This window comes from Bufo gargarizans, chromosome 3, assembly GCF_014858855.1.
Source record: "Bufo gargarizans isolate SCDJY-AF-19 chromosome 3, ASM1485885v1, whole genome shotgun sequence".
Lineage (NCBI taxonomy): Eukaryota > Metazoa > Chordata > Amphibia > Anura > Bufonidae > Bufo > Bufo gargarizans.
This window is the reverse complement of record NC_058082.1, coordinates 5,892,379-5,962,216: the sequence shown is the minus strand read 5'-3', so window position 1 is coordinate 5,962,216 and position 69,838 is coordinate 5,892,379. Positions and strand designations below refer to the sequence as shown.

The following is a 69,838-nucleotide window of genomic DNA, read 5'->3' as shown; positions in this document are numbered from 1 at the left end:
GAGCTCAGGAGATTACTACATACAGATATATACAGCCACACTAGAGGGAGCTCCAGAGCTACTGCATACAGATATATACAGCCACCACTAGAGGGAGCTCAGGAGATTACTACATACAGATATATACAGCCACCACTAGAGGGAGCTCAGGAGATTACTACATACAGATAATACAGCACCACTAGAGGGAGCTCAGGAGATTACTACATACAGAGATATACAGCCACCACTAGAGGGAGCTAGGAGATTACTACATACAGATATATACAGCCACCACTAGAGGGAGCTCAGGAGATTATGCATACAGATATATACAGCCACCACTAGAGGAGCGCAGGAGATTACTGCATACAGATAATACAGCCACCACTAGAGGGAACTCAGGAGATTACTACATACAGATAATACAGCCACCACTAGAGGGAGCTCAGGAGATTACTACATACAGAGATATACAGCCACCACTAGAGGGAGCTCAGGAGATTACTACATACAGATATATACAGCACCACTAGAGGGAGCTCAGGAGATTACTGCATACAGATATATACAGCCACCACTAGAGGGAGCTCAGGAGATTACTACATACAGATATACAGCACCACTAGAGGGAGCTCAGGAGATTACTACATACAGATATATACAGCCACACTAGAGGGAGCTCAGGAGATTACTGCATACAGATATATACACCACCTAGAGGGAGCTCAGGAGATTACTACATACAGATATATACAGCCACCACTAGAGGGAGCTCAGGAGATTACTGCATACATATATATACAGCCACACTAGAGGGAGCTCAGGAGATTACTACATACAGATATATACAGCCACCACTAGAGGGAGCTCAGGAGATTACTACATACAGATATATACAGCACCACTAGAGGGAGCTCAGGAGATTACTACATACAGATATATACAGCCACCACTAGAGGGAGCTCAGGAGATTACTACATACAGATATATACAGCCACCACTAGAGGGAGCTCAGGAGATTACTACATACAGATATATACAGCCACCACTAGAGGGAGCTCAGGAGACTCATACAGATATATACAGCCACCACTAGAGGGAGCTCAGGAGATTACTACATACAGATATATACAGCCACCACTAGAGGGAGCTCAGGAGATTACTACATACAGATATATACAGCCACCACTAGAGGGAGCTCAGGAGATTACTACATACAGATATATACAGCCACCACTAGAGGGAGCTCAGGAGATTACTACATACAGATATATACAGCCACCACTAGAGGGAGCTCAGGAGATTACTACATACAGATAATACAGCCACCACTAGGGAGCTCAGGAGATTACTACATACAGATATATACAGCCACCACTAGAGGGAGCTCAGGAGATTACTACATACAGATATATACAGCCACCACTAGAGGGAGCTCAGGATATACGCAACACTAGAGGGATCTCGGAGATTACTACATACAGATATATACAGCCACCACTAGAGGGAGCTCAGGAGATTACTACATACAGCTATATACAGCCACCCCTAGAGGGAGCTCAGGAGGATTACTACATACAGATATATACAGCACCACTAGAGGGAGCTCAGGAGATTACTACATACAGATATATACAGCCACCACTAGAGGGAGCCAGGAGACTTACTACATACAGATATATACAGCCACCACTAGAGGGAGCTCAGGAGATTACTGACATACAGATATATACAGCCACACTAGAGGGAGCTCAGGAGATTACTACATACAGATATATACAGCCACCACTAGAGGGAGCTCAGGAGATTACTACATACAGATATATACAGCAACCACTAGAGGGAGCTCATGGAGATTACTACATACAGATATATACAGCCACCACTAGAGGGAGCTCAGGAGATTACTACATACAGATATATACAGCCACCACTAGAGGGAGCTCAGGATATTACTACATACAGTATATACAGCCCAACCACTAGAGGGAGCCTCGGAGATTACTACATACAGATATATACAGCCACCACTAGAGGGAGCTCAGGAGATTACTAACATACAGATATATACAGCCACCACTAGAGGGAGCTCAGGAGATTACTACATACAGATATATACAGCCACCACTAGAGGGAGCTCAGGAGATTACTACATACAGATATATACAGCCACCACTAGAGGAGCTCAGGAGATTACTACATACAGATATATACAGCCACCACTAGAGGGAGCTCAGGAGATTACTACATACAGATATATACAGCCACCACTAGAGGGAGCTCAGGAGATTACTACATACAGATATATACAGCACCACTAGAGGGAGCTCAGGAGATTACTACATACAGATATATACAGCCACCAACTAGAGGGAGCTCAGGAGATTACTACATACAGATATATACAGCCACCACCTAGAGGGAGCTCAGGAGATTACTACATACAGCTATATACAGCCACCACTAGAGGGAGCTCTAGGAGATTACTACATACAGATATATACAGCCACAACTAGAGGGAGCTCAGGAGGATTACTACATACAGATATATACAGCCACCACTAGAGGGAGCTCAGGAGATTACTACATACAATATACAGCCACCCCTAGAGGGAGCTCAGGAGATTTATACATACAGATATATACAGCCACACTAGAGGGAGCTCAGGAGATTACTACATACAGATATTATACAGCCACCACTAGAGGGAGCTCAGGAGATTTACTACATAACAGATATATACAGCACCACTAGAGGGAGCTCAGGAGATTACTACATACAGCTATATACAGCCACCACTAGAGGAAGCTCAGGAGATTACTACATACAGATATATACAGCCACCACTAGAGGAAGCTCAGGAGATTACTACATACAGATATATACAGTCACCACTAGAGGGAGCTCAGGAGATTACTGCATACAGATATATACATCCACCACTTAGAGGGAGCTCAGGAGATTACTACATACAGATATATACAGTCACCACTAGAGGGAGCTCAGGAGATTACTGAATACAGATATATACAGTCACACACTAGAGGGAGCTCAGGAGATTACTGGCATACGATCTATACAGTCCACCACTAGAGGGAGCATCAGGAGATTACTACATACGATATATACAGTCACCACTAGAGGGAGCTCAGGAGATTACTGCATACAGATATATACAGCCACCACTAGAGGGGAGCTCAGGAGGTTACTGCACACAGATATATACAAACCACTACTAGAGGAGCTCAGGAGAATTACTACAGTACCGATATATAGAGCACCACTAGAGGGAGCTCAGGAGATTACTACATACAGATATATACAGCCACCACTAGAGGGAGCTCAGGAGACTACTACATACAGATACTATACACGCACCACTAGAGGGAGCTCAGGAGATTACTGCATACAGATATATACAGCCACCACTAGAGGGGAGCTCAGGAGATTACTACATACAGATATATACAGCCACCACTAGAGGAGCTCAGGAGACTTACTACATACAGATACTATACAGCCACCACTAGAGGGAGCTCAGGAGGATTACTACATACAGATTATACAGCACCACTAGAGGGAGCCTCAGGAGATTACTACATAGATATATACAGCCACCACTAGAGGGAGCTCAGGAGATTACTACATACAGATATATACAGCCACCACTAGAGGGAGCTCAGGAGATTACTACATACAGATATATACAGCCACCACTAGAGGGAGCTCAGGAGATTACTACATACAGATATATACAGCCACCACTAGAGGGAGCTCAGGAGATTACTACATACAGATATACAGCCACCACTAGAGGGAGCTCAGGAGATTACTACATACAGATATATACAGCCACCACTAGAGGGAGCTCAGGAGATTACTATACAGATATATACAGCCACCACTAGAGGGAGCTCAGGAGATTACTACATACAGATATATACAGCCACCACTAGAGGGAGCTCAGGAGATTACTACATACAGATATATACAGCCACCACTAGAGGGAGCTCAGGAGATTACTACATACAGATATATACAGCCACCACTAGAGGGAGCTCAGGAGATTACTACATACAGATATATACAGCCACCACTAGAGGGAGCTCAGGAGATTACTACATACAGATATATACAGCCACCACTAGAGGGAGCTCAGGAGATTACTACATACAGATATATACAGCCACCACTAGAGGGAGCTCAGGAGATTACTACATACAGATATATACAGCCACCACTAGAGGGAGCTCAGGAGATTACTACATACAGATATATACAGCCACCACTAGAGGGAGCTCAGGAGATTACTACATACAGATATATACAGCCACCACTAGGGAGCTCAGGAGATTACTACATACAGATATATACAGCCACCACTAGAGGGAGCTCAGGAGATTACTACATACAGATATATACAGCCACCACTAGAGGGAGCTCAGGAGATTACTACATACAGATATACACACCACTAGAGGGAGCTCAGGAGATTACTCATACAGATATATACAGCCACCACTAGAGGGAGTCCAGGAGATTACTACATACAGATATATACAGCCACCACTAGAGGGAGCTCAGGAGATTACTACATACAGATATATACAGCCACCACTAGAGGGAGCTCAGGAGATTACTACACTACAGATATATACAGCCACCACTGCGGGAGCTCAGGAGATTACTAGCATACAGATATATACAGTCACCACTAGAGGGAGCTCAGGAGATTACTGCATACAGATATATACAGTCCACCACTCGAGGGAGCTCAGGAGATTACTACATACAGATATATACAGTCCACCATAGAGGGAGCTCAGGAGATTACTACATACAGATATATACAGTCACACTAGAGGAAGCTCAGGATACGCATAAGATATATACTGCACCACTAGAGGAGCTCAGAATACTAACCGATATATCCACCACTAGAGGGAGCTCAGGAGATTACTACATACAGATATATACGAGCACCACTAGAGGGAGCTCAGGAGATTACTACATACAGATATATACAGCACCACTAGAGGGAGCTCAGGAGACTACTAATACAGATTATATACAGCCACCACTAGAGGGAGCTCAGGAGATTACTGCATACAGATATATACAGCCACCACTAGAGGGAGCTCAGGAGATTACTACATACAGATATATACAGCCACCACTAGAGGGAGCTCAGGAGATTGATACTACATACAGAAATATACAGCCACCACTAGAGGGAGCTCAGGAGATTACTACATACAGATATATACAGACACCACTAGGGGAGCTTCAGGAGATTACTGCATACAGATATATACCGTCACAACTAGAGGGAGCTCAGGAGATTACTACATACAGATATATACAGTCACCACTAGAGGGAGCTCAGGAGATTACTGCATACAGATATATACAGGCCACAACTAGAGGGAGCTCAGGAGCATTACTACATACAGAATCTACATCCCCACTAGAGGGAGCTAGGAGATTTACTGCATACAGATATATACAGCCACCACTAGAGGGAGCTCAGGAGGTTACTGCACACAGATATATACAACCACTACTAGAGGGAGCTCAGGAGATTACTACATACAGATATATAGAGCACCACTAGAGGGAGCTCAGGAGATTACTACATACAGATATATACAGCCACCACTAGAGGGAGCTCAGGAGACTACTACATACAGATATATACAGCCACCACTAGAGGGAGCTCAGGAGATTACTGCATACAGATATATACAGCCACCACTAGGGGGAGCTCAGGAGATTACTACATACAGATACTATACAGCCACCACTAGAGGGAGCTCAGGAGACTTCTACATACAGATATATACAGCCACCACTAGAGGGAGCTCAGGAGATACTACATACAGATATATACAGCCACCACTAGAGGGAGCTTTAGGAGATTACTGCATACAGATATATACAGCCACCCCTAGAGGGAGCTCAGGAGATTACTACATACAGATATATACAGCCACCACTAGGGGAGCTCAGGAGATTACTACATACAGATATATACAGCCACCACTAGCGGGAGCTCAGGAGATTACTACATACAGATATATACAGTCACCACTAGAGGGAGCTCAGGAGATTACTGCATACAGATATAGACAGCCACCACTAGAGGGAGCTCAGGAGATTACTACATACAGATATATACAGCCACCACTAGAAGGAGCTCAGGAGATTACTGCATACAGATATATACAGTCACCACCAGAGGGAGATCAGAAGCCTACTGCATACAGATATATACAGTCACCACTAGGGGGAGCTCAGGAGATTACTACATACAGAAATATATTTTTAGTTTAACAGTACAGGCATATTTGGATGTGGTGATGCTCATGATCTTTATTTTTTATTATTTTAATTTTGGGAAAAAGGGGTGATTAGAATTTTTTATTTACGCCCCCAATGGGACCTCAATATGCACTTATTAGATTGCCATTTGTATTCAGTAATGGAATATTTATCTATTAAGGCAGTGGTCCCCAACCTTTTTTGCACCAAGGACCAGTTTCATGCAAGACAATTTCCCCAGGGACTGGGTGGGGCTTAGGGAGTGGGCGGGGCTTAGAGGGGCCCTGGTTGGCGCTGACTGATTCACGCACATAACAAAACCCAAGGTGCATGTTAAACTATATAACACTCTATAAGGGGTTAATGGCGTCAGGTACATGCTGGAGTAACTTGCTGTTAATATGAGGCACATTGTTTTATCAGTTTGGACCGGCATGTGCTTACAAACACAACCAAACTATGCATTGCTCATTCCCAGAAAATCACACTAAATATATAACTATAAATGGATACCTTAAAACGTAACTTTTAATCTAATCCCTGGATAAATCCCTAGATTTATCAGATGAACACCACTCGCTGCGCCATTGGTAACCAGGAGCTAGGGATAATGAGGAGACTAGTACTGGGTCTCTTACAACTAGTCTAACCCTACAATGGGTATACCCTAAGGTGACGGTCAGAATATCCTCAATAGAATCCCACAGCTGCCCGTGGACACCTAACAGGCCCTCAGTGTCCCTGCGCAGCAATGGAGACTGCCCAGCTTCGCCACACTGTGGTGGAGGACCCTGTTACCAATGATAGTATTACCCCTAGTTAACGTCCCAACGCGTTTCGTTGGACATTAGTCCAACTCATCAGAGGACCAACTACTTATGATCCCAGTTCCTGAGGCCACAGTCAAGTTGGTGGGCCGTGCTGATAACCGCACAGACCCAAAAACAGCCTCTTCCCTCTGGGTCAAAATAGAAACACAGAGCAGATAAAAAATGGAGAGTGGGTCCCAATATACTGATCCATTAAATTAGATAAGATTAGTACTTATCTTAGCCCCCCATGTCTCGGTCCACAAGGATGCGGCTGTATTCTGGTGTGTGGCAGCAACACTGCCACAAGTGAGGTGGCGCCTTTTACAGACCGCCGGGAACGCCGACACGCCTCCATCACAAGTCAGCTGTCTGCCGCGTGACCGGGTCATGTGTGCAACCCGGTGACGCGCTGAGAGAGCTGACACACCTCCCTCCAGTAGTCACATGACCGCCGCGCAGCCGGGTCATGTGTACAGCCCGGTAACACGCCGGCCACGTGACCTAAAGGGAGCAAAGCCCAAAAATGCGTCCCTCCCTTCAGTATGCAGTTAGCAGAGGCAGGTGATGATGTGGAGGAGGAGGAACTGCAGGAAAAACGGGCCGCTCCTATCCGCTAGTTCATAGAAGTAATTGCTTATTAGAATAAACTGCCATATCCAATATCCCCCTCGCCCTCCGGCTAAAGTGGTAGTGGGAAAGGTGAAGTAAGGTCATACCCTACAATCACATAAAGCAGCCATATGATAGCTGCTCGTTAAGGCCACCAGGTTGTACAGTTTTTAATTCAAAGATCCACCATGTCTCACGCTGTAGCACCTTTCTGTCCCAGTCCCCTCCTCTTTTTGGGTAAGGCACTAGTTCAATGCCCATGAACTTCCTGCCAGAGAAGGTACCCCCGTGGCGACTTGCAACATGTTTTACCAGGGGGGTGTCCCTACCATGTCGCATGTCTCCTACATGCTCACCTACACGCCTTCTAAGTTCACAAGTGGTCTTGCCCATGTACCCAAGACCGCAAGTACACGTGGCTTTATATAGAACACCTCTCGTTTGACAGTTAATGAACTGTCTGATGGTATACCGTCTCTGGGTGACATTGCTCGTGAATTCACGGCCCTGGGTGACATAGTCGCATGCCACACAGCCACTACAGCGGTAGCAGCCCCACACTGGTCGCAGTCAACTCAGCCCCTTATTTTTGGTGGAATCATAAAAATGGCTATGTACCAGCCGATCACGCAGGCTACGTCCTTTACTTTAAGGAATCTGTGGGGTGCTAGTTACCACATCCCTGATGTCGGGATCTAGCTGTAATATCTCCTAGTGTTTTGAGATCACCTTTTTGATCTCATTGGCTGCTCCGTCATAAGTGGCGATGAGGTGTATTGGGTTAGTGGCTTCCCGCCGAGGCGGGGGGTGCAAGAGTTCTGTTTTGTTACTTTTTAATGCCCTCTGATAGGCCTTTCTTAAGGCTCTGTCTAGGGACCTTTGCTCCAAATCTTTTGCCTGTCGTTTGAAATCGGCAAGGGACGAGCAGTTCCTCCTTATCCTTAGATATTGGCCCACTGGTATCCCCTGCTTCAGTGCCTCAGGGTGGTGACTGTCCCACCTCAGGAGGGAATTTGTTGCTGTAGGTTTTCTATATGTTTTTGTGTGAACCTCACCCCCTGGTCCTTTTATAATCTCAATATCAAGGAATGGCAGAGTGTTGTGTCCTAATTCAGAAGTAAACCATAGGCCAAGGTCATTTTCATTAATCAACCGTAAGAACTCTTCAAAACCACTTTTTGTCACTCTCCACACCAAAACACGTCATCTATGTACCTTGCCCACATGACGACGTCCACTGTCAGGGGGATGGGTGGGTCCCCAAAGACGAGGTTCCTTTCCACCAGCCCAGGAACAGGTTGGCGTATGATGAGGCGCAAGAACTCCCCATCGCTGTGCCCCTGAGCTGGTGGTAAAAGACCCCGTCAAACAGAAAGTAGTTCTGAGTAAGTGTAAATTCAAGTAGATTGAGCACAAAATGGTTGTGTGCCCTAAACTGACATCCTCTAGTGTCCAGAAAGTCACCCACTGCCCTAATCCCAAGATGGTGAGGGATAGAGGAGTATAGGGCCTCCACATCAATGGACCCCAACAGTGCCTCCCCTTCAAGGACAACCCCCTCTAGACGACCGAGCAAATCCCCAGTATCTCTCAAGTAGGATGGCAGTGTTCTCACGAAGGGTGCCAGAATGGAGTCGATGTATACCCCAGCATTTTGGTCCAGCTATTGATGCCTGATACAATGGGATGGCCCTTTAGGGGGGACGTCCCCTTGTGAACCTTCGGCAAACTATAGAAAGTTGCTACTGTCGGATGTCTGCACTGCCTAAAGTAAAACTCCTCATCTGAGATAAGGTCCGCAGTTTTAGCTTTCTGCAGGATGATGCTCAGTCCTTTTTGGTATATGGGGGTGGGGTCCTCCTGAAGCCTCTCATATGTATTTTTATCTTGTAGGAGGCCCAGACACATCTGTTTATACTGGGCCACATCCAAGATTACCAGATTCACCCCTTTGTCGGAGGGTTTTATGACTATACTTTCATCCTTTTCTAGGGAGGATATGGCCTTAAATTCTGCCTTTGTACAGTTAAACTTACATGGATTATTTACGAGCCCCTCTAGCTCCCGAGAGACACGATTGAGAAAGACATCTATACGCGATGGATCACCCACAGGGGGCATTTTACAGCTCTTTAGTTTTAGTGTCGTAAAGGAACCTTCTCCTTCTTGAGGTGCCTTGTCACCTAGATTATATAACAGACGCACATCTTGCAAGATTTCAGGAGGGATACCCAGTCCCTTGCTTTCCCGCTCATCAACCCAAGCAAAGTGCTTCCGCCATCGCAATTTTCTGGCAAATAGGTTCAAGTCTTTAATCCAATCAAAGAGATTGAATGATGATACTAGCGCAAAAGAGAGCCCCTTGCTCAGCACCGCCATTTTGGCCTCTTGCAAGGATCTAGATGATAGATTCAATATCTGGCTAGATTTGCTGTGGATGCAGGCGGGAGATTTGATGAGTGGGGTGGGGATCTGGGCATGTTCGTAGATGGTAGGGGTTTCCTTGTTCTAAAAAACGAGGGCCTGTCTCTTCCTGTCCCCCTCGTGAGTTTTTACCCCTCTGACGTCCTCTCCCTCTATTTTTTGAAGGCCCCTCTCTTTCCTTTTCACTTTCAGAGAAATCCATGTCACTCGAAGTTGGCTCAGAGTCTCTTTTCCTCTGGATCCCACTTCTATCAATACTTGTATAGACACGCTTTTCTCTGAAATCCTTCAAGTCTCGATTGAATTGACCGTGTTTCCGTTCTTTTAGGTTATATTGATATTTCTCTAAGGTGTTTTTTAACTGTATTTCTTTATTCAAAAAGTCAGGCTCTTGTTTGAACTTCTGTGTCTCCTCAATTTGCTCCCTGAGTGTGTTCTCCAGAGTCGCTAGAGTGGCTCTATCCTCCTCCAGGAGCAGATGCATGAACCGGAGGGAGCCATTCGTAGCTTCCTCCTCCCACTTTCGCATAAGGGTTGAAGTTCTGCATCTACTCGCCAGGGTCAATGTGATTCTCAGCCCTCTCGGGACAATTTTATGTTTGAGGTAATTTTCAAGGGACTGGAATTCCCACCACGAGGAAATTTGGTCCTTATAGGTTTTGGTCACCTCTTTGAATATTGCCTTAAAGGAGGGTGTGTATTTCTTTAGTGTCAATATTTTCTCAGAGAATACCTCCTCTGCTTCCGATACCCACTGATTCCAGTCAAGACCGGTTGCCAAAAACGCAGCCATGCCCTGCATAAATAGCCACAAAAGCTTACAAACACAACCAAACTAGGCATGTGCCTCACATTAATAGTAAGTAACCTCACATTAATGGTTAACCCAATGTTGCCCATTATTTGATGAGGTGCTTGGGGCCACTTACTTTTAATGTGAGGTACATGGGGGTACTAATGTAATAGCACTATGTACCTCAGATTAATAATAGGTGACCCCATCTTCTCAAATTATGGCTACTGGCAACATTGCAGTTAATGAGTCACATTAACCCCAAATCTTGCTGGCTGCCTGATACATGTTTTTTTGCCTGCCTTTATTGTGAGGCAGGCTAATAATCTTGCAGTGTGTGGGACGGGTACCTGCGCCTGAACACAAGACTCAGGAGGAGGAGGAGGCAGCCATTCGCCAAGCACACTAGCTGAGATGGCGCAGCGGTAAGCCTCCCCCGTCCCAATTCCTACTTTAATATTAGCCACACATTCATTGGTGGCAGTGGTGCGGGCAGCGTCAAAGCCCGCTCATTTTATTGGACTCTGCGGCGGCCGCATCATGGTAGGGATTCCCTCCCTCCCTCCCTCTTCACTGACTCTGATGTGCGCGTCGGGCGTGCATGCGCCTGGCGTCTCCGCTCCTCTCTCCTCTGCGGCTGTCACGGCTGAGGATGGGGAAAACCCTCAGCCGTGCGATGCCAGATGATGTTGTGGCTGCTCGGCCAGGAGAACAGGATAGGGAGCAGCTCCTCAAGCATCCCTAACCTGACCCTAACTCCTACCTGGATGGGCCGACCTTTAAGGTAGGAGGACCCATGCGCAGGAACCTCGGAGCCCTGACTTACCCTCCGCAGATCCCTCAGCTAGGAGCTGGGTGAGACGACCTACTCCTCCAAGGTACGGAGGAGCAGGAGTCTCAATGGCCAAGCTGCTGGGAAAAAGGGGAACCAAAACAGACTAATGGAAATGGCAGGTGAACTAAGGAGTTCCACCAACCTGCCACAGCCTTGCTGACTGGATCCCTGAGCACACACAGAATCCAGAACCATTAGCTGCACAAACCAAACGAACAAAGGTCCCAACAGTACATCACATGGACATCACATACAACATGACATAAAACATAAAGTGACATTCTCTTTATGACCACAGGGGTGGCTCTCACTGGCAGGTAGAATAGAAAGGAGTCTGCTCCAGCCAAGCATGACTGAAGCAACCCCCAGACCTGAACTAACAGTGAGGCTTTATAGGCCAAGAAGCCACACCCCACAGTCGGACACACCCAGTGACACACACACACTGGGAAGGGAGTTAACCCTTCCAGCACCACAGAAGGGAAACACATAAAAGGGAAATTACCAAACTAAGATCACACTGTGGCTGTTGCCGCAGGCAACGACATGGGTGGCAACCGTCCTGGGGGACAGCCCGAAGGCCAGGACACTGCCACCACATGTACAACATACCAAACGTTGCCACGGGCAGCCACAGTGAAGGGAAAGTGTCAAAGTGCACACCAGACAACACAAAGTGCACACCAGACATACAAACGTGCATACACACACGCACACAACTCCCAGGGAACCGCACACATCACTGTTGTCCGCGGCAACCGCACTTGAGGCAAAACAACAATATGCCTCAAGCTGCGGTTGAAACAACTACCCAAACCGCAGGCAACTGTATGCGGCTCCCAAGGAGTCACGGCCATAACCGTGGCCGTGACAGCAGCCTGGCAAACAATCTTCCAGGGCCCGATCCTGGGTCGCGGCCCGGCGGTTGGGGACGTCTGTATTAAGGAATACAAAATTCAGTACATTCCAATGCAGTGCTGCCACCTGCAGGCCTGCATTAGAATAGCAGTAATAGGCCTAGAAGCCTTGTACAGGCTCTGGCCTATTTGTTAGGCCTGGGCCTTCTGCCATACCTCCTCACCTGTCATATCTCCTGCTACACTGCCCACTGCTGTCTCTGCCAGATGGGGGCAGGTGCACGCCGGCCAGACGCCTCCTCCGGCCATGCTGCCGTCCCCACTTCCTGTCATTTATGTGTCCAGGGGCGCGTGCTTCCTGCCTCCCAGCATGGCCCCTCAGCGGGGTTACAGGTTTAAATGGCAGCTTAGGAAGAGGCCTGAGCATTGAGTTACTAACAGTAATAGCAAAGGTGGTCTGTTCTGATCTTCTGTGTTGGACCATTCTGATGGCCTGCCACCTGCATTGACTACTGGACCTGTCTGATCCTCTATTCCACACTACTATCTGATACCGGCTTGTGACCTCGGGTTTGTCTCTGACCACATTCAGCTTCTGCCTCTGACAATCACTATCATCTGCTGCCTTTACTCCAGTCTTCTCTGCTATACCACTTCTCACCATTGTATCTTCTATTGTACTCGGTTCACACTAACTGTGGTTCTAACAGCAACCTGAGCTATTGGAGCGTTACCTGAGTCTGTGAGTCAGCTGTCAACCATATTAGCTAATCCTGTAGGCAGTGGTTCAGTTTCTCTCTTGCTGCGTTCTGTCCTGCCTCCTATAAGAGTGGTGAATAACACCCTAGGGGTTAGTGGCTGCCATCCCTTAGTCTGGATTCTCTGTGTTGACCGTCTCTGGTTTGACCAGTGGGTCCCACCTGCTGGTCGTAACACTATTACTGCTAAGGATTAGCTTCCCTGATCTCAGTGAGGGTAAGGTGTTCCTGCCCAGGAAGCTCACGTTTCTGGGTTTTTTAACCTTCAGATGACGTCACATTGGACCACAACATCTGAGGGGCTAAATGTCTGAGATTGGTGTTATAGAGATTTCAGATATTAGCCCCAGTTGTCCGCTGTTTAAAAATGCAAGCACCTGGCGGCTATGGTGGCCACTCCGCTATGAAGTGGACACCACTTTTAAAGACCCTACCACCAATGTAGATAGAGCATACCAGCAACGCTAGGGAAGTGGTTAAATTCCAGAACTTGTAATCACTGATTCCTGCTTTGCTCCACCTTCTGGTCCTGTCTTCACAGAAGGAAATGGCTGTGAATGTAATTTAGCCAATCATAGGCTGCAGAAGTCCAACCATTTCCTGATGTGTCCGGACCGGACCATAAGGTGGAGCGCAGTGGGGACCCCAAAAGGTTTCTATGCTTGCTTCTTGGTTCAGCTCTGCGTTGCCCCCCCCCATCCAGGGTTCCTATAATCCAGGCATGGATCAACCTGCGGCCCTCCAGCTGTTGTAAAACTACAATTCCCACAATGCCCTGCTGTAGGTTGATAGCTGTAGGCTGTTCGGGCATGCTGGGAGTTGTAGTTTTGCAACAGCTGGAGGGCCGCAGGTTGAGCATGCCTGCTATAATCTAACACCGTGTGCAGAGCAGAGTCGGCCACCTTAGCTCCGCAGATGGCTACTGCATTGCTGTCTTAAGGGGCCAAGCAAGCTCCACACTCCACCGTTCAGAATCTGCAACACTTCCATCTGCTTCACACACCACCAGAGGTAAGACATGGCAGGGTCACGGGCATCACAGGAAAAGGAGGGAGGAGTACGTAATCACGCCATGCCGTCACATTCACACTCCTCTCAGGTTCTCATTGATATATTGCTCCATCACTCAGGTCTCCAGAGCAGACAAGGGATAAGTCTTCTCCTTGAGAATCTTAGAACCTGAATTAAAATATACTTGGGCAGTAGTGATGAGCGAACTTCTGTTTTAAGTTCGGCGTCTAAAGTTCGGCTTCCGGTTAGCGGAGAATCCCGATATGGTTCCCGATATGGATTCCGACTTCCGTTGTGGTCCGTGGTAGCGGAATCAATAATCGGCCATTATTGATTCCGCTACCACGGACCACAACGGAAGTCGGAATCCATATCGGGATTCTCCGCTAACCGGAAGCCGAACTTTAGACGCCGAACTTAAAACAGAAGTTCGCTCATCACTATTGGGCAGTCATATCCTCTAGAACATTAAGGGCTCTTTCGAACGAGCAGATCCCGTGCGGGTAATCCGCTCAGAGAAAGACAGCCAAGCCCCGTTCCGGACGTCAGAGACACCGAGCAGTAACATGACTGATAACGCTCCGTGCCTCTCTGTGATCTTTTTGCTACAAAATCACGGTGACAACTTTATCTCACAGAGAGGCGCGGAGTGTTATCAGTCATGTTACTGCTCCGTGTCTCTGCCGTCCGGAACGGGGCTTGGCTCTCTTTCACGCAGCGGATTACCCGCACGGCATCCGCTCGTGTGAAAGAGCCCTAACAGTCACAGAAAACATTAGTAAATCCACGACACTCAGCAGATAAATCTTGTGATTAATGGCAGCGACAATAACAGGGGGATCAAAGCATGTTACCCTACATGCCTGCCCTATAGGGTGAACGGGGTTGTGCAGCCAGTACATACTGATGTCCAATGCTCGGGATAGGTCATCAATATCAAATAGGACTGAGTCTGACACGCTTTATGCGAGCACTGCTTCCTCTGAATTACACGTCATCTCCTCTGGAGCAGTGGCATAGTGTAATTACAAGTAGTCCCTCCATTCATATGTCATTACACTGCACTTCTGAGATGACAGTTTAATAAACAGCAAAAATTACAAATTTCACTTTGCACCATCTGTTGTGAATTCATTTTTGCAAAACAGCTGTGGGGTCAAAATGCTCCCTATACCCTTTGGTTAATTCTAGATGGGGTCATTTATTGGTGTTTTATTTTTTATTTCACCCCAGAGCTTCTGCAGCTGTCAGCTAGTGCTGTATAAATCACTAAACCCGGACTCAAATGCACATGGTGCCTTTTCTTTTCTGAGCCCTGCAGTGTGCCCGTACAGCAGTTTAAAGGGGTTATCCTGAAATTCTCCCCATATGCCCAGGCCCCTCACACACAATGTATTTACCTTGCTCCCCGGCACCTGCGTGGCTTCTGAAGCACTGGCGCCACTGCATCTCCCTGTCCCGCGGATGAAAACATCCGGCGTCGAAGGGGCGGGGTTAGCCAATAGCAGGCAGCGACGGGGACAAGCTTCACTAAGGAGGCTCATCCCTGTCAACGCCCGTTATTGGCTGCCCCCCCCCGATGTTTTCATCCGCACGACAGGGAGATGCAGCAGCGCCATGCTTTATGGGTGCTGGGAAGTGAGGTAAGTACATTGTGTGTGAGGGGCCCAGGCATATGGGGGAGCATTTCAGAGGGGGTGTTGCCGTATTCAAGAGCAAATGTGCACCAAATTGTGGGGTGATTTTCCTCCTGTTAACCTTGTTACCCCTTGTGAAAATGAAAAAGTTGGGGCTATAGCAACAATTTATTGGAAAATAAATCTATTAATTATTTTCACAGCCCAGTGTTTCTAAATTCTATGACATGCCTGCGGGGTCAAAGCACTCAATACATTGCTTGATAAATTCCTAGAGAGGTGTAGTTTCCAAACTGGGGTCAGTTATTGAGGGTTTCCACTGTGCGTGTACCTCAGGGTATCTTCAAATGTAACATGGCACCCAAAAAACATTTCAGCAAAATCTGCCCTCCAAAAACCATGTGGCGCTCCTTCCTTCTGAGCTTCACAGTGTGCCCATACAGCATGGGGTACTTCTGTAAACTGCAAAATCAGGGTAATAAATATTGAGGTTTTTTTTGCTTGCACCGTCTCCATCTAAAAATTGAGCAATTTATATTTTATAATATTTATGAAAATACCATAAAAAAAAAAATATCAAGAAGAGGTTTTCATACCCACAGAAATATCACGTAAAGCAGTCTGCCAACAACATGCAGGCAACTCTATCTCTACACTATGTGTAGTAAAATACTGGGTCATTGAATTCAGGTGTGTCAATCAGTCCATTGCCACAGGTGTATAACATCCAGTATTGCTACCAAACACTTAGGCTCCATTCACAGGAACCTATGGCCTCAATGCACCTGTTGTGGACCGCAAACAACGGGTCCACAGAACACGGGCACTGGCTGTGTGCACTCTGTACTGTGGACCCACTGACATGAAAGGGTTTGCGATCTTCAACATACAGCAAAAGATAGGACATGTATTTATTACCATATGTTGCGGATCACAGAACCATTCAAGTCAATGGGTCCTCACTGCAGCCCGGAGTGCCCACAGACGGTGCCCGTGTATTGCGGACTGTTTGTGGTCCACAACATGGGCAAAGAGGCCATACGTTTGTGTGAATGGGGCCTAACAATTAGAAATTCTGGAAGAGTTTAGTGAATGTGTTGCTCATCTCAGGTCCAACTACATCATCTCTACTGGCTGGATTTCCTTTAGTCCAGATGTAATGGGTCCTGTGTTGTCACAGATTTGCTCTTTCGAATAGCATGGATTGTGTCAAGTATTTGATATCAGAGAATGAAGTCCATTTGTCCTCGGTGTCGTCTTCCATACTATGGGCTAACACTCACTGACCTCAGATAAATATCAGTGTCATTGGGATACGTAGCTTCAACAGATCTGTCTTGGTTCTACTCCCAAAGGTGTTATCTAAGTGGCCCCCTTTATGTTCACCCTTTAACCCCTATTTTCTCTGATGCAAGGGAACCACCAGGCCGCTACCTCTCTGAGTAGTCTTTGTTCAAGTGATGGCTGACCCACGGGGTCAAGAGACACTGATGTGGAACACTAAAGGAACAAGTAAATCTTTAGTCATGAACAGGCCGAGGTCAGGGCAGGGAATATTAGTGAAATCCAGTAAACAGTATGAGGTCACTGGGAGTAGCACAGGGTTAGTGCAAAGATCAGACATTGAAGGGTCAAAATGCAGGAAAAACAGGCAGGAGTCAGTACATGTGAAAACAGACATAAATCACATGGAAAGGTGCCTTAAGTACCTCTAGGTGGCTGTCCATTGGTCTGTAGGTCAGCCAGTTGTGGGAGAAGACCCCATTACATCTTCCCACATGATAATATTCACCCTGCACTTACTACGCCCACTGATATTTGTTGGTGACAGAACAGAGATCCACACTTGCCACATTTCCTACAATCTGAGCATTATAAATGGCTGTTTCCCTGTGCGAGTTCTCCAATACCCAACAACACCCGATTTCTGGATAAACATTTCCACCGATATGAACCTGAAAATGCCTTCTCTCTTGTAGGAATGCTCTGATGTCTCTCAATAACATCCTTAACTGAAAAACAACTTCTTCCTTGTGTGAATTTGTAAATGACTCAAAAGATGTGATTTCTGGGAAAAACATTTCCCACATTCTGAACATGAATATGGCTTCACCCCTGTGTGGCTCCTCTGATGTTTCTCAAGATAATCTTTACGCATAAAGCATTTTCCACATTCAACGCATGAATATGGCTTCTCCCCAGTGTGGCTTCTCTGATGTCTAGAAAGATGTGAATGAGTTGTAAAGCACTTCCCACATTCTGAGCATGAGAACGGCTTCTCCCCTGTGTGACTTTTTAGATGTTCCGTAAAATGTGATTTACGACTAACACACTTCCCACATTCAGGACATAAAAATGACTTCTCTCCTGTGTGGCTTCTTAGATGATCTATAAAATTGGATTTCCTACTAAAATACTTGCCGCATTCAGGGCATATATATGGCATCTCCCCTGTGTGAGTTCTTAGATGATCGGCAAGATGTGATTTTTGAGTCATCCACTTCCCACATTCAGGATTCTTTCCCATGTGAAGTCTTTGATGTTTTCCAAGATCTGGTTTTGAACAAAAAGATTTCCCACATTCAGAACATAAAAAAGTTCTTTCCTCTTTTGGAATTCTTGTATGTATGGATAGATGAGATTTCGTTTTGAATTGTTTTCCAGCTTCTAAACATTCAAAACTTTTGAGAAGTCTGTGGACAGGCTCTTTCTTGCCAATCCGTGCTGGATTACCCTCTACTTCATAATAGGGAGATAAATAGAGATGTCCATAGGAACTTCTCATACTGTCTACACCTGAAAAAGAAACAAAATCATTGATATCATTGTAGTACCCCACTAGTAACTGTGATCCCCTCAATACTGCCCCCTGTGGTAACCCAGTAATAACAGTGACCCCCTCTAATACTGCCCCCTGTGGTAACCCAGTAAAAACACTGACCCCCTCTAATACTGCCCCTGTGGTAACGCACTAATACCTGTGATCCCCTCCAATACTGCCCCCTGTGGTATCTCACTAATAACTGTGACCCCCTCCATTACTGTGGTAACCCACTAATAACTGTGATCCACTCAATACTGCTCCGTGTGGTACCTAACTGGTGACTATGACCCAATATGAGTATTTACCACCCTCTATTTTCTCTTGTTGAGACAGTTACTGTTGAAGTTACATACATGTTCTCCCAGTCCTCGCATTCTCATCTTATGTACCAACCTTTACGTGGCACAGAAGTGATTTGTTTGTCATCTTATATAATCAGTGATTTGACAGCATTAAAAACCTTTGAAAAGCCCAGATAAACAACAAACATCAAACATTTCCCCAGGTCTAGAGATTCCAGTCTCACTTTGGGAATGTTGGCACCACATCTCTATGCCCCTTCACCACTGAGTTCAAAATATGTTAATCAGTAGTGGGCAAGGGGGAGCCGGGTTTTCAGGACTTAGACTTATCAGCTGTACCATCTGGACCTGATGATTTGTCTATTTTACTGTTGTGACGGACCAAGTGTCACGGTCCCTCCCGTGACAGAGGTTAGAAGACCTGAGAGACTGACAGCACGTGAGGTTATCCGACAGCCTCTCTGTTTTCACTTGTTGCATTATTGTTGTTGGTAATGACCACACCTCTTGTGTCAGGTGTAGCTTGTGGTAATTACTGCTCCTCTATTAAGTCTGGACTCACACCTCATACCATGCGGTTGATATTCTCTGCCTGGAGTTGGAAGAGCTGGTGTGTTGTCCTCATCCGAGTTCCTGCTCATCCATTTTCTATTAAAGATAAGTGTACTTCTCCTTGTATTTTGTTGTTCCTATTAGCTTGTTGTTTACTAGGCCTCAGGGAGACGTTGGTTCGTTCATCTGGGAAGGAACCAGTAGTCTCAGACCCTGTCACTACTCCTAGGGCTATTCATGGTTACCAGGGCCTAGGTTTACGGTGTATGAATATTCCCACCTTCAGGGTCTATTTATACTGTCAGGAGTCAGGGCTAGGTCTAGGGTTTCCACAAGTGGTGACCGTTTCCCTTTTCCTAAGCCTTGAGGCTTAGTTACTGGTCTTTTTCCTTCTGTTGTCATTCTGGAGTTCCTCCCCTCCCCTTACATTGTGACACCAAGTGGAGGTGCTCTGACTGGATTCTACACTTGTCCAAGATTTGTAGCTTCATTTTTGGAAACAAGGAGTTAGGTTAGTGAATACATTGTCTATATGTGATGATCAGATGAGGGGCGAGTCTAGGTGACCCTCAAACCTGGACTCTCCTTTAGGCTGGGTTCACACCTGAGCGTTTTACAGCGCGTTCCTACGCGCTGTAAAACGCACAACAGGCAAGAACCAATGATTCCCTATGGGAATGGTTCACACCTGAGCGTTTTACAGCGCGTACGATCGCGCTGTAAAACGCCCGACGCTCAAACAAGTGCTTGAGCTTTTTTTTGGGCGTTTGTCGCGCGTTCCCGCACATAGATATTCGGGAACGCGCGACAATGTGTGCACGCCTGTCTCTGTATGCGCGATTGTAAACGCCCGTACAATCGCGCATACAGAGCGCTCGTTTCAGAACGCTCAGGTCTGAACCCAGCCTTAGGGTTGTCACGAAACAAAAATTTTGATTCGATTTCAATACCATAAAAAAGTATTGTGATACTCGATACTATTCGATACCATGCGAAAAAAATAAAACATCAAAAAAGCTGCATGCATTCCGCATTTTATGAAACGTCCGGCCCATAATCGAACAGTCCTATCCTATTTTTGGGGGGGACAAGTGGATTACAAAATGGCGAATGGCGCAGTTTTTATTTTTACTGTTACGGCGCAGGGAGTTATTTATACTTAATATTTAGATTTTTTTTTTTTTTAACTATTTGTTTAATAACTATTTCTCCCCTTAGGGTCTAGAACCCTTGTCCTATTTACCCTAATAGAGCTCTATTAGGGTGAATAAGATCTTACACTCTCCCTGTGCTTTGTGCGGCACCTGAGGGGTTATCTGCCGCGGATCACAGCTCCCTGTCATAGAGGTCGGGTGCCTGCTATTTGATTCTGCAGCCTCCTGTATCTATATTAATGGGCGAGTTATCTTCATTGGTGGCGCAGTGGCCACAGCCCCTCCCCTCCTCCTGTCATTGGTGGCAGCATCGGCACAGGGGGGAGGGAGAGAGAGAGACTCCTTCTCCACCTTTGCTGCCGAGGGAACATGGCGCGCGCTGAGAGCAGTGCGTGCTATGTTCTGTGATACTAGGTTTTGCGCAGTAGCACAGCCTAGTATCGGTAAAAGGCAAATCCTGGTATCGAATTGATACCGGTACAAAAGTATCGATTGGGTATTGATAATTTGTACCCTGTGCAACGTTACTCTCCTTTATAATCTGAAAAGTCTCATCTTACCCAATAATGTAAGGAGCTGGTGATTATCCGTCAAGACGTCCTGATGATCCAGTGGGACATTCAGCTTCTCCTCTGGACAGTCCTGGGAATACAAAGGACTGGGACATCTCTCTGGTGGATTTCTCTGACTGGATCCTTCTATAGGAAATATACACAGAGACTGAATACATTGTCTATATGTGATGATCAGATGAGGGGTGAGTCTTGGTGACCCCCAAACCTGGACTCTCCTCTATGAGGAAGGTCTCCTCTTACCCAGTAATGTAATAAGCTGGTGATTATCCGTCAAGACGTCCTGATGATCCAGTGGGACATTCAGCTTCTCCTCTGGACAGTCCTGGAAATATAGAGGACTATGACATCTCTCTGGTGGATTTCTCTGACTGGATCCATCTATAGGAATATACACAGTGACTGAATACATTGTCTATATGTGACGATTAGATGAGGGGTCAGTCTAGGTGACCCTCAAACCTGGACTCTCCTCTATGAGGAAGGTCTCCTCTTACCCAGTGATGTGAGGATCTGGTGATTATCCGTCAAGACGTCCTGATGAACCAGTAAGACATTCGGCTTCTCCTCTGGACAGTCCTGGGGACATAGAGGACTACGACATCTCTCTGGTGGATTTCTCTGACTGGATCCATCTATAGGAAATATACACAGTGACCGAATACATTGTCTATATGTGATGATTAGATGAGGGGTCAGTCTAGGTGACCCCCAAACCTGGACTCTCCTTTATGAGGAAGGTCTCCTCTTACCCAGTGATGTGAGGATCTGGTGATTATCCGTCAAGACGTCCTGATGATCCAGTGGGACATTCAGCTTCTCGTCTGGACAGTCCTGGGAATACAGAGGACTGGGACATCTCTCTGGTGGATTTCTCTGACTGGATCCATCTATAGGAAATATACACAGAGACTGTATACATTGTCTATATGTGATGATCAGAAGAGGGGTGAGTCTAGGTGACCCCTAAACCTGGACTCTCCTCTATCAGGAAGGTCTCCTCTTACCCAGTGACGTGAGGGTCTGGTGACTGTCCATCATGACATCTTTGTACTGATCCTTGTGTCCTTCTAAATACTCCCACTCCTCGATGGAGAAATAGACAGCGACATCCTGACACCTTACTGGAACCTGACAACACAATGATACAGTCATTACCAGACACCTCCCTTGGCGTTATTGTACAATGTCCTAGCATTCCCAGCAGCGCTCACCTCTCCGCTCAGCAGGTCAGTGATCCTGTTGGTAAGTTCTAGGATCTTCTGCTCATGTATCAGTGAATGAGGTGGAGGCTCGGTGATGGTGCTCTGGGTCCTGCTCCGTCCTCCTGACGCACGGGGTGTCACACACTCATCAGACGACTTCTTCACTACTGTGTAATCCTGAGTATGGGGAGACGCCGATCACTACAGAGATTGTAAGAAGCCTCCACCTTTCCAGACATTTACCTGGTTTATTACTAGAGATAAGAGTGATGTCATGTGAGACTCTCACCTCTCCCGTTATCAAGGAGATGATCTCCAGGGTGAGGTCTAATATCCTTGTAGCCATGAGGTATCGGTCTTGGTCCATCCTTGGTGGATCATTGATGGAAAGAACCATCATCTTACAAAGAAACCTGAGGGGAAACAGAGGATTGAGGGTAAAATCCCATTTGGAAGAAGATCTTACATGAAGTATAGAATCACTGATTATAAAGGACTACTACTCCCAGCATTCAACGGAGGGGACATACATTGCTGATCATAATATGATATTTAATCACCCACCATTGCGATAAAGTAAATATAGCATTCCGCTGCTTATGCATAGGATATTCATGTTGGCTGACCATGTGTATGGGTGCTCCTGTCAGGGTAGTGCAGTCAGGCAGTTGGCTTTCAACATGTCCGATCCTTTTAACTCATGGACACTCAGCAGATCCAAGTGTGCATGTGTATGGATGGCGGTGGGACAGCTGTCAGCTGAACATGCGTAGATACAGCGCACACAGAGGGCTACATCTGAATTGTGGCCTATGGTGTGCCAACCTCGTAGCTCATGTTACACATACTGATTCCTAAAAGAATAATTCTCTGTCCCATGTTCAAAAGAGGGTGTGGCTTACAGTGTGGGCGTGGCTCGAAATGCAGCAAATTACAAAATTGCACTAAAATTTTGGCTTCGAATTCTATGGCAAGGTAAGTCAACCCATTGGTGGTATGAAGTCATGTACCAGATTTATCATCCAGCCCGAGCCCCTGTGATAACCCTGGTGGGTCTTTATCCTCCCTCTCAGATTCCTGTATTTACTCCAAAACATAAAGTCGCCCTGTTTGTTATCTCAACGTTTACACCGCCTACCGGCTTATTACATCCGCCCCGCTGTTCTCTGGGAGTCATACGGTTAACACTATAGAATTATTTTGAGCAGACAAGGAACAAACTTATTAAAGTTTTAATATAAGAAGTAAAATACATAAAAACACTCAAAACAAGATGACGAAAACAAGTGCAAAATAAACTGGAGAAATTTCAGAGAGTCTCTCCTCCTTCCTTGCAGGCAGGAAAAACATGGGTTGCACACCCCACCGTTGGATGTGACCCCCAGGAGTGGACCTGCCCCATTTCTAGTTGCGTTCTCCCACAGGGCAGCATCCCGCGTGTTACAGGAAGAGGGGCACAGTTGGGACCCTTTCCATATCTGTAATTTCTGGGGCAGCCAAGCCAGTGTGCGGTCTAAGGTGTGTGCGCTCCTAAAGGGACAGGGTGGGACGTCAGTATGTCTTCCCATACTAATGCCGTTTCTTGCAGGTGCCCAGCCTTTCTCCGAAGGGGACACTTCTAAACAAGAGGAGTCTGAACAGGTTTTTCACAAGAATAAAGCTCTGAGATTGAAAGAAGTTACGGAGCTGATGACTCTCCCAAGGACGCAGTGAATGAAGATGCCCTCATCGAATTTCCACATAAAAAGACTAAAGTTCTTCAGACCTAGATAATTTGGGGATGCGCTCAAAGTCCAAATAACGAGGTGCTTCAGTGGAGTGGACATGATCCAAACATAAGTGAAACATAGAACTCTGAGTGTGCGGTGGTTCTCTTTTTCATTACAGTTCTTCAGAGTCAACTCGACCCGAAAATTATTTTTGAACCAAGTTGGACAAAACCGGATAAAAACCCCAACTTTGGCTCCTGATTTCATGTTGTGTATAAGATTGTCCTCAAAGAATCGGAAGAACGTGGAATCCCCACATAAGGTGGATAAACTGGTCACCAAATTAGCCAAGAAGTCTGCGTTTCAAGCTGATGAATCTTTGCTCCTTAAAAAGATTGTCCCAAGAAAAGTATTTTGCATTTTTCAAACCAACACATAGATCTGAATACGGCATGTGATGAAACTTTTAGTATGGCCAGTGAGTTCTCCAATAAAATCTGTATTTATAGCGCCTCCTCTTGTTTGTTCTTTTCCTTATTTCTCTGTCCACCCCATTAAGGTGGATGCACATTCTCTGTTCTATTCTTCCACTGCAGCAGAACGAACACGCCCCCTGAGCTCTGATAGGGCGAGAGCTGCTATGGAAAGGACACTCCTCCTGAGAAAGGACACACCCCCTGAGCTCTGATAGGGCGAGAGCTGCTATGGAAAGGACACTCCTCCTGAGAAAGGACATGCCCCCTGAGCTCTGATAGGGCGAGAGCTGCTATGGAAAGGACACTCCTCCTGAGAAAGGACACCGGGAGTCGGACCCCTACCGATCTCAAATTGATGACCTTTCTACATTCTAGGGAATTATTATCATACCCTCTTAAGGCCCCTTTACACTTCTGTATGGGGACGAGAGATGGCATTAGTGATCATTGCTCCCTATACTGTGGAGGAGATCTCTGCATGTAAATGTGTCTCCTCCACTGACGAGCAGGCGACTGTCAGGAAGGATCCCTTCTGTATGGGGATGGGTGATGGCATTAGTGATCACTGCGCCCTATACTGTGGAGGAGATCTCTGCATGTGAATGTGTCTCCTCCACTGACGAGCAGACGATTGCTGAATAGGAATGAAGTGTGAGCTGTGAGTGATTTTTTTTCTCTTACCTAGACAGCCACAGGAAAGGATCTTCTGCAGAGTAGATAAGTAGTAATATGTAGGTACATGTCCTTTAGATCGATAGTGAGGAAATCGTCCAGTAGAGTCAGAGTATCCCGGATAGCTTCCATGCAAAACCTTTTCCTGCAAATAAATTAGAAATCTAAGTTCTATTACAGTTCTGGTTTGGGTACAAGGAACACTTTGGAATAGACGCCTAATCCTATTTCTGTAGAAGGTTCCTCTGCCAATACCTTCATGTGTATGAACTGTAGAATAGACTCCTCTAAGCGAGCCGGTTTGACAGAAGACTGTCTTGGGGTGGTATAGAAGAGAATTCTATTTTGTAGTCATTTCTTATGTCTAGAAACCAGCGAGCCGTAAAAAGACTCTTCCACCCACTGGCAGCTCATCGACGTCAGAATTCAAGCTTTTTCTCAGAGGCAGAAGAGTCCTTCTGGTTATAAACCCCATTGTCAGGAGTAGTACCTCGGACCTGAGGAGGAATTGTCTCCTCTACCTGGCCTAGGGTTGGGCGATATCAAAAATATTCAGACAATAACGATATTAAGAAATGTATCGCGATAAATACCCATTTAAAAGAAAAAAACAAGGAGACGTTGTTTTTTTTGCTGCCACCACTCTTCGTATTGAATCGGGGCGAAGAGACCCCGGCTAGCTAATCCTAAAGGGACGAAACGGTTATTTGCAACCGAGCTAGTAAATTAACAATTTATAAAAATAACACAATTTGGTAGTATGTCTTCTGAGGACAGAGTTCTTAGCATAGATCAGGTCATCAAGTAACAAGGGCAAAACTGGAACGATGAAATCGTTAGTTTTTATTCTAAAACTATACACAAAAATATATATATTAAAGCTGACAGATAAATCTACCGGCCAGGTGAACAGATTGGTTTGGATAGAAATAGTTAGAGGTGGAAGGGAATAGAATGTCTAAGTTCAGAATTACCGTGGTAAAGTCCAGTAATAGGCAAAGTCTTTGTAGAATAATCCAAGATGGTGAGGTGCCCGTGTCCTGCGGGCGGTCGTGATGTTAGTCGACGTCAGATGGTAGGTGAAGGACGCAGGACCTGAGTGTGTCACTGTTTTTACCTACTCTGAAGCGGGGAGTGGTTATGACACGTTCAGGTCCAGCCTTGTGTAATTGGAACAGGGGCAGTCCTTTGCCCCATAGGGAGAAAACCTGGCAGAATCTTTGCTTTGCCCATTTCTCCATATCCCGTACGTCCAATCAAGAAATATAGTTGATATTGATAATCAGAACAATTTTACGCATCATCTGATAACAAATACGACTAGAAGATAATACAGGGTGCCGAGAACCTTTATATCTCAGAGCGGGAATCTCTGATTTGCCCGCGGGTTTCCTAGAAGGTGGCTTAGAAGAACCAAAACCATCTCTGAAAGGATGGTTCCTTTCACATTTCCATAACCCATGAAATATTAGGAAAATATGGGAAAAATATGAAGCTTATGGATTGAAGGGGACTTTCAGGTCATCTTCCTTCCTGTACCAACCAGCTGTGTGATAAGGATCTGTCCTTTTCTTCTGAAGCTCGCTGCCCAGGCTAAAGGTGTGAGACCCCTGCTGGTATTGGAGATACTATGGCTGCAGCAAGACCAGGTTTATGAGGTTCTGTCACAAGAGAACTAGATGGATGGGTACTCAACTTGGCATGGGCAGGAAAGGTTTGTCACAAGGTGGTGATAATGGCACCTCTGCTCTGTGAATTACTTTTTTAGTCAAAAGAGAAGATTCTTAGTGAAGGCTCTTTTGTCTTTGTGATTGTGAAATAAGATAGGGCCAGGGGCTATCCATAGTACTCAGTATATTGGGCAGACTAGATGGGCCAAATGGTTCTTAGATGCCGACACATTCTAGGTTTCTATATTTCTATGTTGATATGGCGCATTTGCGATTTCCTAGTATCGCAAAGCGTCACACCCCCCATCAGTGCCGGTCTGTGTTGGGCCCATGTTCATACATGCCTGCATGATGCTCTAGGAGCAACGGGGGCGTTACCATTACACCTAGAGGCTCTGCTGTCTCTACTCTGACAGGGCCTGGCAGTGTAATTGTCATCCCACGGGGCCATGTTAAAGTGCAGAGGGCGTGGCAGTTACAGAGGGCGGAGCCTCTAGGTGTAATGGTAACGCCCCCGTTTGTATATAGAACATCACTTTTCTCAGCAGTGCGGGCAGATAAGAACATGGGACCCACACAGACGCCTTCAGCTGCCGAGCACACGCAGAACAGGTCAGTGCTTTAATTGTCCAAGTGTATGAGGGAGTCCTGAGGGATAGCTGAAGGCCTAGGGAGCAGTTTACCATCAGCTATGGACTTCATTGGGGGGGAGAAAGCTGGCACTAAAGTGCCTCGGGCAGCATCAAATCTGAACATGGCCCTGGCTCCACAGCAGTAGCAGGATGTAGTGTCACCCATCACACTGCCCGTCTGTGTATGAGGAGGAGCGGCCGGGAATCTGCTGTGCTCCGCCACCGACACAGACCAGCAACGTGTGACACTACATCCTGCTACTGCTGTGGAGCGTCAGCGGCTGAACTGTGATCAGGAGCAACTAGGGGAGTATATATTTTTAACTTAAGGTGAAGAGGGCACATATCTGACCATTACTACTGTGAGGGGGCACATATCTGACCATTACTACTGTGAGGGGGGCACATATCTGACCATTACTACTGTGAGGGGGCACATATCTGACCATTACTACTGTGAGGGGGGCACATATCTGACCATTACTACTGTGAGGGGGGCACATATCTGACCATTACTACTGTGAGGGGGGCACATATCTGACCATTACTACTGTGAGGGGGGCACATATCTGACCATTACTACTGTGAGGGGGGCACATATCTGACCATTACTACTGTGAGGGGGCACATATCTGACCATTACTACTGTGAGGGGGGCACATATCTGACCATTACTACTGTGAGGGGGGCACATATCTGACCATTACTACTGTGAGGGGGGCCCATATCTGACCATTACTACTGTGAGGGGGGCACATATCTGACCATTACTACTGTGAGGGGGGCCCATATCTGACCATTACTACTGTGAGGGGGGCCCATATCTGACCATTACTACTGTGAGGGGGCCCATATCTGATCATTACTACTGCGAGGGGCACATATCTGACCATTACTACTGTGAGGGGGCACATATCTGACCATTACTACTGTGAGGGGGCACATATCTCACCATTACTACTGTGAGAGGGCACATATCTGACCGGTACTGCTGTGAGGGGGCACATATCTGACCATTACTACTGTGAAAGGGCACATATCTGACCATTACTACTGTGAGGGGGCACATATCTGACCATTACTACTGTGAGGGGGCACATATCTGACCATTACTACTGTGAGGGGGCACATATCTGACCGTGACCCAGATTTTAGAATGTCATCATGAGGGACCTCCTCCATCTGAAGAAGCCAGGACCTGAGACTCTTGGCTACAGCTGAGGAGGTTGGGACCTTCTTGTGCTGATGCGGCAAATACCCATCTGCGAGAGGCGCCATCTACCCGGCGGTCCATCAGATCGGGAGAATCAGAGCCACGCTCACTGGGCACCGCTGTACACTACCTGAGGTGGGTCGCTCCATTCCTTCTCTCGCTCTTCAAAACATCTCGAACATCATTTTTGCATCCGTTTTTTCCCAACGCATTTGTTACACATAGGTCAAAAACGTGACGTGGACCCAGGCTTGGTGACATCATCCACCCAGACTGGTCTCCCCATCACAGAGACTCCAGGTCAGGGATCTGCAACCTGAAACTACAACTCCCAGTATCCTCCTGTCAGTCTATGGGAGTTATTGGAACAGCTAAGCAAGTGTGCATGCTGGAAGTTGTAGATTCACGACAGCTGGAGAGCCGAAGGCGGCTGACCCCGGCTCTAGGCGCAGATTGGTTGCTATGGGCAACTAAACCCGTTTTCCTTTACACCAGTTTGATAAATCCCCCCTTTAATTATATTTCATCCACATTAGTGTCTCCCTTCTAGAGGGAACAATCACTCCCATCTGGCAGTTCTGCAGGACAAACGTCAGTCCTCTATCCGTGGAGCCAGGAGCAGACGCCTGTGGACAGAGGAAGGAAAGCCAGGGGCCCTGCAGCCGAGCAGAACTACTTACCTGCAGCAGCAGCAGCTCCATGGAATCCTCCCCCGCGTCCTGATCTGCTCAGCAGGAAGCACACGGCTTCCCTCCCCCTCCAGCATAGCCACTAGAGGGAAGGCTACAACAAAATGGCTCCAGCAGCTGCAGGACACAGAGCTAGAAAAAAGACACCCCGACCTCTAGAACTAAGGGGGAGAAGAGCACAGAGATAACTGCAGGGGGGAGCAGAGCACAGAGATAACTGCAGGAGGGGAGCAGAGCACAGAGATAACAGCAGGAGGGGAGCAGAGCACAGAGATAACAGCAGGAGGGGAGCAGAGCACAGAGATAACAGCAGGGGGGGAGCAGAGCACAGAGATAACTGCAGGGGGGAGCAGAGCACAGAGATAACAGCAGGAGGGGAGCAGAGCACAGAGATAACTGCAGGAGGGGAGCAGAGCACAGAGATAACAGCAGGGGGGGAGCAGAGCACAGAGATAACTGCAGGCGGGGAGCAGAGCACAGAGATAACTGCAGGGGGGAGCAGAGCACAGAGATAACTGCAGGGGGGGAGCAGAGCACAGAGATAACAGCAGGAGGGGAGCAGAGCACAGAGATAACTGCAGGAGGGGAGCAGAGCACAGAGATAACAGCAGGGGGGGAGCAGAGCACAGAGATAACTGCAGGGGGGAGCAGAGCACAGAGATAACAGCAGGGGGAGCAGAGCACAGAGATAACAGCAGGGGGGAGCAGAGCACAGAGATAACAGCAGGGGGGGCAGAGCACAGAGATAACTGCAGGGGGGGGCAGAGCACAGAGATAACTGCAGGGGGGGGGCAGAGCACAGAGATAACTGCAGGGGGGGGGCAGAGCACAGAGATAACTGCAGGGGGGAGCAGAGCACAGATAACTGCAGGAGGGGAGCAGAGCACAGAGATAACTGCAGGGGGGAGCAGAGTACAGAGATAACTGCAGGAGGGGAGCAGAGCACAGAGATAACAGCAGGAGGGGAGCAGAGCACAGAGATAACAGCAGGGGGGGCAGAGCACAGAGATAACTGCAGGGGGGGGGCAGAGCACAGAGATAACTGCAGGGGGGGGGGCAGAGCACAGAGATAACTGCAGGGGGGGGGGCAGAGCACAGAGATAACTGCAGGGGGGAGCAGAGCACAGATAACTGCAGGGGGAGCAGAGCCAGAGATAACTGCAGGGGGGAGCAGAGTACAGAGATAACTGCAGGAGGGGAGCAGAGCACAGAGATAACAGCAGGAGGGGAGCAGAGCACAGAGATAACAGCAGGAGGGGAGCAGAGCACAGAGATAACAGCAGGAGGGGAGCAGAGCACAGAGATAACAGCAGGAGGGGAGCAGAGCACAGAGATAACAGCAGGAGGGGAGCAGAGCACAGAGATAACAGCAGGGGGGGAGCAGAGCACAGAGATAACAGCAGGGGGGAGCAGAGCACAGAGATACAGCAGGGGGGGAGCAGAGCACAGAGATAACAGCAGGGGGGAAGGCAGAGCCAGGGGGGAGCGAGCACAGAGATAACAGCAGGGGGGGAGCAGAGCACACAGAGATAACAGCAGGGGGGAGCAGAGCACACAGAGATAACAGCAGGGGGGAGCAGAGCACAGAGATAACTGCAGGCCGGGAGCAGAGCACAGAGATAACAGCAGGAGGGAGCAGAGCACAGAGATAACAGCAGGGGGAGCAGAGCACAGAGATAACAGCAGGGGGGGAGCAGAGCACACAGAGATAACAGCAGGGGGGAGCAGAGCACAGAGATAACTGCAGGAGGGGAGCAGAGCACAGAGATAACTGCAGGAGGGGAGCAGAGCACAGAGATAACAGCAGGAGGGGAGCAGAGCACAGAGATAACTGCAGGGGGGAGCAGAGCACAGAGATAACAGCAGGGGGAGCAGAGCACAGAGATAACAGCAGGGGGAGCAGAGCACAGAGATAACAGCAGGGGGGGCAGAGCACAGAGAACTGCAGGGGGGGGGCAGAGCACAGAGATAACTGCAGGGGGGGGCAGAGCACAGAGATAACTGCAGGGGGGAGCAGAGCACAGAGATAACTGCAGGGGGGGAGCAGAGCACAGAGATAACTGCAGGAGGGGAGCAGAGCACAGAGATAACTGCAGGGGGGAGCAGAGCACAGAGATAACAGCAGGCGGGGAGCAGAGCACAGAGATAACTGCAGGAGGGGAGCAGAGCACAGAGATAACAGCAGGAGGGGAGCAGAGCACAGAGATAACAGCAGGAGGGGAGCAGAGCACAGAGATAACTGCAGGAGGGGAGCAGAGCACAGAGATAACAGCAGGAGGGGAGCAGAGCACAGAGATAACAGCAGGAGGGGAGCAGAGCACAGAGATAACTGCAGGGGGGGAGCAGAGCACAGAGATAACAGCAGGGGGGGGGAGCAGAGCACAGAGATAACAGCAGGGGGGGAGCAGAGCACAGAGATAACAGCAGGGGGGAGCAGAGCACACAGAGATAACAGCAGGGGGGAGCAGAGCACACAGAGATAACAGCAGGGGGGGAGCAGAGCACAGAGATAACTGCAGGCCGGGAGCAGAGCACAGAGATAACAGCAGGAGGGTGCAGAGCACAGAGATAACAGCAGGAGGGGAGCAGAGCACAGAGATAACAGCAGGGGGGGGAGCAGAGCAGAGATAACTGCAGGCCGGGAGCAGCGCACAGAGATAACAGCAGGGGGGGAGCAGAGCACACAGAGATAACAGCAGGGGGGGAGCAGAGCACAGAGATAACAGCAGGCGGGGAGCAGAGCACAGAGATAACTGCAGGAGGGGAGCAGAGCACAGAGATAACTGCAGGAGGGGAGCAGAGCACAGAGATAACAGCAGGGGGAGCAGAGCAGAGAGATAACTGCAGGAGGGGAGCAGAGCACAGAGATAACTGCAGGAGGGGAGCAGAGCACAGAGATAACTGCAGGAGGGGAGCAGAGCACAGAGATAACAGCAGGGGGGGAGCAGAGCAGAGAGATAACTGCAGGCCGGGAGCAGCGCACAGAGATAACAGCAGGGGGGGGGAGCAGAGCACACAGAGATAACAGCAGGCGGGGAGCAGAGCACAGAGATAACTGCAGGAGGGGAGCAGAGCACAGAGATAACAGCAGGCGGGGGGCAGAGCACAGAGATAACAGCAGGGGGGGGGAGCAGAGCACAGAGATAACAGCAGGGGGGGAGCAGAGCACAGAGATAATAGCAGGAGGGGAGCAGAGCACAGAGATAACAGCAGGAGGGGAGCAGAGCACAGAGATAACTGCAGGAGGGGGGCAGAGCACAGAGATAACTGCAGGGGGGGAGCAGAGCACAGAGATAACTGCAGGAGGGGAGCAGAGCACAGAGATAACAGCAGAAGGGGAGCAGAGCACAGTGATAACAGCAGGAGGGGAGCAGAGCACAGAGATAACTGCAGGAGGGGAGCAGAGCACAGAGATAACAGCAGGCGGGGAGCAGAGCACAGAGATAACTGCAGAGGGGAGCAGAGCACAGAGATAACTGCAGGAGGGGAGCAGAGCACAGAGATAACTGCAGGAGGGGGGCAGAGCACAGAGATAACTGCAGGGGGGGAGCAGAGCACAGAGATAACTGCAGGAGGGGAGCAGAGCACAGAGATAACTGCAGGGGGGAGCAGAGCACAGAGATAACAGCAGAAGGGGAGCAGAGCACAGTGATAACAGCAGGAGGGGAGCAGAGCACAGAGATAACTGCAGGAGGGGAGCAGAGCACAGAGATAACAGCAGGCGGGGAGCAGAGCACAGAGATAACTGCAGAGGGGAGCAGAGCACAGAGATAACTGCAGGAGGGAGCAGAGCACAGAGATAACTGCAGGAGGGGAGCAGAGCACAGAGATAACAGCAGGAGGGGAGCAGAGCACAGAGATAACTGCAGGAGGGGAGCAGAGCACAGAGATAACAGCAGGCGGGGAGCAGAGCACAGAGATAACTGCAGAGGGAAGCAGAGCACAGAGATAACTGCAGGAGGGGAGCAGAGCACAGAGATAACTGCAGGAGGGGAGCAGAGCACAGAGATAACCGCAGGAGGGGCCCCTGTGAGCTGCAGACAGGCCAGTGACCCAGGCCGCGCCATTCCCCACATTGCCATAACAACCTCACATGCTCTTAGGGCCATGGGCATCACCCAGAGACGAGCAGCGTTTTTTATCGTACAACTGGAGTAAGGGACCGTGATGAATGAGATTGGCCTAGGTGCCCATAGCAACCAATCAGATTCCACCTTTTTTCATCTCCTTTGGAAAATGAAAGGTGCAATCTGATTGGCTGCTGTGGGCACCTAGGCCAGTTCTACTTTACACCAGTTTGATAAATGCCCGGTGTCCATGTTTTGCGTTGACACCACCGGTCCTGTCTTGTAGGAGGACGGATCCTCCACGTTGGTGCTGCTGTGGATCTCATCCGAAAAAAGAGTGACAAGAAGGAGGGCCCCGTCTGCCTCCTGTAGGTGCCCGGTGGCCACCATTACCACAGGTGCCTGGGTGCTGCAACCATAAGAAAGGTCACCTGCCTTCAGATTTCTGCCAAGTTTCCATAAGAAAACCTGAGATTTTACAATTTCTTCAAGAACATATGTCCCACCGTCCCGGGTGGTGGTCTGCATGTCCTTCTATGTCCACGTCCTACCATATATCGGTAGTAGGAGGAATGCTCTGCTAATGGCTGATAACAAGTATTAGCAAAAGCGAAGGACGACACCGTCATGTGATCGGCACAGAGGGGGCGGAGCTTAGCAGTGGAGAGAAGAGGTGATGAAGGACCTGTGATGACATCACCATCATGTGATTAATGCAGGAGGGGGCAAAGCTCAGCAGTGGACAGGAGACACAGTGGTAAAGGACCTGTGATGACATCACCATCATGCAGGGGCGGACACAGGCAGCAAAGAATGTACCTGGGCCCCCAAACCACACATACAAATATAAACATATATGTGTAAATAAAAAACATCTTGTAAATATATATATATATATATATATATATATATATATATATATATATATATATATTCTTTTCATACTAGGCCACGCCTCTAACTCTACCCAAAGCATAACTATACACACCCAGTCCCCTTAATGCCCCCACATAGTAATTATTCCCCCTTTGTGCCAGTACATAGTAGTTATGTCCAGATATGTGCCCCCCTCACAGTAGTAATGGTCAGATATGTGCCCCCTCACAGTAGGCTAATGGTCAGACTATGTTGCCCCCTCACAGTAGTACTGGTCAGATATGTGCCCCCTCACAGTAGTGTAATGGTCAGATATGTGCCCCCTCACAGTAGTAATGGTCAGATATGTGCCCCCTCACAGTAGTAATGGTCAGATATGTGCCCCATCACAGTAGTAATGGTCAGATATGTGCCCACTCACAGTAGTAATGGTCAGATATGTGCCCCTCACAGTAGTAATGGTCAGATATGTGCCCCTCACAGTAGTAATGGTCAGATATGTGCCCCTCACCGTAGTAATGGTCAGATATGTGCCCCCTCACAGTAGTAATGGTCAGATATGTGCCCTCTCACAGTAGTAATGGTCAGATATGTGCCCCCTCACAGTAGTAATGGTCAGATATGTGCCCCTCACAGTAGTAATGGTCAGATATGTGCCCTCACCAGTAGTATGGTCCAGATATGTGCCCTCACAGTAGTAATGGTCAGATATGTGCCCCCTCACAGTAGTAATGGTCAGATATGTGCCCCCCTCACAGTAGTAATGGTCAGATATGTGCCCCTCACAGTAGTAATGGTCAGATATGTGCCCCCCTCACAGTAGTAATGCGTCAGATATGTGCCCCCCTCACAGTAGTAATGGTCAGATATGTTGCCCCCTCACAGTAGTAATCGGTCAGATATGTGCCCCCTCACAGTAGTATGGTCAGATATGTGCCCCCTCACAGTAGTAATGGTCAGATATGTGCCCTTTCACAGTAGTAATGGTCAGATATGTGCCCCCTTTCACAGTAGTACTGGTCAGATATGTGCCCCCTCACAGTAGTAATGGTCAGATATGTGCCCTTTCACAGTAGTAATGGTCAGATATGTGCCCTTTCACAGTAGTAATGGTCAGATATGTGCCCTTTCACAGTAGTAATGGTCAGATATGTGCCCTTTCACAGTAGTAATGGTCAGATATGTGCCCCTTTCACAGTAGTAATGGTCAGAATATGTGCCCTTTCACAGTAGTAATGGTCAGATATGTGCCCTTTCACAGTAGTAATGGTCAGATATGTGCACTTTCACAGTAGTAATGGTCAGATATGTGCACTTTCACAGTTAGTAATGGTAAGATATGTGCCCTTTCACAGTAGTAATGGTCAGATATGTGCCCCTTTCACAGTAGTCATGTCAGATATGTGCCCTTTCACAGTAGTAATGGTCAGATATGTGCCCTTTCACAGTAGTAATGGTCAGATATGTGCCCCCTCACAGTAGTAATGATCAGATATGTGCCCCCTCACAGTAGTCATGGTCAGATATGTGCCCCCTCACAGTAGTAATGTCAGATATGTGCCCTTTCACAGTAGTAATGGTCAGATATGTGCCCCCTCACAGTAGTAATGGTCAGATATGTGCCCCTTTCACAGTAGTAATGGTCAGATATGTGCCCCTTTCCACAGTAGTAATGGTCAGATATGTGCCCCCTCCCAGTAGTAATGGTCAGATATGTGCCCCCTCACAGTAGTAATGGTCAGCTATGTGCCCCCTCACAGTAGTAATGGTCAGATATGTGCCCCCTCACAGTAGTAATGGTCAGATATGTGCCCCCTCACAGTAGTAATGGTCAGATATGTGCCCCCTCACAGTAGCAATGGTCAGATATGTGCCCCCTCACAGTAGAAATGGTCAGATATGTGCCCCCTCACAGGAAGTTATACACTCCCCTAGTTCCTCGTGATGACAGTTCAGCCGCTGGCGCTCCGCAGCAGTAGCAGGATGTAGTGTCACACATAGGAGGAGGAGCACAGCAGATTCCCGGCCGCTCTTCCTCATACACAGACGGGCAGTGTGATGGGTGACACTACATCCTGCTACTGCTGTGGAGCCAGGGCCATGTTCAGATTTGATACTGCCCGAGGCACTTTAGTGCCAGCTTTCTCCCCCCCAATGAAGTCCATAGCTGATGGTAAACTGCTCCCTAGGCCTTCAGCTATCCCTCAGGACTCCCTCAGACACTTGGACAATTAAAGCACTGACCTGTTCTGCGTGCGCTCAGCAGCTGAAGGCGTCTGTGTGGGTCCCATGTTCTTATCTGCCCGCACTGCTGAGAAAAGTGATGTTCTATTATATACAAACGGGGGCGGTACCATTACACCTAGAGGCTCCGCCCTCTCTGTAACTGCCACGCCCTCTGCACTTTAACATGGCCCGGTGGGATGACATTTACACTGCCAGGCCCTGTCAGAGTAGAGACAGCAGAGCCTCTAGGTGTAATGGTAACGCCCCCATTGCTCCTAGAGGATCATTTGCATATATTCAAATATTCATTTTTTTACAGTATCCCCAGTGGTAATAAGGCTCCCTACAGTGCCCTCAGTACTAGTAAGGCCTCCCTATAGGGCACTTCTATAGAGCCCTCAGTAGTAGTAATGCCCCCCACCACTGCCCACAGTATTTATAATGTTCCCTGCAGCGCCCCCTGTAATTATAATACCTCCTGCCGTACCCCCCGGAGTTACAATCATCTCTGTAGTGCCACCATAAATTATAATGCCCGTCCTCTCCCTCCAGTCTTCTATAGCATGCAGTCCCATGTAAATAACCCCAGTCGTCTCCCACCAGTCTTCTATATGATACAGTCCCATGTAAATAACCTATCTTCTTTACAGTCTTCTATACCATGCAGTCCCATGTAAATAACTTCACCCCTCTCCCTTCAGTCTTCTATACCATGCAGTCCCATGTAAATAACACCAGTCCTCTCCCTCCAGTCCCATGTAAATAACTTATTTTCCTTACAGTTCTCTATAATATAGTCCTATAACTTAAATCCCCTCCTTTACCCCCCTCCAACACATAGTCCCATATAAATAACATCTCCCTCCAATCTTCTATAACATACAGTCCTATGTAACTGACACCCCTCCCATCCCTTCAGCCCCTCTAACATACAGTCCTATGTAACTGACACCCCTCCCTTCAGCCCCTCTAACATACAGTCCCAATTAAATAACATATTTCCCTCCCACTAAGCAGAGAGTAGGTATAATGGGGAGAACCACATCTCCCAGCATTTCTCTGGCACTCACATTCATTCCATGGCATCTCAGGTCTCCACTACTGAGCGCTGCCTCTTTCTGCACCGGTCACATGACGGTGACCTCATCACAGGTCCTGCCTCCACTGCTCAAAAAATCACATGACTATGATGTCATCAAAGGTCCTTCAGCTATGGAGTCAGGGGGAACACTACTGTGTGAGGGCAGTAAGGGGGAACACTACTGTGTGAGGGCAGTAAGGGGGAACACTGCTGTGTGAGGGCAGTAAGGGGGAGCACTACTGTGTGAGGGCAGTAAGGGAGAACACTACTGTGTGAGGGCAGTAAGGGGGAACACTACTGTGTGAGGGCAGTAAGGGAGAACACTACTGTGTGAGGGCAGTAAGGGGGAGCACTGCTGTGTGAGGGCAGTAAGGGAGAACACTACTGTGTGAGGGCAGTAAGGGGGAGCACTGCTGTGTGAGGGCAGTAAGGGGGAACACTACTGTGTGAGGGCAGTAAGGGGGAACACTACTGTGTGAGGGCAGTAAGGGGGAGCACTGCTGTGTGAGGGCAGTAAGGGGGACACTACTGTGTGAGGGCAGTAAGGGGGAACACTACTGTGTGAGGGCAGTAAGGGGGAACACTACCGTGTCAGGGCAGTAAGGGGGAACACTACAGTGTGAGGGCAGTAAGGGGGAACACTGCTGTGTGAGGGCAGTAAGGGGGAACACTACTGTGTGAGGGCAGTAAGGGGGAGCACTGCTGTGTGAGGGCAGTAAGGGGGAGCACTACTGTGTGAGGGAAGTAAGGGGGAACACTACTCTGTCAGGGCAGTAAGGGGGAACACTGCTGTGTGAGGGCAGTAAGGGGGACCACTACTGTGTGAGGGCAGTAAGGGGGAACACTGCTGTGTGAGGGCAGTAAGGGGGAGCACTACTGTGTGAGGGCAGTAAGGGGGAACACTACTGTGTGAGGGCAGTAAGGGGGAACACTGCTGTGTGAGGGGAGTAAGGGGGACACTACTGTGTGAGGGCAGTAAGGGGGAACACTACTGTGTGAGGGCAGTAAGGGGGAACACTACTGTGTGAGGGCAGTAAGGGGGACACTACTGTGTGAGGGCAGTAAGGGGGACACTACTGTGTGAGGGCAGTAAGGGGGACACTGCTGTGTGAGGCAGTAAGGGGGAGCACTGCTGTGTGAGGGCAGTAAGGGGGACACTGCTGTGTGAGGGCAGTAAGGGGGAGCACTGCTGTGTGAGGGCAGTAAGGGAGAACACTACTGGGTGAGGGCAGTAAGGGGGAACACTACTGTGTGAGGGCAGTAAGGGGGACACTGCTGTGTGAGGGCAGTAAGGGGGAGCACTGCTGTGTGAGGGCAGTAAGGGAGAACACTACTGGGTGAGGGCAGTAAGGGGGAACACTACTGTGTGAGGGCAGTAAGGGAGAACACTACTGTGTGAGGGCAGTAAGGGGGAGCACTGCTGTGTGAGGGAAGTAAGGGGGAGCACTACTGTGTGAGGGCAGTAAGGGGGAACACTACTGTGTGAGGGCAGTAAGGGGGAACACTACTGTGTGAGGGCAGTAAGGGGGAGCACTACTGTGTGAGGGCAATAAGGGGGAACACTACTGTGTGAGGGCAGTAAGGGGGAGCACTGCTGTGTGAGGGCAGTAAGGGGGAGCACTACTGTGTGAGGGCAGTAAGGGGGAGCACTACTGTGTGAGGGCAGTAAGGGGGAGCACTGCTGTGTGAGGGCAGTAAGGGGGAACACTGCTGTGTGAGGGCAGTAAGGGGGAGCACTGCTGTGTGAGGGCAGTAAGGGGGAGCACTACTGTGTGAGGGCAGTAAGGGGGAACACTACTGTGTGAGGGCAGTAAGGGGGAACACTACTGTGTGAGGGCAGTAAGGGGGAACACTACTGTGTGAGGGCAGTAAGGGGGAACACTACTGGGTGAGGGCAGTAAGGGGGAACACTACTGTGTGAGGGCAGTAAGGGGGAACACTACTGTGTGAGGGCAGTAAGGGGGAACACTGCTGTGTGAGGGCAGTAAGGGGGAGCACTGCTGTGTGAGGGCAGTAAGGGGGAGCACTACTGTGTGAGGGCAGTAAGGGGAACACTACTGGGTGAGGGAAGTAAGGGGGAACACTACTGTGTGAGGGCAGTAAGGGGGAACACTACTGTGTGAGGGCAGTAAGGGGGAACACTGCTGTGTGAGGGCAGTAAGGGGGAGCACTGCTGTGTGAGGGCAGTAAGGGGGAGCACTACTGTGTGAGGGCAGTAAGGGGGGACACTACTGTGTGAGGGCAGTAAGGGGGAACACTACTGTGTGAGGGCAGTAAGGGGGAGCACTGCTGTGTGAGGGCAGTAAGGGGGAACACTACTGTGTGAGGGCAGTAAGGGGGAACACTACTGTGTGAGGGCAGTAAGGGGGAACACTACTGTGTGAGGGCAGTAAGGGGGAACACTACTGTGTGAGGGCAGTAAGGGGGAACACTACTGTGTGAGGGCAGTAAGGGAGAACACTACTGTGTGAGGGCAGTAAGGGGGAGCACTACTGTGAGGGCAGTAAGGGGGAGCACTACTGTGTGAGGGCAGTAAGGGGGAACACTGCTGTGTGAGGGCAGTAAGGGGGAACACTACTGTGTGGGGGCAGTAAGGGGGAGCACTACTGTGTGGAGCATTAAGGGGGAGCACTACTGTGTGGAGCATTAAGGGGGGACACTGCTGTGCAGGGGTATTAATGTGGAGCACTACTGTGTAGGGGCATTAAGGGGGAGCACTAATGTTTGGGAGCACTAATTAGGCATAACTATTGAGTGGGTGGGGTTATTTTTGGCAGGTGTGGGCCGTTTTCATTAGCGGCGAGAGGGAGGTTGTGAGGAAGTTGCCCGGAAGGGGGCAATATTCAAAAATTTCCTGTGGGGCTCAGCCTTCTGTAGTTGCACCCCTGGGGAGAGGATCCGATTCATGTGCAGATAGAGGCGGGAGTCGCTGACGGCAATGAACTGGATTGTGTAAACTTGCAGCAGGGGGCAGCGCGGAGAGCTAAGCCTGTCACACCGTACTCCCCCGCGGCGCGGAGAGCTAAGCCTGTCACACCGTACTCCCCCGCGGCGCGGGGGGCTAAGCCTGTCACACCGTACTCCCCCGCGGCGCGGAAAGCTAAGTCTGTCACACCGTACTCCCCCGCGGCGTGGAGAGCTAAGCCTGTCACACCGTACTCCCCCGCAGCGCGGAGAGCTAAGCCTGTCACACCGTACTCCCCCGCGGCGCGGAGAGCTAAGCCTGTCACACCGTACTCCCCCGCGGCGCGGAGAGCTAAGCCTGTCACACCGTACTCCCCCGCGGCGCGGAGAGCTAAGCCTGTCACACCGTACTCCCCCGCGGCGCGGAGAGCTAAGCCTGTCACACCGTACTCCTCCGCGGCGCGGAGAGCTAAGCCTGTCACACCGTACTCCCCCGCGGCGCGGAGAGCTAAGCCTGTCACACCGTACTCCCCCGCGGCGCGGAGAGCTAAGCCTGTCACACCGTACTCCCCCGCGGCGCGGAGAGCTAAGCCTGTCACACCGTACTCCCCCGCGGCGCGGAGAGCTAAGCCTGTCACACCGTACTCCCCCGCGGCGCGGAGAGCTAAGCCTGTCACACCGTACTCCCCCGCGGCGCGGAGTGCTAAGCCTGTCACACCGTACTCCCCCGCGGCGCGGAGAGCTAAATCTGTCACACCGTACTCCCCTGCGGCGCGGAGAGCTAAGCCTGTCACACCGTACTCCCCCGTGGCACGGTGACCACTTATGATGTCTCAGGAGACACTTGTTAGTGATGTCAGAAAAGCATCCAATCACAGGTAAGTGATGCTCCAAGCACCAGGGGTAGGCACTAGGAGTAGCCGCTCAGTGAAGCTGCGGGAGCCATGCCTCTGAAGCCGGTGGGTACGATTATACAAATATAAGGAAGAGAAAGGAATCATCTTCTAAAAAATTCTTGGCTTTATTACAGAACATCAAAATCCATAAAATACAGACGAGGTCCTACGTGTTCCACATTGCTGAACACAGCAGCTCCATGAACAAGAACCAAGCTAGTGCCTCAGGCGTTTCCTAACACTTTTTGGACATGTGTGATGGCCAACGTAATTATTTCACCTTCTTTCACATTGAAAGAGTTAACAACCCCATTAGTGGTGGGAATAGACAACAGTTGTGGCTAACCTGGGAGGCGTTTTGGAGACGTAGGCTTGATACAGATGACCATTGTTGTTGAAAAGACATCGGCGGTGTTTATTGTTTTCCACCGATAATTGGAAAGTTGGAGTTTGTTCGTGAAAAAAAGATCTTTCTTTGAAAGAATATCTTCCATCCATCGCCCAATTTCATCGAACTTATAGAACAACCGTAACAACCAGCATGGACTGAAGTGTGTATGAAATGAACGTTCTCCAGATGATTGCTTGTTCAACCTTCAACCAACTTCTGTCTAATGTATATGCCCAGCTTAAGACTTCAGGAGAAACTATTTGTACATTAGATGAGTATCTGATTGTGGTAGAGACCAGGCAACATGTGGCAGTAACAGTTCCTCCAGGACCTCGGATGGAGGAAAGCAATTCTTGATCCAACTACTATACGGTTTCTCAAAAAGATTGTGATTTCCAGAAAGGATTTGCAATCTCAGGATTGTCCTGAGATAGTCTGTCCTCCATCTTTTCCAGGTTTACGACATCATGGTCAGATCTATCATACCAACCTTGGGCCTGATGATGTGAGTGATAGACACAGTTCCCTGGGTGAAAGCTCATTTAAAGATTTTTCATAACTACAACCTGACATCCTGGAGCAGGTCCTCTGCGATATTGGACAGGGAGAAAATTCTTCAATAGGAATCCAGAGGTGGTTGCAGGTGGTGGCTTGTCAGGGCCAACTTATCAAAAGGAAGTCCTTTGTGTTCCTTCATCCTCCCATTCTAACAATGTCACGAGGGTGTCAAGAACCACGCCTGACTCAGTTATACCCGGGGTCAGGAAGTCGCAGCGGTTGGCTGCGCGCTCTATGTAGTAAGATAGGGCTGTTTCCTTATGGTAGCTTTCTGGGTTTGCTTTGCAACCCTTTTGGCTCACTCAGGGATCCGTAGCTCTTTCTCCTCAGCTGTTCCTTGTCCAGCACTCCCAACCTCCTTATATTCCCCTCTCTCACTTCTCTGGTTGCCAGATATAGAGCTTCCTGCCTGGACTTCTATACTGATCCACTGGAGCTGTGTTGCTGCGTTCTCTGGTTGTTGGTCCAGAACGTTTCCCTCCGGATCCCTGTTGGGCCTTTGTGGTCTGCTGTGGTCGCCCACCTGGGTGTATGTGTTTGTCTGTATTGTCTGTCCTCTCTTTGGTGTTTTCCTCTTAGTGTCAGTGGTGCGGACTAGCGATCACTATCTAGGGCTCATCTTAGGGAAAGCCAGGGTTTAGGCACGTGATCGGCGTACGGGTGAGGAACCCATCTAGGGATGTCAGGGCAGTCAGGTGCCAGCCTCAAGGTGAGATAGGGGTCACCACCTTTCCCTCTCCCTTGGGCAGGGCCTTCCCTTTTCCCGACGCCGGTCATTACAAACAATGACTGCTGTTCCAGAACGTCCTGCTGGATGCATAGTGCGAGTGTGAAACTAGCCTTACATCACCAAGCACAATGGCCAGCTTTGGAAGAAGTGGTGTAAAGCATGCCATCCCTGGACTCTGGAGCAGTGGACATGTCTTCTGTGGAATGACAAATCATGCTTCTCTTTCTGCCAATCTAATGGATTCTGGATAATGACAGAACGTTACTTTCCTGACTCCATTGGGCCAGCTGTATAGTTTGGTGGAGAAGGGATAATGCTGTTTTTTTTTTTTTTGGTTTTTAAGAGGTCGACCTCAACTCTTCCAGTGAAGGGAAATCTTAATGCATAACAAGGCCAAGACATTTTTGGACAAGTGTATGCTTTCAACTTTGTGGCAACAGGTCGGGGAACACTCTTTTCTGTTCCTCTGTGACTGTGCCCCAGCGCACACAGCAAGCTCCATAAAGGCATGGCTAGGTGAGTTAGATGCGGAAGAACTTGACCAGCCGCACACAGTCCTGACCTCAACACCTTTGGGCTGAACTAGAATGAAGACTGCAAGCCAGACCTTCTCAGTGTCCAACATTGTCTGACCTCACAAATGCTCTTCTGGATGAATGGGCAAAACCTTTCCACAGACAGTCTCTGAAATCTTGTAAAAAGCCTTCCCTGAAGAGCCAAGGGGAAGGAGCAACTCCATATTAATGCCTATGGGTTTAGAATGGGATGTCCTCAAAGCTCCTGGAGGTGGAATGTGTGTATTCCCTAGTGAGCAATAAGGTAAACCATTTTCTTTTTTAGCGTTTCTTTGTGCCATTTTTGTAACTTTTAGTGCTTATTCAATTCACGCAGTAAATGTTCCTTAAGTTATTGTCAGCCAAAACCAAGTGCGGGTCTAAGCACTGAACAGGTGGAGATCTTTCCATTATACCTGATCTCTGTGTATCTCCACTCCCGGTTTGGGCTCACAATCACTGATGGAAATCCCTAATGTGTGAATACGGCCTAACTTTGAAGTGAATGAGTCTAGGCTTCAGCTGCAGATTTAGGGCAGCTCGGCAGGTCACATAATGGATCAGTCATCTGCTAAATCATATATTCTGAGAGGGTTCAGCAAAGATGGAGAACCTCAAACTTTTTTTTTAGTAGCCATTTTGTAACTGGCAGAATAAATAAAGCCCTGTAGTAGAGAATATAAAGAATGAGAATTTCATAATGGACAGAAAAACAGCATTTTGGTGACAGCACAGTAAAGAGCAGCTGTCACCTCTTCTGACCTCTCTGTTTTTGTAACTACATTTCCCATGTATCATCACTATTGATATATAAAACCCGATGCCATCTGAAGATAGCTGGACGATCATTATAGAGAAGAAAATGCAACATTGTGAGCCTCTCCGACCAAAACAGAAGGAACCTGCATCAGGGATACAGACACTCTTTTCTGTGTATCGGATAGGACGGATTTCACAAACCATCTTAGGAGACAAAATTCTGAAGAATGAATAGTGATCAGTCCACGAGGTAAGGCCACAGTAGTAGTGTTCCGGCTCCTGGGGTTTGTATGTTTCATGATCGCAGCTCCATGTTACACTGAGCACTTACTTCCAGGGATAATTACTCCCAGGCTCTCAAGTCTTCAAATATTTTGAGGAATCTAAAGGGTCCATGATCAGAGGTGGAAAATGATCTCCTACTAGAGCTCATGCACACAACCATGATCGGTGCAGGAAACATGGTTTCGTCGGCCACATATCCTGTGCCGACCGAGGCTCTCCTGACCCAAACTGACTGTTTCATACTGGTAATCTATGACAGTCTGATTGCGGGGCTATTTCTGTGTACTCACATCATAAGAGTACAGTGCAATAGCCCCGCGTGATCGGTTACAAACTCTCAGATATCACTAGGATGCAGTCAGTTTGGATCGGGGAGGCGCGGTTGGCACAAGGAGATGAGGGCGACACACGGGCCAATCATGGTCGTGTACATGAGCACTAAGACCGCGCCCTTAGTTCTGTACTTGTAATAATGGTGATTGTCTGGTGTTATAGTAAAGTGAACGGGACTGAGCTAGAACACCAGCCATTACCAAAACTACAGAGCAATACCTGGGGACACTGAACAGCAGGGGTATCGAGAGTCACCTGCCCCCTTACCCACTAATCTGATATTAATGGCCTATCCTTAAAGGAAGTAATTCATTTTGTAGTCATGAGGAACGCTTTAATTTAAGCAAAATGAGAAATGATTAAAGGGGTTGACCAGTTTGTGAAAATATTTCACAGCTGCTTTTATTCTGTTATGCTGGCAGCCCATGTCCGCCTTTGTCCTACTATTTTGGGTGGACGTAGGTGCCACTCTACTCATCTGGTGTCTCTTCATTTAACCTCAACTATTTTTGCAGAAAAGGTTAACATTCTCCTTGGCTTGAAGGTTCCTAGCTTGCTAGCTAAGGTGTTAGTTCCTGTTGTCTGCCTGTACCGACCTCTACCTGTTTACGACCCTCTACTGCCAGCCCTGACCTCGGACCTGTTTCACGGATCTGCATGTACTTTGCCTGCCCTTGTCCTATAACTGACTACATGTTTTGTCTGACCCCTCGGTGCTCTGTACTGGTGTCTCTAACCCCTGTAGGTCAGCTGTCAACGACACCAGTCCTACTCCATGAGGTAGTTGCCCAGAGGCTTCCCTGCAGCGAAGTCCAGATCCTTGGAATCCAGGGGATTGCTAGGGTAACACCCATAGGTTTAGCCCCAAGTCAAGCCTGTTGGTTGACACAGTGGTTCCACTCCCACTGATGGCAACATATTCTAAATGTTGTGTGACAAACATCATATCTTACACAAGGGATGCAGCAGTAGGTCCTTGGGTTCCCATCTATGGACTATATGATACCTGCACTCCTCTGCAAGAAGACAGTGGTGGTATGAATTACCCATCACCACTTTATGTGCTGTCCCTGGACGGATTCTCTTCTGTGCATGCACTATGCAGTCAATGAACAGAAGTTTTTTAAGATTTTTTTTATTGGTCAACTCTTACATCTATTAAAGCTATATCAGACTGTTGTCCCACATTTCTCCCCCAATGGCACCACCTTTTTCAGCAATATCACAACCAAACACCAACATTTCGAATTTCAGAGTTTAATGCATGTGCGGCTCATCTAAGTTCCTACTACATCATCTCTACTGGATGGATTTCCTTTAGTCCAGACCCAATGGATCCTGTGTTGGCATAGAGTTCCTCTTTAGAATAACCTGGATTTTACCCAGTCTTTGATACTAGACAATGAAGTCCACTTGACTTCAGTGACTTCCTTATTGAGGAGTCACACACACTGACCTCACATAGAAAATCAATTTCATTGACTGGAATTCTAATAAATATTGTTGTCCACACTCCCATTTTGTCAGGTCAGCCATTTGTGGGAGAATGTCCCATTACAATTCCACACATGATCCTCACTTTGGATTCGTTGTGTTCCAGGGCCATGGTAAAATGGACGTGTAAAAAGGTTCTAGAGTTTTGTTCCTAGTCTCTTCCCAATCTGAAATTAAAAGTTTAAGTAGGAAGACCTACAACAGTGTCTGAAGTAAAGCAGTTCTGCCGAGAAGAGAAGACTACAGTTCCATGAAAGTGAATCAGGTTGCAGTAATCGCCGATAATCATATTTGATAACAGGGGTCACATAGTTATGGATACTGATGTTCCTTATATAAATGCAGCAATATTTTACTGAGGAAAACAATTCTTATTGCAGTAAAATTAACCCTTGATGTTCCTCATATTGGAGTTTTCAGTTCCAGGGACAGTTATCGATGATGATTCCAGCCATTAGCAGACAGTAACCATCACTGGGACCTTGTCCAGGATCTCTGTGTGTTAAGCAGTAATGGTTTTCTGTATTGTAGCCAGGAATTTAGGTTTTAATGTTAGAAGACATCCTGAAGCAGCAGGTCCTACAATGGAGATCCACACCCACCACATTCCTACAATCTGATCATTAAAAAGGCTTCTCCTCTGTGTGACTTCTATAAAGCCTGATTTCCAGATAAACATTTCCTACAATCTGAACCTGAAAATGCTTTCTCTCTTGTAGGAACACTCTGATGCCTCTCAATATTTACTTCCTTGTGTGAATTTGTAGATGACTTGTAAGATTAGATTTCTTACTAAAACATTTCCCACATTCAGGACACGAATATAGCTTCTCCCCTGTGTGGATCCTCTGATGTCTAGTAAGCTCTGATTGAGTTGTAAAACATTTCCCACATTCAGGACACGAAAATAGCTTCTCCTCTGTGTGACTTCTCTGATGTTTATCAAGAGAATCTTTACGGCTAAAGCATTTTCCACATTCCACACATACATTTTTCTTCTCCCCAGTGTGGCTTCTCTGATGTCTAGTAAGATGCGATTGAGTTGTAAAACGTTTCCCACATTCAGGGCACGAATATAGCTTCTCCCCTGTGTGACTTCTCTGATGTCTAGTAAGCTCTGATTGAGTTGTAAAACATTTCTTACATTCAGGACAAGAAAATGGCTTCTCCCCTGTGTGAATTCTTAGATGAGCCCTAAGATGTGATTTCGTACTAAAACATTTCCAGCATTCTGAGCAAGAGAATGGCCTCTCCCCTGTGTGAATTCTTAGATGATCCGTAAGATGTGATTTCATACGAAAACATTTCCTACATTCAGGACATGAAAATCGCTTTTCCCCTGTGTAACTTCTTAGATGTTTCACAAGATATTCTTCATGATTAAACCATTTTCCACATTCCAAGCATAAATGTTTCTTCTCCCCAGTGTGACTTCTTTGATGTCTAGCAAGATCTGACTGAGTTGTAAAACACTTCTCACATTCAGGACATGTATATGGCTTCTCCCCTGTGTGAATTCTTAGATGAGCCCTAACATGTGATTTCATAATAAAACATTTCCAACATTCTGAGCAAGAGAATGGCCTCTCTCCTATGTGAACTTTTAGATGTCCTTTAAAATCTGATTTATTAATAAAACCCTCATCACATTCAGGACATATATATGGCTTCTCCCCTGTGTGAATTCTTAGATGTGCCTTAAGAAGTGAACTACAATTAAAACCCTTATCACATTTAGGGCATGTATATGGCTTCTTCCCCGTGTGAAGTCTTTGATGTCTTTCAAGATCTGCTTTTGTAGAAAAAAAAATCTCACATTCAGAACATGAAAATCTTCTTTCATCTTGGTGAATTTGCTCATGTATGGAAATATTAGATTCCTGGTTGAATTGTTTCCCAGGTTCTGAGCATGGAAAAATTGTGCCCACTTTCTGTGATGGAATACCTTCTACTTCATTACAGGGAAGTAACGGGAGATGTTCATGGGAGTCTCTCGTACTGTCTTCACCTAGAAAAGAAACAAAAAAAAAAAAAATTGATATTTTATCGTTCCGGTGTATAAAATACTTATAATTAGAATTACATTAAAATACAGTCAAGATGAGAGGTTCTCTGCTCGTAGTTACTCAAAAAAGTATAATAAGCAGCATCAATAACACACAAATAGAGCTAATAAAATAATGATTGATTAACATTGATAAAGCAGTCACCAGATCCTGTTTAACACATTGACCTGTCTCAATAAAGAGCTAATTTGGGAAATCCAAGTTCTCAGAAGCAGGACTCTTCCAAGAATTAACGAGTTTGTGCCATGAGAGACAAACCCTTGTATATTGGAGCTATGCCCAACAGCTCCAGAAAACTGTGGAAATTGGTAAGGAAAGTCACAACCCTCCAGATGTCAATCCTTCACGGCGACCATTGAGGATAAATCGATGTAATATATAGATGGCTTGAGTCTACTGGAATGGGTGGAGCGTTTACAAAAGGGCTTTCCATGCCAACTGATACAGAGGGGTCCCATGTGAAGAACTCTTATCTATGATGTCCGTATGTCTCATGAATCAATCATGTTATGGGTGCCAAAAAGAGAAATCATACTCTTTCTCCAGATTTCTTCCATATTCCCAAACTTTATGAACACCACATTCAAGCTCAGCTCACCAGCTGCGTAGCCACCTACAGTCTGTAGTCTACTAATACTGCCTTCACAAAAATATGTCATGGTCTTCTATCTAAAACGATGCATCTCATGAACATTGCATTTATTTGCCTTGGCAGCAGCTGCCTGGGGGTTACAGTCCTGTCATATCTCCAAATCTTTTTGATTGGTAGTTTTACCCAGTGTTTTACTTTTTAAAGCTAACGTGTAAAGTTAATTTCTTTGGCCCAAGTACATGACCTTAAATTTAGTCATACTGAGCTTCATTTGCTATTTCTCCACTCACAGCTCCAGCTTCCCCGTCAGGGGGAGCATTTTCAGCTTTGGGGACACCCCATTGCAGGTGTAGAACTCTGCTCGATGAGACAAATTGATTCGATCATCTCTAATGCACACGTTTTCCCCAAGTCCTTGCATTCTCATATTATGTACCAACCTTTATGTCGCACTGCATTAAACGCCTTTGAAAAGTCCAGATACACAACGACCTTTAATTATTTCCCCATCATACCGTTCAGATTCCAGGCCTACAGCTTCCAGACTTACTTTGTGAATATTGGCACCACACTTGCCCTGTGCCAGTCCTTAAATACTGTACACCATAAAGGAAATTTGTTTTTGCTACTGGACAGTGTACACTAATGACAGATCTTCTTAGAAAAATGCTGGGTCACTGACTTTCATTTTGCTGCAGTCGTGTATTGAATAGCTCTAGCGCCAGTGTCCAATTACACAGTCCTAATATTCAAGAGGTCCCAGCTCCCCTTCCACCACTGATCGTTATAGGAAAAAAAATATGTAAATCAGTAATGGTGGTGGAGAGGTGAGATCGGGGACTCCTACAAATGTCAGTGCCATCTGGACCTGGTGATTTGTCTGTTTTACTGTTGTGACAGACCATGTGGAAAATTTGTGGTTGGATTCTACACTTGACCAAGATTTGTATCTTCATATATGTCTTAGGAAACACGGTGTTAGAGTAGTAAATACATTGGGGGTCATTTATTAAGAACAGCGTTTTAGACGCTGGTTTTAATAACCCTGTGTGCTGGCGGTGGATCCGCTGAAGTTATTTAGAGGTGTTGGTCTCTACATTACTTTGGCACATCCACCGTCGGTCTAAATGTAAGACAGCTTTCTTGCTGGCCTAAACTTTCTATGCCTAAAACAGGCGTAGAAAATTATAAATGAGACGGGGATACCGACTCGTCCCATTCCTCCCCACTCCCACTTTTGAGTGGGGAAAAGTCACACAAATAATTTTGGCCCCTATTTTCTATATGTTATGATCAGATGAGGGGTGACTCTAGGTGACCCCTAAACCTGGTCTCTTCTCTACAATAAGGAAGATTTCTTCTTACCCAGTGACGTCAGAGGCTGGTGATTCTCCATCATGACGTCCTGATGATCCAGTGGGACATTCTGCTTCTCCTCTGGACAGTCCTGGGAATACAGAGGACTGGGACATCTCTCTGGTGGACTTCCCTGACTGGATTCATCTATAGAAAATACACACAGTGACTGAATACATTGTCTATATGTGATAATCAGATGACGGGTGAGTCTAGGTGACCCCCAAACCTGGTGTGTTCTCTATAATCAAGAAGATCTCATCTTACCTGGTGATGCGAGGGGCTGATGATTCTCCATCATGACGTCCTTGTACAGATCCTTATGTCCTTCTAAATACTCCCACTCCTCCATGGAGAAATAGACAACGACATCCTGACACCTTATAGGAACCTGACAACACAATGATACAGTCATTACCAGATCCCTCCCTTGGCGTTATTGTACAATGTCCTAGCATTCCCAGCAGCGCTCACCTCTCCGGTGAGCAGGTCAGTGATCCTGTTGGTAAGTTCTAGGATCTTCTGCTCATGTATCAGTGAATGAGGTGGAGGCTCGGTGATAGGGCTCTGGGTCCTGCTCCGTCCTCCTGAAGCACGGGGTGTCACAAACTCATCAGACAACTTCTTCACTACTGTGTAATCCTGTGTATGAGGAGACACCGATCACTACAGAGATTCTAAGAAGTCTCCACCTTTCCAGACATTTACCTGGTTTATTACTAGAGATAAGAGTGATGTCATGTGAGACTCTCACCTCTCCAGTTATCAAGGAGATGATCTCTAGGGCGAGGTCTAATATCTCTGCAGGCATGTGGCTTCTGTCCTTCTCCATCCTTGGTCGGTCATTGACGGAACAGACCATCATCTTACAAAGAAGACTTTATCTGTCAGTCCTGTACTAAAGGAACCTGAGGGAAAAACAGAAGGATTGAGGATAAAAATCCCATTAAGAAGAAGATCTCACATGAAGCATAGAGTCACTGATTATAAAGAACTACTACTCCGAGCATACAATGGAGGGGACATATATTGATGATCATAATATGCTATTTAGTCACCGACTCCTGTAATAAAGTAAATATAACGTTAAAGAGGACCTTTCACTACTCTACAAACGAAAAACTAACTATACCTGTGGGCAGAGCGGCGCCCAGGGGTCCCCCTGCACTTACTAGTAAGTCTGGGCGCCGCTCCGTTCGCCCGGTATAGGCTCCGGTGTCTGCGCTTCTCTGACTGTTTTCTTGTAGGAGGCGTGTCCCTTGCTGCAGCACTGGCCAATCGCAGCACACAGCTCCGAGCCTGGCTATGAGCTGTGCGCTGCGATTGGCCAGCAGTGCAGCAAGGGACACGCCTCCTACAAGAAAACAGTCAGAGGGAGCGCAGGCACCGGAGCCTATACCGGGCGAACGGAGCGGCGCCCAGACTTACTAGTAAGTGCAGGGGGACCCCTGGGCGCCGCTCTGCCCACAGGTATAGTTAGTTTTTCGTTTGTAGAGTAGTGAAAGGTCCTCTTATGCACATGACATATACAGTATGTCATCCGACCAGCCGACTAGTTCCTGTATACGGAGACTCCTGATTCTCCCCCAACACCCGATGTCAGAGTAGTGCAGAGTTAGGCAGTTGGATTTCAACAGGCCCGATCTTTTTATTCTCCATGGTAAAGTAAGCAAACCAAGTGGTGGAATGAAGTTAGACAAAAGTCTCTAGTCATGTACCAAATTTATCATCCGGCCTGAGCCCCTGTGATAAATCTGGTGGATCTTTAAACTCCTCCACAAAGTTCACTGGATTAGTGTGTGAAGAGCGCCCACTGTTCTCTGGGAGTCAGACGCTATAGGAAACGCTATGAATACTTTAGAGCAGACATAAAGTTGTAATATAAGAAGTAAAACATATTTACAAAAAGACACAAGAGAAGGTGAACACTGAAGACACTGAAGAATTTTCAGAGACCTCAACACGGTCCTTAGGGTCTCTTCTCCTTACTTGCCTGCAGGAAGAACGAGGGGTACACACTCCAGAGTCGGATGTGACCCCTCACAAGCACTTTTTTACTTTCCAATTTTTTGTTCTCAGTCCCATATGACGGACATGCACCAACAAAAAGACGAGAAAAAAGAGAAGACTCTGGACTTGAATGCTCCTCAGTAGACCATCATCTCACCTCAGATACTTCACTGATACTAAAGGAGCATACAATCTGTGAATAACAAACATTAAACTTGTCACCACTGAGAAAAATGCAAAGCTTCATCCCCAAAATGTATAAATAAAGACGCTCGTTGTCTACTACATCCAAAGAAAGGTGAGACTTTTCACAACAATAGTGAGGGGTCTACACTGGATCACAAGCCTCACAACGGAAGAATGTCAATCATTCACACGGTAATTCAGAAGATAAATAAGAATAAAGCCCTCCTAAATGTTCAGTCTTACAGTTTTTGAGGCTTCTCCTTAAAAATACAAAAATATAGTAGGTTTAATTGAGTTTTTCCTACCAGAAAAAGAAGCCAAACTGTTGCTGTAAGTGATGAGAAGGAATGGGGCAAGTGAGTGGGGGCTCTGTATGGGGCAGAGGACAGGACAAAGCGGACGGATCTATGTGGGGGTGCAGGGGGGAGAAACACACTAAGTAGGTGGCATGAGCTTTGTGCATGGTGGCAGGTACCCTGTGCGAGAGCTATGGGACAGGGAGGGACACAAAGCAGCAGGAGCTCTGCTAGGAGGACAGAAGAAGACAAAAGATGACGGAGCTATGTGGACCGAGGAGGGGGAAGAAAGCAGCTAAAGGCACTGTGTGGTCATATTAGATAAGATGGCTGAGAGACTCTATCTGCAAAGGTTTCTGTAGGAGGATTAGAGAAGGTGGCAGGGGGTCTGAGGAGGAAAACAAAGTCTCTGGGACTCCGACCATTATAAGAAAGTCAGAAGCATAAAAACAATATTCCTCTGAAGTTGCCGCCTGTAAAGAACACAGACAAGCAGCAGCTCCACGAGCCCCTCACCTCCAACAGTGAAGAACGTCCAGAATCAGTGTCTTCTCATGGCCACCTCTGCTCACTTCTGATCCTCATGCTTCCTGTTGCTTCTGTCTTTACCTCCTCCCCACAGACGGCCTGTGACATGGAGGAGGAGAGGAAGAGGCAGGTCTAAGACGTTCTACTGCTGAGGGTCGTGTCCAAGCTCCATGAGCTGTGAAGCCACAAAAGTCATGTGGGGTTGGAAGCAGCAGAGGGATGTGGCAGAAGGGTAATATCTACACGCCATGTGCTCTGGCCATAAAGATTAGTAGTATAATATACAAATGATAATAACTAAGTGTAATCAGGCTGCCTACCATGAAAGGACAGACGGGATGCAAATGAGCTCTTAACAAGCTCCGCCTCTGATGCCACCAGATGCAAGGCAGCTATCCTACAAGTCAATGTTTGACCCTTTAAATAGGCCTTGAGACATGACTTGGATAATAACTAAGCCAGCATCTCATCTGCAGACAGCTGTTTCGGGGGTGATTGCCCCCTCATCAATGCAGAGAAGGAGCTGCAAATACAGTGAAGGAGTTTAAAGGGATTCTGTCACCAAGTTTTGGGCTATAGAGCTGCGGACATGCACGGCTAGATCGCCGCTAGCATGTCCGCAATATACCGGTCCTATAGGGCTGTGTGCCTTTATTTTCTTTAAAAAAGGATTTTAGAGATATGTAAATGAGTCTTGTAAGGTGACCAAGGGGCTGTACTAACCTTCCTGGTGCCCAGCCGTGCCCGCCTGTGAAGGAGCCCAGCACCACCCATGTCCTCCGAATCTCCTCCTTTCATCACTGATAGATTGCCGTAATCTCGCGCATGCGCAGTGCCGGTATAGTGTTCCTTCCCTGTGCTGGCATCAGCCTCAGGGAAAGAACTGCGCATCGCGAGATTACGGCTATCTATCGTTGATGAAAGGAGGAGATTCGGAGGACATAGGTGGTGCTGGGCTCCATCACAGGCGGGCGTGGCTGGGCACCAGGAAGGTTCGTACAGCCCCTTGGGCACCTACCAGACTAATTTACATATCTCTAAAATCCTTTTTTAAAGAAAATAAAAGCACACAGCCCTATAGGACCGGTACATTGCGGACATGCTAGCGGCGATCTAGACGTGCATGTCCGCAGCTCTATAGCCTAAAACTTGGTGACAGAATCCCTTTAAGCATGCATGGGATCGGCCATCCTTTATATAAGATAGGGCCGGGGCTATCCCTAGTACTCAGTATATGGGGCAGACTAGATGGGCCTAATGGTGCTTATCTGCCGACACATTCTATGTTTCTAGTACTGGCTTACAAGGCTGAGAGGCCTAGGTCAGGATTTGGGGGGAGATATAGTACCCCCCCCCCCCACCCCCCCAAATTTTTTACCATGAGTGAGTTTGGGATGGAGGTTTCTAATGGCCGGTGATCCTACGATGTCACGAGGTCCCTACGGCTCATGGAGTTTACGTACTACTACCCCATGAGGCCGCAGTCCCCTGCCAGTGGTGGGCAGCCTGCATTAGGCTCACATCGTATCCTGTGATAAGACGGATCGGTGCATCCGCTCTGCACGTTTGGCTCTCGTTTCAGCCATTTCCGTCAAAGATTAGTTACTTTAGTCAGAAAAAAAGTCCTGCATGTAGAATAACGGATCTCAGGCGGAAATGGCGGAAACGGATGCAAAATGTGCAGAACGGATGCTCATAACGGTATCGCATGAATCAGCAGGATCAGCCCCTCCAGGCAGTATGTCCGCTCATCAGGGTTGATCCTGGTGGCAGAGCCGCTTTAAGGGGTTAACATAAGTGTCTGACATGGAGCTTACTAAACCCTAACCTCCTCATATTGTACATAAATCTGTGATTAAAGGGGTGACAACCTACCTACAGGACAGGTGATGTGATCTGTGGGGGTCTCACCTACCTACAGGACAGGTGATGTGATCGGTGGGGGTCTCACCTACCTACAGGACAAGTGATGTGATCGGTGGGGGTCTCACCTACCTACAGGACAGGTGATGTGATCTGTGGGGGTCTCACCTACCTACAGGACAGGTGATGTGATCGGTGGGGGTCTCACCTACCTACAGGACAAGTGATGTGATCGGTGGGGGTCTCACCTACCTACAGGACAGGTGATGTGATCTGTGGGGGTCTCACCTACCTACAGGACAGGTGATGTGATCGGTGGGGGTCTCACCTACCTACAGGACAAGTGATGTGATCGGTGGGGGTCTCACCTACCTACAGGACAGGTGATGTGATCTGTGGGGGTCTCACCTACCTACAGGACAGGTGATGTGATCGGTGGGGGTCTCACCTACCTACAGGACAAGTGATGTGATCGGTGGGGGTCTCACCTACCTACAGGACAGGTGATGTGATCGGTGGGGGTCTCACCTACCTACAGGACAGGTGATGTGATCGGTGGGGGTCTCACCTACCTACAGGACAGGTGATGTGATCGGTGGGGGTCTCACCTACCTACAGGACAGGTGATGGGATCGGTGGGGGTCTCACCTACCTACAGGACAGGTGATGTGATCGGTGGGGGTCTCAGCTACCTACAGGACAGGTGATGTGATCGGTGGGGGTCTCAGCTACCTACAGGACAGGTGATGTGATCGGTGGGGGTCTCATCACCTACCTACAGGACAGGTGATGTGATCGGTGGGGGGGTCTGGCCTACCTACAGGACGGGTGATGTGATCGGTGGGGGTCTGACCTACCTACAGTACAGGTGATGTGATCGGTGGGGGTCTCAGCTACCTACAGGACAGGTGATGTGATCGGTGGGGGTCTCGCCTACCTACAGGACAGGTGATGTGATCGGTGGGGGTCTCGCCTACCTACAGGACAGGTGATGTGATCGGTGGGGGTCTCACCTACCTACAGGACAGGTGATGTGATCGGTGGGGGTCTCGCCTACCTACAGGACAGGTGATGTGATCGGTGGGGTCTCACCTACCTACAGGACAGGTGATGTGATCGGTGGGGTCTCACCTACCTACAGGACAGGTGATGTGATCGGTGGGGGTCTCACCTACCTACAGGACAGGTGATGTGATCGGTGGGGGTCTCACCTACCTACAGGACAGGTGATGTGATCGGTGGGGGTCTCACCTACCTACAGGACAGGTGATGTGATCGGTGTGGGTCTCACCTACCTACAGGACAGCTGATGTGATCGGTGGGGGTCTCAGCTACCTACAGGACAGGTGATGTGATCGGTGGGGGTCTCGCCTACCTACAGGACAGGTGATGTGATCGGTGGGGGTCTCGCCTACCTACAGGACGGGTGATGTGATCGGTGGGGGGTCTCACCTACCTACAGGACAGGTGATGTGATCGGTGGGGGTCTCACCTACCTACAGGACAGGTGACGTGATCGGTGGGGGTCTCACCTACCTACAGGACAGGTGATGTGATCGGTGTGGGGGTCTCCCCTACCTACAGGACAGGTGATGGGATCGGTGGGGGTCTCATCACCTACCTACAGGACAGGTGATGGGATCGGTGGGGGTCTCATCACCTACCTACAGGACAGGTGATGTGATCGGTGGGGGTCTCACCTACCTACAGGACAGGTGATGTGATCGGTGGGGGGGTCTCGCCTACCTACAGGACAGGTGATGGGATCGGTGGGGGTCTCGCCTACCTACAGGACCAGGACAGGTGATGTGATCGGTGGGGGTCTCGCCTACCTACAGGACGGGTGATGTGATCGGTGGGGGGTCTCACCTACCTACAGGACAGGTGATGTGATCGGTGGGGGTCTCCCCTACCTACAGGACAGGTGATGTGATCGGTGGGGGTCTCCCCTACCTACAGGACAGGTGATGTGATCGGTGGGGGTCTCACCTACCTACAGGACAGGTGACGTGATCGGTGGGGGTCTCACCTACCTACAGGACAGGTGATGTGATCGGTGTGGGGGTCTCCCCTACCTACAGGACAGGTGATGGGATCGGTGGGGGTCTCATCACCTACCTACAGGACAGGTGATGTGATCGGTGGGGGTCTCACCTACCTACAGGACAGGTGATGTGATCGGTGGGGGGGTCTCGCCTACCTACAGGACAGGTGATGGGATCGGTGGGGGTCTCGCCTACCTACAGGACCAGGACAGGTGATGTGATCGGTGGGGGTCTCGCCTACCTACAGGACAGGTGATGTGATCGGTGGGGGTCTCCCCTACCTACAGGACAGGTGATGTGATCGATGGGGGTCTCCCCTACCTACAGGACAGGTGATGTGATCGGTGGGGGGGGGGTCTCACCTACCTACAGGACAGGTGATGTGATCGGTGGGGGTCTGACCTACCTACAGGACGGGTGATGTGATCGGTGGGGGTCTCGCCTACCTACAGGACAGGTGATGTGATCGTGGGGGTCTGACCTACCTACAGGACAGGTGATGTGATCGGTGGGGGTCTCATCTACCTACAGGACAGGTGATGGGATCGGTGGGGGTCTCACCTACCTACAGGACAGGTGATGTGATCGGTGGGGGTCTGATTGCTGGGGGGCTGGAGATGGCGGAGCACAGAGTCCCCTTCTTAGGATCAGTGGGGGTCGCAGCATCGGACCCCCACCAATCAGATAGCGACGCCCTATGCTGTGGAGGGGGGATAACCTAAAAACCTGAAACGACCCCTTTAATGCAGCGGTCGTTATTCCGGGAGTGAAGGATCCTGAACCGAACGCCCTGTCAGATCTTTAAACACTTGTTCTGCAGAACATTGCATCTCTCAGTTCAAAGCCCCCAATCCTGCAGAGCATTACACTTTTCTATCTTCAGAGCCCCCAGTCCTGAAGAGCATTGCACCTCCCCATCGCCAGAGCCCCCCCCCAGTCCTGCAGAGCATTGCACCTCTCCATCGCCAGAGCCCCCAGTTCTGCAGAGCATTGCACCTCACTGTGTCAGGAGCCCTCAGTCCTGCAGAGCATTCACCTCACCATCTCCAGAGCCCCAGTCCTGCAGAGCATTGCACCTCACTGTCAGGATCTCTCAGTCCTGCAGAGCATTTCACCTTACGGTGTCAGGAGCCCCCAGTCCTGCAGAGCATTGCACTTCACTGTGTCAGGAGCCCTCAGTCCTGCAGAGCATTGCACCTTACCATCTCCAGAGCCCCCAGTCCTGCAGAGCATTGCACCTGTCTCCAGAGCCCCCGTCCTGCAGAGCATTGCACATCACCGTCTCCAGAGCCCCCAGTCCTGCAGAGCATTGCGCCTTACCGTCTCCAGGGCCCCCAGTCCTGAAGAGCATTGCACCTCTCCATCGCCAAAGCCCCTAGTTCTGCAGAGCATTGCACCTCACTGTGTCAGGAGCCCTCAGTCCTGCAGAGCATTGCACCTCACCATCTCCAGAGCCCCCAGTCCTGAAGAGCATTGCACCTGTCTCCAGAGCCCCCGTCCTGCAGAGCATTGCACCTCACCGTCTCCAGAGCCCCCAGTCCTGCAGAGCATTGGACCTCACCGTCTCCAGAGCCCCCAGTCCTGCAGAGCATTGCGCCTTACCGTCTCCCTGGCCCCCAGTCCTGCAGAGCATTGCACCTGTGTCTCACCTCCTCCTCCTCTTCATGATATCCCAGCACACGGTATAATAGTCTGCAGCAGCTGAGAAAGGAACAGCAGGCTTCCCAGCGTTGCTCCTCCTCCCACAGGAAAGTCTGGTCACATGGGCATGACGTCATCACAGGTCCTTTACCCCACCACTCAGTAACCCCCTGTGTGCCGACGCTGCTGAGGGGACGAGGCTGGAGTATTTGTTGTTTGTTTTGGAAGGATTTTGAGGACTCCTTATGTACAGAGGAAGTTGCAGTGAGCCCTGCTTAAAGGGGTGGAGCCCTGCTTAAAGGGGTGGTCTCATCTCAGACAATGGGGGCATATCGCTAGGACCTATATCGAGCACCGAGCCCCGCAAGGCGCTGGCTGGAGGACTCCGGTCCGGGCACCGCCAAGCCGGCTCCCCATGGAAGAGAATGGGAGCGCACCGCGCATGCTCGGCTATTCTCACCGGCCCCATAGAAAATAAATGGAGGGCTGCTGCTCATGCGCAGTGCGCCCTCCTTCACTTTCGGGGCCCCGTTCTCGATATAGTTGGGACCTGCACCTATAAGACAATGGGGGCATATCCTAGCACTATGCCCCCACTGTCCAGGATGAGACAACCCAAAATCAGTTGAAAGCAGCAATAAAATACAAAAAATGGGCATCAAAGTGGGCACAAAAAAGTGCAATTTAAGGAATTAAATGAATTCGGGCCAGTGATGTCACCGCATACAGAAGGGCATACAATGGAGATCAGCCTGACCCGAGCAGGTTCTGGGCATCAGGTTGGGCAGACGGGCACAGAAGACTCTGCAGCTCTTACAGTGTTAACCCTGTGACTGCTGGTGTTAGTACCATGAAACCGTCCAGAACGGGCCAGTTGTGGGGATTGAATGCTTAGGCCCCGTCACTGTGCCATCTAATGGCCCTTTACACGATCCAGTATCCGATGCCGCTATGGCGGACGTTCAGCCCGTCTCCAAGAAGAATAGAATTCTTTCTCCCCAAATAATGAACCGACTCAGGAATCACCGTCCTCATGTGGGATTTGTCTGTCCCGTTTTCTTGGCTGTGAAAATTTAAACAATATTCAAGTTACGAATACGATGACTGAAGTGTGGCAGAATTTACTTACGTGAAATTTTCATTTCCTGGAGTCCTACGGCAGCAGCATGGGTTAATATCCCCTCTACTAGGTTAAACAGAAGAGACACATTAACAGGCAGAGAACAATGCGGACCCCCTCTAGTTATAAAGAGTCATCAGAACAGAGTACACTTGTATTGTTACTGAGCAATAATCATTTCATGGGCGGGTAATATGTGCCGCCTACCGACTCCAGGAACCACGGGAAACAAAAGCAATAGTAAAAAAAATAGGGAGGGTTCTAACTGTTCACCGCCATTTCTAGTACTTTTTTTAGCCAAGAACAGAAGCCTCAGCTGACAACACATCAAGCCTGTAATGGTCAACACAAGTGGATGGAGACGAGACGACCATGCTGCAGCTTTGCAAATTTGGTTCAGGGGCTCGCAACCAACTTCCGCCCACGAAGCAGCTGTTGATCTTGTAGAATGGGCTCTTAACTCCAGAGGTGACTCTACCCCTTCTAAGGCATAGCACTCTCTTATTGTTTATTGCTTTTGAGGCTTTATTACCCAAGGACTTGTTGGCAAAATGAAGAAACAGGGCGTCTGAGGACCTGGGCAGTCTTGTTCTCTCTAAATACACAATAATCGCTCTTCTTACATCTAGAGGATGTGGTGCTGAAGGATCCTCAGAAGACAATACGGGAAGAACAATTTCATGATTTAAATTGGATTCTGTAGGGACTTTTGAGAACAATGCCAGGATTTTTGCCTAAATGACGCAGTCAGACAGTATCCTCAAATATGGCTCTTTATGAGATAAAGCTTGCAGCTCCCCAATCCTCATCCCCGAGGTTATGGCAATCAAAAAAAGAACTTTTTAAGAAAGATATTTTAATTCTACATTTTTAATGGGTTCAAAGGGAGGCCTAAAGAGATGTTTAATAACTAAATAAAGATCCCGGTAGGGAATAGGCTTATGAAAAGGAGGACCCAGCTCCGAGAGTGCCCTAAAATATCTGACAACCAATGGATGCCTTGTAAACTTGTCCTCTAGCCGGGCATTTATTGCTATAAAATGAACTTTAAGAGTATTAGGCTTAAGATGTTTTTGAAAACCTTCCAGTAAAAACTGTAAGATTGAGGATATTGAATCTACAGGTAAGTTTCTTTGATTAGACCAATCGACAAAGATCTTCTATACTCTGGAATATATTTTAACAGTTGAGGGTTTTCTTGAGGCCATGAGCGTATTAATCACTTCTTCTGACAAACCCCTGGATCGAAAATTCTCCCTCTCATTCTCCATGCCACTAGATGTAAATTGACTGGGTTTTGATGTAGGAACCCTTGCTGAATCAGGAGGTCCTGCTGACTGGGAAGCTTCCAAATTTCTCCCTTCGAAAGATCTAATGCGGTGGAGATCCAAGCCTTCTGGGCCAATAAGGAAGGATCACTATGGCTTGGATCCTTAAATTTTCTTCAGCTCTTGGGGTATTATCCTGAAAGGGGGAAACACATAAATGAATTAGTTTTTCCATGAGATCGATAGATTGTCTACTGCAACTGGATGGTCTTGGGGATTGAGCGAACAAAACCTTTGAAGTTTGGCATTCTCCTTGGAGGCCATTACATCCATGTTTCTTTTACCGCCTTGAGGAGCAAAGAAAATTTATCTTTAGAGAGGAGGTAATAATCTTCCGTAGACCCCACTTCCGAATCTGAATCAGTGACCCATTCATCGTCTGAGGTGTAATTAGAGGCCGTAGAAGTAGAAGAGGCCTCTGAACTAGGAAGAGCTCTTTTGCCGGATTTTTTGCAAGGCTTTTTGTGCGAGCTTTTACTTCAGTGAAAACTACTGAAGGTTTCATCTAGCTTGCTCTGAAACCAAGAAAGAAACTTTGTTGCTTGAGACTGAAGAGAAGAATCATGGAGTTCAGCACATGTTGCACATAGACTAGAATCTCCCCCCTCAGGAGGACGCTGCTCACAGACTGAACATAGGTCACATCTAGACTCTCTTTCTTTTGCCCTGCGGCCTGGAAGAGGAAGACATCTACAAACAGACAAAAAAAGAGTTAACACAACCTCCTAAAAACACAGTCAAGAGAGAGAAAGAATGTTTGCTACCTTACGATCTGAGGAATGAGGCGTCTGACAAGCGCAGACATGATCCCGCACATGCAGGAATAAAAGTGCCCGAAATCTCATGAGAACGAGATCTCGGATGGAACCAGCAAAAGAAAAACCGGGACCGGCGCTAGTAAGTAACGGAATACTCAACCGATAAGCGAGACTGATAGCTTTAGCAAAGAAGTGAGCCCAAAAAAATGAACCCACTAAGCGCACAAAGTCTCCAGAGAAGTGAGATTACCACCGTTACCATAGCCACAAGTAGTACTTACCCCGATAGGGCGTTAACCACAGCTTCAATGATAGCAGGGGATGCCGAGGTGCCATCCTGGAACACCTTTTCACACTCAAAACCAGCAAATCCTGTAGGGACAGTGAGTACTGTATGCAAAGCCATGCCGACGGGCGAGGGACAGTGCACCACACTGTATACGTCCAATAATAACACCACAAACCGGCGAGGGAAAGCAGCCAATGCAATATACAGCTGCATATATAGCAAATGTTCTAATAAAACATGGTTGAGTGGTAACAAATAAATTTGTATAGCTAAAGGGGTCAGTATCTGATAGGTTAATTAATTGTTAATGTGTCTCTTCTATTTAACCTAGTAGAGGGGATATTAACCCATGGTGCTGCCGTAGGATGAACAGGAAAAACAGGGTATTGACCAGGGCACTCTTCGCTTCAGAGGCTTTCGTGTGTGCGCGTCACTTGGGTTGGTCTCCCACTTGAGTTATTTGGTCAGTTTTGGCCCCGTGACTGCCCAAATAAGTGAGGTGTGCAGAGATTCTAAGAGCGACGCCTGTCATCTGCCTGTCATACGGACTCACAGTATTATTTCACTACCACAGCAGACTCCCTATGTGTGTTACTGCAAGGCACAGTGTTCTACACCGCTATACAGGCACAGTGTTCTACACCCCTATACAGGCACAGTGCTCTACACCGCTATACAGGCACAGTGTTCTACACCGCTATACAGGCACAGTGTTCTACACCGCTATACAGGCACAGTGTTCTACACCGCTATACAGGCACAGTGTTCTACACCGCTATACAGGCACAGTGTTCTACACCGCTATACAGGCACAGTGCTCTACACCACTATACAGGCACAGTGTTCTACACCCTATACGGCACAGTGTTCTACACCGCTATACAGGCACAGTGCTCTACACCGCTATACAGGCACAGTGCTCTACACCGCTATACAGGCACAGTGTTCTACACCGCTATACAGGCACAGTGTTCTACACCGCTATACAGGCACAGTGTTCTACACCGCTATACAGGCACAGTGTTCTACACCGCTATACAGACACAATGCTCTACATCCCTATACAGGCACAGTGCTCTACACCGCTATACAGGCACAGTGTTCTACACCGCTATACAGGCACAGTGTTCTACACCGCTATACAGGCACAGTGTTCTACACCGCTATACAGGCACAGTGTTCTACACCGCTATACAGGCACAGTGCTCTACACCGCTACACAGGCACAGTGCTCTACACCGCTATAAAGGCACAGTGTTCTACACCGCTATACAGGCACAGTGTTCTACACCGCTATACAGGCACAGTGTTCTACACCGCTATACAGGCACAGTGCTCTACACCGCTATACAGGCACAGTGTTCTACACCGCTATACAGGCACAGTGTTCTACACCGCTATACAGGCACAGTGTTCTACACCGCTATACAGGCACAGTGTTCTACACCGCTATACAGGCACAGTGTTCTACACCGCTATACAGGCACAGTGCTCTACACCACTATACAGGCACAGTGTTCTACACCGCTATACAGGCACAGTGCTCTACACCGCTATACAGGCACAGTGTTCTACACCGCTATACAGGCACAGTGTTCTACACCGCTATACAGGCACAGTGTTCTACACCGCTATACAGGCACAGTGTTCTACACCGATATACAGGCACAGTGTTCTACACCGCTATACAGGCACAGTGTTCTACACCGCTATACAGGCACAGTGTTCTACACCGCTATACAGGCACAGTGTTCTACACCGCTATACAGGCACAGTGTTCTACACCACTATACAGGCACAGTGTTCTACACCGCTATACAGGCACAGTGTTCTACACCGCTATACAGGCACAGTGTTCTACACCACTATACAGGCACAGTGTTCTACACCGCTATACAGGCACAGTGTTCTACACCACTATACAGGCACAGTGTTCTACACCACTATAAAGGTTCTCTGCAGCCAGGAAATAGCCGAATCAAATTTTTGAAAACTTTGCTCATCTCTACCCAGAATCTGTTCGGGCCAGGCTGAAAACCACTGTATCCGATGCAGGGCATCACCCACTGTATGTTGGCAGTGTAAGATCACTGGCCCGAATTAATTTAATTCTTTAAATTACACTTTTTTTGTGCCCATTTTTTGTATTTGGCGCTTTCAACTGATTTATGTTAAGCACGGCTCACTGCAACTTTTTCTGTTGATAAGGTGTCCTCAAAATTCTTAAAAAATATATAAATAATGTTAATAAGAAACCAACTTCATCTCGTCTGAGGAGGCGCGTGATGTTATTTACATGGGACTGTATGTGAGAGAAGACTGGAGGGAGGGGAGTGATGCTATTTACATGGGACTGTATGTTAGAGAAGACTGGTGGGAGGGGAGTGATGTTATTTACATGGGACTGTATGTGAGAGAAGACTGGAGGGAGGGAGTGATGTTATTTACATGGGACTGTGTGTGAGAGAAGACTGGAGGGAGGGGGTGATGCTATTTACATGGGACTGTATGTTAGAGACGACTGGAGGGAGTGATGTTATTTACATGGGACTGTATGTTAGAGAAGACTGGGAGTGGGGAGTGATGTTATTTAGATGGGACTGTGTGTTAGAGAAGACTGGAGGGATGTTATTTACATGGGCCTGTATGTTAGAGAAGACTGAAGGGAGAGAGTAATGTTATTTTCATGGGACTGTATGTTAGAGAAGACTGGAGGGAGGGGTGATGTTATTTACATGGGACTGTATGTGAGAGAAGACTGGAGGGAGGGAGTGATGTTATTTACATGGGACTGTATGTGAGAGAAGACTGAAGGGAGAGAGTAATGTTATTTACATGGGACTGTATGTTAGAGAAGACTGAAGGGATTGATGTTATTTACATGGGACTGTATGTCAGAGAAGACTGGAGGGAGTGTTGTTATTTACATGGGACTGTATGTTACAGAAGACTGGAGGGAGGGGAGTAATGTTATTTGCATGGGACTGTGTTAGAGAAGACTGGAGGGAGGGGAGTGATGTTATTTACTTGGGACTGTATGTTAGAGAAGACTGGAGGGAGGGGAGTGATGTTATATACATGGGACTGTATGTTAGAGAGGACTCGAGGGAGAGTGTGATGTTATTTACATGGGACTGTATGTTAGAGAAGACTGGAGGTGGGGAATGGTTATTCACATGGGACTGTTAATTAGAGAAGACTGGAGGGAGGGAGGTTATTTACATGGGACTGTATGTTACAGAAGACTAGAGGGACGGGAGTTATGTTATTTACATGGGACTGTGTTAGAGAAGACTGAAGTGAGGGGAGTGATGTTATTTACATGGGACTGTATGTCAGAAAAGACTGGAGGGAGGGGAGTGATGCTATTTACATGGGACTGTATTTTAGAGAAGTCTGGAGGTGGGGAGTAGTTATTTACATGGGGCAGTATGCTAGAGAAGACTGGAGGGAGTGATGTTATTTACATGGGACTGTATGCTAGAGAAGACTGGAGGGAGTGATGTTATTTACATGGGACTGTATGCTAGAGAAGACTGGAGGGAGTGATGTTATTTACATGGGACTGTATGTTAGAGAAGACTGGGGGGAGTGATGTTATTTACATGGGACTGTATGTTAGAGAAGACTGGAGGGAGTGAAGCGGATGCGTTAGGTTTGAGGTCAGTGCCCGCTGCTGTCCCCTGCGGACGCCGTGCCACTCAATGTGCCATCTGGCATCCTGGTCACTGGCATCCATGCTGCTGCCTCCATGCTCCTGTCTGATGCTCCCTCAGCACGTGTGCTCACCTCTGGATTCTTAAAAGGTCAGTGCTCGCACTCCTAAATCCTTCCCCATCCAATTGCTGAAGGTCCCAATGTATTTAAGGCATCTTCTCCAGACATTCCCTGGTGACCAGCACATGTGTTTGATAGTCTAGCACAGGCATGCGCAACCTGCGGCCCTCCAGCTGTTGTAAAACTACAACTCCCAGCATGCCTGAACAGTCTACAGCTATCAGCCTACAGCAGGGCATTGTGGGAGTTGTAGTTTTACAACAGCTGGAGGGCCGCAGGTTGAGCATCCCTGGTCTAGCACTTTGTCTCTGTTTGCCCAGTCCAGTACCCATCCTCCCTGTGTGCCTCTGCACTTCTGCTTCACTTCCATACCAGCCCGTGCTCTAGTCCACTTCCCAGCCTGCCTTGGTGTGTGCTTCACCACTTCCCCACCGGCAAGTCCATCCTGTGTCTAACATTAAGGCCTCCTGCACACGAGCGCATGTATTTTGCGGTCCGCAAAAAACGGATTCACAAAAATACGGATGACGTCCGTGTGCATTCCATATTTTTTGCGGAACGGAACAGCTGGCCCCTAATTGAACAGTCCTATCCTTTTCCGTAATGCAGACACTAATAGGACATGTTCTATTTTTTTGCGGAACGGAAATATGGAGATACGGCAACGGAATGCACACTGAGTACCTTCCGTTTTTTTCACGGACCCGTTAAAATGAATGGTTCCGCATACGGTCCGCAAAAAAAATATGAACGGACACGAAAAGAAAATACGTTTGTGTGCATGAAGCCATATTATCTGTGCGCTGCCTGGATCTCAAAAAACAGCTTCCAAGCCTCAGTGACTTTTCACACTGTACCTGCAGTTTTTCAGCATTTCTGATGCGTTTTCTGTATCCTGAGCTCCCAGTGATTGCACCCGAGTCCCTGACCAGAACCGGTCATCTGCCCACTACGCTGGGACTATCCCAGGACGTAGCAGTCGGGTTTTAACCCACAGCTTAGTCCAGATCCCGGTATAATTAAAGAGTAACTACCTGGGAAACGCCAGAATAATGCCCTTAGGGTTAGGCCTATGCCAAACCGGTTAGTTGGCACAGTGGGTCCACACTGATCCGTAACAGGATGAATTCACTGTTAGGCCGGTGTCCAGCGCTAAGGCGACCTTTCACCCCAGTCAGAAGATTAATCACCACAACTAGTGTTGAGCGAATCAAGCCTTGGATCCAAGAACCGAAGTCACTTTGGTCAAAACTTTTTAATGCTGTACGGGGATCCGTCTCTGTACAGCATTAAAACGTATGGGCTCCAGCGAGGTGAAATTCTTGCGAGACTTCGGTGAATAACTTCGGCATGCGATTTTTAAACCTGAAAACCATTTTAAAACAGGAAGCTGAAGTCGGCTTCAGTATCAATTGGTACCTCAAGATCCAAGTTTTGAAATGGTTTAAGTTCTAAATTCGAAATCCGAAGTTATTCACCGAAGTCCCGCGAGAATTCAGCGATAACAAAATTTCCCTTGCCGGAGCCTATACATTTGAATGCTGTACGGAGATGGATCTATGATTCAAAGGGCGCTTCACTCAACCCTAACCAGAACATCAGAATCTGGGGCTCAGAAAACCCATGTGTCCTTATCAAGCATATTAGGGACTCACCCAAAGTAAATGTGTTCTGTGCAATGAGCAGGCGCAAAGTCTATGGTCCCTTCTTCCCACAGATAGACTATGTTGGGTAGATATTCCTCCATACACACCACAGATAGACGATGTTGGGTAGTTATTCCTCCATACACACCACAGATAGACGATGTTGGGTAGATATTCCTCCATACACACCACAGATAGACGATGTTGGGTAGATATTCCTCCATACACACCACAGATAGACGATGTTGGGTAGATATTCCTCCATACACATCACAGATAGACGATGTTGGGTAGATATTCCTCTATACACACCACAAATAGACTATGTTGGGTAGATATTCCTCTACACATACCACAGATAGACGATGTTGGGTAGATATTCCTCTATACACACCACAGATAGACGATGTTGGGTAGATATTCCTCCATACACATCACAGATAGACGATGTTGGGTAGATATTCCTCCATACACATCACAGATAGACGATGTTGGGTAGTTATTCCTCCATACACATCACAGATAGACGATGTTGTGTAGTTATTCCTCCATACACACCACAGATAGACGATGTTGGGTAGATATTCCTCCATACACACCACAGATAGACGATGTTGGGTAGATATTCCTCTATACACACCACAAATAGACTATGTTGGGTAGATATTCCTCTATACACACCACAGATAGACTATGTTTGGCAGATATTCCAGCAGCATGGTGCTCCTGTTCATATTCAGTTAGATGTTTTCCAATGCCTGAATGAAACTCTACTAGAACGTTGGATTGAATGTCCCGGAATAAATGATTCACCAATGTTGCACTTGCCTCAACGATCACAGATCTAACACTCTGTGACTTCTTTCTGTGGGGCTACATCAAGAACTCAGTGGGTCTGCCCCTCGGCAACAGGATCTGAATGATCTGAGATGATGTATCATTGAATGTGTGGAGCCCATATCCAAGTGTTGGCATCTGTTTGGGCAGAACTGGACTTCCATCTAGACATCTGCTGTGTCACTAATGGAGCTCACATTAAACATCTGTAGCATAGAGATACAACTTGGACAGATAGCGTGCCTTGTAATGGTAATAAATTTGTGCTGTATTCTCTCAGTTTTCTATGACTCTCTCTATACTGAACCCACGCTGTAGGCTACCTGTCCTGGTGCCAGCTGGCCTCCTACAAATAGAGGGAGAGCAGGCTTCAGCTTCATGCTACAATTAAAATCGGGCTGTGGGAAAGATGGGTTAGTCAGGAGTGCACAACCTAAATGGAGACAGCCACCCCTCCAAATGTTGGCATGACTGAAAATACAAAATCAATTACAATGCGACAGCACAGAGTATATGAACTCATGTCAAACTTATTATATGAATAAATATGAGGTACTTAGCAAAAATATATTTTGATCAAAATGATTTGTGACCATCCACCATGGCAAGGTGACCTCTTTTGCATGGGAACCTACA

General features: G+C 48.0%; 1 protein-coding gene across 8 annotated transcripts; it reads right to left on the bottom strand.

Annotated features, from left to right (window-relative positions):
- Positions 1-16,446: 16,446 nt before the first annotated feature.
- Positions 16,447-59,646, bottom strand: LOC122932112 (gastrula zinc finger protein XlCGF57.1-like). 8 transcript variants are annotated; one of them, XM_044286342.1, is made up of 11 exons: positions 37,950-37,969; positions 36,898-36,961; positions 25,516-25,651; positions 22,939-23,062; positions 22,659-22,826; positions 22,452-22,575; positions 22,197-22,334; positions 21,942-22,079; positions 21,688-21,825; positions 21,433-21,570; positions 16,447-18,836 (listed from the first exon to the last, which is right to left on the bottom strand). In XM_044286342.1, the coding sequence occupies exons 4-11, from the start codon at positions 23,047-23,049 to the stop codon at positions 18,049-18,051; spliced, it is 1,743 nt and encodes a 580-aa protein (XP_044142277.1). In that variant the 5' UTR covers positions 23,050-23,062; positions 25,516-25,651; positions 36,898-36,961; positions 37,950-37,969; the 3' UTR covers positions 16,447-18,048. The 8 variants fall into 8 exon arrangements, with proteins under 8 accessions (XP_044142277.1, XP_044142280.1, XP_044142279.1 ...); XM_044286345.1 differs by lacking the exons at positions 22,939-23,062; positions 25,516-25,651; positions 36,898-36,961; positions 37,950-37,969 and adding exons at positions 51,633-51,786; positions 53,887-54,073; positions 59,456-59,642; XM_044286344.1 differs by lacking the exons at positions 36,898-36,961; positions 37,950-37,969 and adding an exon at positions 29,702-29,767.
- Between the last annotated feature and the right edge of the window lie 10,192 nt (positions 59,647-69,838).

Coding starts and splice junctions, on each gene's coding strand:
- LOC122932112 (XM_044286337.1), bottom strand. CDS start 29,787: ATGCTGGAGGGGGAGGGAAGCCGTGTGCTTCCTGCTGAGCAGATCAGG. Junction 23,063..29,701: donor TGGAGCTGCTGCTGCTGCAG/GTAAGTAGTTCT, acceptor GTTTCCCCTCAG/GTTTCTTTGTAAGATGATGG. Junction 22,335..22,451: donor CCAGACCCTCACGTCACTGG/GTAAGAGGAGAC, acceptor TATTTCCTATAG/ATGGATCCAGTCAGAGAAAT.